The 69651-nt window shown below is 40.0% G+C and overlaps 7 protein-coding genes and 1 long non-coding RNA gene across 16 annotated transcripts in view; 2 read left to right on the top strand and 6 right to left on the bottom strand.

The window, feature by feature from the left end:
* The window catches only part of LOC122001216 (probable LRR receptor-like serine/threonine-protein kinase At1g56140), an 11592-nt gene extending 5049 nt beyond the window's left edge, over positions 1–6543 (top strand). For 4 of the 6 annotated variants that reach the window (XM_042555850.1, XM_042555852.1, XM_042555848.1 and 1 more), the window contains 8 exons: positions 1120–1191; positions 2722–2790; positions 3847–3903; positions 3981–4025; positions 4144–4205; positions 5083–5453; positions 5545–5740; positions 5812–6543. In XM_042555850.1, coding sequence (XP_042411784.1) covers positions 1120–1191; positions 2722–2790; positions 3847–3903; positions 3981–4025; positions 4144–4205; positions 5083–5453; positions 5545–5740; positions 5812–5984 — 1045 coding nt within the window. In that variant the 3' untranslated portion in view covers positions 5985–6543. Of the gene's footprint in view, positions 1–1119; positions 1192–2721; positions 2791–3846; positions 3904–3980; positions 4026–4106; positions 4206–5082; positions 5454–5544; positions 5741–5811 lie in introns of all 6 variants that reach the window. The other 2 variants (XM_042555851.1, XM_042555853.1) reach the window with 2 other exon arrangements.
* On the bottom strand, positions 6080–9194 carry LOC122001215 (probable galactinol--sucrose galactosyltransferase 6). Of its 2 annotated transcripts, none has more exons than XM_042555846.1 (7): positions 8969–9194; positions 8656–8888; positions 7508–8584; positions 7213–7422; positions 6980–7114; positions 6601–6910; positions 6080–6515 (listed from the first exon to the last, which is right to left on the bottom strand). In XM_042555846.1, exons 1-7 carry the CDS (start codon positions 9128–9130, stop codon positions 6189–6191), a joined length of 2454 nt encoding a protein of 817 aa, XP_042411780.1. In that variant the 5' UTR covers positions 9131–9194; the 3' UTR covers positions 6080–6188. The 2 variants fall into 2 exon arrangements, with proteins under 2 accessions (XP_042411780.1, XP_042411781.1); XM_042555847.1 differs by having other exon boundaries at positions 8656–8884; positions 8969–9184.
* A 5499-nt stretch (positions 9195–14693) lies between these two features.
* Positions 14694–19284, bottom strand: LOC122000016 (vesicle-associated membrane protein 711-like). The gene is made up of 4 exons (XM_042554597.1): positions 18944–19284; positions 17658–17848; positions 16899–17062; positions 14694–14934 (listed from the first exon to the last, which is right to left on the bottom strand). The coding sequence occupies exons 1-4, from the start codon at positions 19158–19160 to the stop codon at positions 14844–14846; spliced, it is 663 nt and encodes a 220-aa protein (XP_042410531.1). The 5' UTR covers positions 19161–19284; the 3' UTR covers positions 14694–14843.
* Positions 19285–20638: 1354 nt separating this feature from the next.
* LOC122001213 (glycerol kinase-like) lies at positions 20639–23373 on the top strand. Of its 2 annotated transcripts, XM_042555844.1 has the most exons (4): positions 20639–20764; positions 20877–21032; positions 21110–22322; positions 22996–23373. In XM_042555844.1, the coding sequence occupies exons 2-4, from the start codon at positions 20893–20895 to the stop codon at positions 23230–23232; spliced, it is 1590 nt and encodes a 529-aa protein (XP_042411778.1). In that variant the 5' UTR covers positions 20639–20764; positions 20877–20892; the 3' UTR covers positions 23233–23373. The 2 variants fall into 2 exon arrangements, with proteins under 2 accessions (XP_042411778.1, XP_042411777.1); XM_042555843.1 differs by having other exon boundaries at positions 20756–21032.
* Positions 23374–24034: 661 nt separating this feature from the next.
* On the bottom strand, positions 24035–24882 carry LOC122001214. The gene is made up of 3 exons (XM_042555845.1): positions 24779–24882; positions 24631–24689; positions 24035–24527 (listed from the first exon to the last, which is right to left on the bottom strand). Exons 1-3 carry the CDS (start codon positions 24837–24839, stop codon positions 24327–24329), a joined length of 321 nt encoding a protein of 106 aa, XP_042411779.1. The 5' UTR covers positions 24840–24882; the 3' UTR covers positions 24035–24326.
* Positions 24883–25223: 341 nt separating this feature from the next.
* On the bottom strand, positions 25224–27868 carry LOC121999292 (glutathione S-transferase T3-like). Its single transcript, XM_042553992.1, has 2 exons — positions 27384–27868; positions 25224–25341 (listed from the first exon to the last, which is right to left on the bottom strand). Exons 1-2 carry the CDS (start codon positions 27866–27868, stop codon positions 25224–25226), a joined length of 603 nt encoding a protein of 200 aa, XP_042409926.1.
* Positions 27869–34621: 6753 nt separating this feature from the next.
* Positions 34622–35806, bottom strand: LOC122000015 (stress enhanced protein 2, chloroplastic-like). The gene is made up of 2 exons (XM_042554596.1): positions 35296–35806; positions 34622–35198 (listed from the first exon to the last, which is right to left on the bottom strand). Exons 1-2 carry the CDS (start codon positions 35599–35601, stop codon positions 34929–34931), a joined length of 576 nt encoding a protein of 191 aa, XP_042410530.1. The 5' UTR covers positions 35602–35806; the 3' UTR covers positions 34622–34928.
* A 2889-nt stretch (positions 35807–38695) lies between these two features.
* Positions 38696–41332, bottom strand: LOC122001212. 2 transcript variants are annotated; one of them, XR_006117297.1, is made up of 3 exons: positions 41127–41332; positions 38989–41028; positions 38696–38908 (listed from the first exon to the last, which is right to left on the bottom strand). It is a non-coding gene; the product is annotated as an uncharacterized LOC122001212 (long non-coding RNA). The 2 variants fall into 2 exon arrangements; XR_006117298.1 differs by having other exon boundaries at positions 38696–39816; positions 40929–41028.
* Between the last annotated feature and the right edge of the window lie 28319 nt (positions 41333–69651).

Below are 69651 nucleotides of genomic sequence, written 5' to 3'. Positions count from 1 at the left end.
TGGAGAATCCTAGCAGGTCAAGGGTGCCCAGATGTTAGGCAATGAGGAGTCCCAACAGATCATGCTTGATCGGATGTTGGCCAAGGAACTCTAGGACTCGGGTTCAGGAGCTAGGGTTGCCAAATCAATTAGTAAACAATTTGGCAGAGTTAAGCGATTAAGCTCCAGCTTAATCGCTTAAGGCTCAAAATCGCGACAACATAAAGCTGTTGAATCACTTAGGATAAGCGATTCAGCAGGCCTTAAGCGATCAGGGTTATCGCTTAAGATCCTTTCTGTGAAGGAACAGAAAGGTGCTAAAGCAATTACCTTAATCGCTTCAGCCGTGGTAAGCGATTAAGCAGGAAGCTTAATCGCTTACGGCTATTTCTCGCGAGAACAGAAGGGTACCTAATCGCTTTAGTTGAGTGATTAGGCATGTCTTAAGCGATTGGGGTAATCACTTAAGGTTCGAAAAAATAGCCGTTATGTAGGTTCTGAGCAGGTTGTTGACGTGGTAATCGCTTAAGAGATTCTTAAGCGATTAAGGATTCGAAGGTAACCCTAGCAAAGGGTTTTTTGTGATTGTTCTCTACACAACACTTAACGCAGTTCTTGGAGCTTAGCGTTGTTGCATTTTCTTCTACCAAGAGGCAGATTCGAGCAACAAGAAGAGAGCAAGCTAAGATTTCATTGTTGTAATCTCGTGTAAGATTTCATTGTATTTGTTCTTGCTTTTCTTGGTGTATTTCATGTTGTGAATGTGTACGAGGCTTCTCCACCTCCGAATTATTTTTGAGAAGGAGTGTTTTCTTAGTGTAGATGTGTGCATTGTGTGGATCCTTGGATTAGTCACCTCAAGGAGGTGGATACCAAGTAAATCCTCATGTCAGCATTGGAGAGTTCTTCACTTCCAAGTATTTGTTGCAACTCATCTTAGTCGAAGCGAGAGAAGCTATTCATACACTAAAGTCACTAAACAACTCTGATGGAATGTATTAGTTTCATCTAGAGCTAATCATACACAAGTCACTAAATAACTCTGATGGAATAGAGATATTTTATTTCCTTGAAATTTTGAAGAATTTCATTTATTCACTTCTCTACATTTGTCTTCAAGTTGCATACTAATCGTTCCAGGGACTTGAGTCATAACAACCTAAAAGGATCTATACCAAAATATCTGAAGAACCTTACCTCATTACAGTATCTGTAAGTCTCAGTGTTTGTTATCTGTTTGACAGCATAAAATTATTTATTTTATATTATTCAGTTTTCATCTTTAGCTTGTATACTTTGCATTGTACTTTTCTTCAAACTGCTATAAATACATACAAAGCACCAATGCTACTATGATGTTGTTTTCCATAAGCTTTTGTGAGATACTGATACCCTTTTCTGTTCTTTGAACTTTTTCATCCGATGTCATAATCAGAAATTCTGGATGCCTAAGTCGGTAGTATGGTTGGTCCATTAATCGAATTACATAAAACAATCTCTTATCTTGGTAGATCAAGCTTTTTTTGAAATAGGGGCAACAGTCAATTTACTGTGGTCCAGTCAAATTTGCGCTGCTAGGCGTCCTACCTAGAATTTCATAATATTTTTGAAAGTAGTATTCACACTATTTGGTACTACTGCCCGCACATCCAAGACAAACAATTGTAATCTAGATTCCTTTTCCATTATTTCCTCTTGATCTACTCCTAAAGAGATTTGCTTGGGTGTTTCACTCTTCACCAACATCCTTACTTCTAAAAGAAAACATTATGAATTATGAATTTTTTGGGCTTTGATAGATCAATGTTGAGGTTTATGTAGCTATGGAGGAAGATATAGTAGCATACCAAGTCTGCAGACTGCTTTGCTTGCCCTCCAGACAACAAACTGGTTAATAACTTGAAATTTTTTCCTGACCAAACCAAATTAACCAAACTCGGATCTGATTGAACCTTTGATTATCAAATCAGCTAGTTCGATTGTAGGTTGGTTGAAGGTTCAAAACGAAAGAAAAAAAATTGAAAGGATCTGAGCAACTAATTGTTGCTTAAAGAAATTGAAACTTTTATGAAGTTTGAAAAAAAATGTAAATCAAAATCAATCTGATCTAAATTTTACCTTTTTCACTTGAATTGAAAATCCTAACCTTGAACGCCCTTGCTAGACTTTTCATGTTTAAAGAAAATACAACAACAACAACAACCAAGTCTTTTCCCACTAGGTGGGGTCGGCTATATGAATCCTTTTACGCCATTGAGCTCTATCTCCTATTATATCATCATCTATATTTAAATAAATTTTATCTTGTTTTATTGTTGCTAACCAAGTCTTTTTTGGTCTTTCATGTTTAAAGAAAATACTGAAAATTAATTGATAGTGTAGCAAATTTTATTAAGAGCGAGGACCTCTACTAAAAAGTTGATTTAATTTTGCAAGGGCTAAATATATAATGTTTTCTCAGATTGCTTTTCTGTAAAGAATTCATATTCCAAAAGACCATTTACTTTATTATCCGTTTGACTCATTATTTCTTCAAGGCAGCTTATCTCCTTTGTTCTGTTTGAATAAAAGTTGAAAGTTTAATTCTTATTTATTTTCTTTCCTTTTGAATAGAAATTGATAATTTAGTTGTTATCCTGCAATTATTATTCTTTAATGCTTCAAATATACCTCCTTTCTCATTCATACCTAAACTATATGCTTATCAATTCTAACATTTCTTATATATTTATCTTTGTGCAGGTTTCTAGGGTACAATAGCTTGACAGGAACTGTTCCTTTAGAGCTTTTACCTGAAAGTTTGACTACACTGTAAGTAACATCACTGATTTCACATGTTTTTGTTCAAAGCATTGTGGACTAATATTATTGATGTAGCATTTTTCTTTTGAACAAAAAGTTTTTTATTAATTACAAAGGGTTGGTCTAAATTTTTCTACCATACTTGGAAAAAGTGAGATGTGATTATGGAGTTGGCAGTATCAATGACAATTTTAATTTAGACAGCTTATCAACCTAACCACAAATAATGCTCACGATAATTTTTTGCTTTCCAATTTGGCACGTCAAGTGTTGTACAAAAGAATACTGATGTGGTTTCTCTATGCTTGGTGCCTTTTGCAAATAAACTCCTGCAGAACTTTCTTCTAATGAACTGACATTGCCAATGTTTTCTTTTAACTAACATCCAGAATATATCATGTAACACTTGAATTGTATCTCTTGGTCAAGAAAGGAAAGATACTCCGGATGCTTCATTTTTTTACTGGAACTGCATGACTAAAGTAGTAAGGAAAGACCTTCTATATACCCTCCCATGGCCATGTGGGGGCGTCCGGGTCAGCGTATGACCTTTTGCGGAAATAAGGAAAGACATTCTATAGTGCATCAGCAACTCATAACAACTGTATTTAAGTTAATCAAACAAAGAAACTATGGATGCTTCATTCTTTACTGGAACTTCTTGACTAATGTACTAATGAAATATTTTCTGCAATGCATAACTGAACTTCTTAGAATACGATACAGGACAGTGGTACCTATGAATGAAGTATGTTGGCTTTGAACTCATCTCGTTATCTTTCAATTGTTTCACTTATTTGACAACTTTGTATGTGGGATGTTTTGAAATTATAATTCTATAGTTTAAGAATAGTCAAAGTACGAATGACAACGTTATTCTTGTTAAGAGTTATTGCTCCTTCTAATCAATTTTTTTGTTGCTTATCTACATCAGGATTTAAAAATGTAGCTCACTTTTCTTGCCAATACTAGCACATCTCTGTCACAATATGTTCTTGTACTCTTGTGGTTATATTTCTCTAAGTAACGCATAATTTTAAGCTTTAATTTGTCCATGTTTGATAGAGACATCTCCTTCAACAATCTCTCTGGAGTTCCACCTGAAACGCCAAACCTTTCATTGTACGCTGCTTATTTTATTTCCAACTCGAGCTTTTTCTAAATATCATCAATTTGATCTTGTCTTTCTTCTCTTGCAGGAACTATATTGGAAATTTTATGGACGTGAACAATACAAGCGATAGGTTGAAATACTATACCTTTTGAATTGTGTTTTAAATTAGAAGACAAATAGATTCTATAGTTATACAAGTTGAATCAAGTAGAGTTAAAGATGCGAGATACAATGGGAGACTGATGCAGAGCTCGGAATATGCTACACTGCCTACAAGAAAACTCTTCCTGCGCATGGAATACTTTCCCCTGTATGTGGTAATGTGCTGTGTCTTGGTTTTTGCTCATGTCTAAACATTTGACTCTGATATCAAGCAAAATATTTATTCCATTAGAGTTTAAGTCTTTGTTTGACCAGATTCTGTTAAATTCTCTATCTGATAAATTAACCTTAAGGGCCTCTTTGCTTGATGGCAAACTGAACAATGGACAATAGAAAGGATCATTTTTTAAAAGTTCATCCTCTGTTTGTTCTGGCAAATATTTAGAGAGAATAAGAGAGATCAGAGGTTCCTCTCATTCACCATTTTGGCTCAGCTCAAATCTAACTGTAATCAAATCTCTCATTCTCACCAAAATATCCACTCATGGCTTCTTGCAAATAATATTCACTTGTGACTCCCTATAAAACAGTACCCACTCGATTCTAAAACCCTAACCATCCTCACAAGCACCATCAAACTTCTGAACACCAAACTCAATTAGTTGAATGGTTCTGGTGGTCAAAGGGCTTTAGGTAGTCCAACCAGTTAGGATGCATACAAATTGAGTGTACCAGATGGATTGTATGAACCGAGCGATTTAGATACTTTTTTTCCAGTGTCAGAGCTTAATTAGCCATCTCACTAATTCACATACACTGGGAAAACTATTGTGCTTGACCTATAAAATTCAATTGCCAAATAATACTATCATCCTTCTGAAGGAGAGTAGGTAGTTTATCTTTCGTCATTATTGACCACATGTTGCAAAAACATATATCATTCTCTCACTCACTCTCTTTCTAGTGGAAACTCATTCTTGGTCTACCAGTTATTTCCTCCATAATGTTAGTCAGAAAGATCGTTGTTTTGTTGACTGAAAACATTCATGATTGTCATATGGTGTTTATCATTTGAATTGCTCCAGCTTCATTTCTTGCCATCAATTGTGGCGGGTTAAATCTGACTTCTGGCAGAATTATTTTCGACGAGGATGTCAAACCTCTGGGAAGAGCAGGCTTTGAGATAAACCAAGACCATCACTGGGTTGTGATGAATGCTGCCTCTACCAATTTGGGTCATAACGATATTGTGACTACTGATTATTCAGCAGTGGATACACCAGAGAACCAAATGTACCTAACCGCACGAACATCAACGGGCTCATTGAGATATTTTATGGTCGGATTGAGCAACGGTAACTATACAGTTGTTCTCTATTTTGCAGAGATTGTCATGGATGATAATTCATCACCTTGGGCAGTGGTTGGAAGGCGTATATTCGATATTTCTATTCAGGTACTACATGTTTTCTAACCGGACATTATTCTATGTCATGGATCTCACACACTTTTTGGAAATTACATATCGTTTTCTGAAAATAATGCAGAGTGAGTTGAGGATCCAAAATTTTAACATCATGGACGATGCAAAAGAATACAAAACTCCTGTTACCAAGGCCTTCAATGTGACAATTATGAATGCTGTTTTAGACATTCATCTATTCTGGGCTGGAAAGGGGACCTGCTGCATTCCCGTTGAAGGAACGTATGGACCACTGCTATCTGCAATAAGAATTTCTCCAGGTTTTTGTCCTTCTCCAACCATCATTTTCTCTCAATAAATATTAAAGAATATCATATTTTCTTGCCTGTAGCTCATTCCCCAGTAGAGTCTGAGCTTGGTCACTGTACAAGAAGAAGAGCTGGAGTCATAGTAGGATTTGCAGCTATTGGCATAGCTACGGTAATAATACTCGTATCAATTACTTTTCTATGGTTGGAGAGAATTGAAATTGCTCGTAAAATTGCTCAAACAACTTACCAATAAAATGATTGTGTTGGTTTTACTTTTTCCATTTGCCTGCAAGGTTTGAGTTTCTACTGTGTTCATTGGTGATGTAAAAAACATGAAATTAAATGCAATAGCAGTAAAATTTCCTCAGACGTTTCTTTATTGGAGATATGCAATAATAGCTTATCAATGGCTGAGGAGCAACAACTCTGGTTGATACAATCTCATCTCAACCTAACCCTAGAACTCAATCACTAAATTGTGAACTTTCCTATCACCCTTGGGCATGCTCTCCAAATGAACAGCCAAGAATCCAGATGAAGAGTCATAAGCAAACTCAGCAGGAGCAGCAGAACCTAGCAGACATCTCCTGGGCTTCACTGAAGAATAGGCTCCAAATCTACCACATCCTTTCACTTCCATGCACACCATTGCTACAGCCTCATGCTCTGTTGCCGCCGAACCAGAATCCTTCAACACATGGTATGTGAGACCTACCACTGCTCCTCCTGCATTGTACATGTCCACCAAACCCACCGGTGCAAATCTGAAGCCAGGTGCCAAATCCTGCATCAAATAGCATAATACAACTTCAGGTGCTAGCAAAAACACAAGAGGTTTGTGGAATTCTATCCAATTCAAGCAAACCAACCTTGATGGGAGAGACTGTAAAGATCTCATGCTCCAAAACCATCAAGGAAACAGGGATAGCAGCTTGGTGAGGGAGGACCAAAAGCTGCCCAGAGGTTTGCCGGTAGGCGACACAATCACCACTCCAATCGCGATCAGAGGCAACCTCTGAGATGAGCTGCACATCAGTTGCAGTCACAGTGCAGGTTAGAGCCTCCGAGGTGGTTCTGTGGAACACATTCTTCTTCTCCGTGGAGCTCCATGCTGCGCCTTGGCAGTTGAAGACTCCGACAACTCCTGTGTATTTGTTCATGTTCCATATCTTCAACAAACTGACCAAAAATGCAGATCAACATTAGTAATATTAAACCATCAATCAAAGCTTCGGGGATCATTCTCACCTGATGCCATCTCGAGTGGGATCGGAGAAGAGGCAATCTCGAGTGGGTCGACCGGGCAATTGAGCACGGAGGGTCGATCCATCCGGCAAGACCAGTTTCTTGAGTAACTTAAAGTTGTGCTTTCCGGGAGCGTCGCTGCAAGTTGAAAAAGAGTGAATATCCATCTGAATTGCTCATTTTGTACGATTTGATGATCTGATTGATGGTGGTGGTGCAAATCTGGTTAAGCTCACCTGACATAAACCGGTCCGCCGCTGATGGCGCGAGCAGAGGCATGGTACTCCGCCGCCGGATGGAAAGAGTGGAACATGTCCCAGTCAGGGAGCATGATCTCACCGAGGAAGACGCTGTTGTAGGCGACAGAGGCGATGTGGATGGTGTGCGACTCCGTCTCCCTCGGGTAGAAATCGTCCGACGCCCTCACCACCGCCGTCTGCTTCGAGCTACAATTTGCTCCCAAGAACAAGAATCTATCAGTATGGTCGAGTTCATGCATAAGCAGTGAAGCAGCCGGAGAAAGACACTGACCAGTACAGAGCATCGGTGTTGTGGCTCATGCAAGCGATGCATCCATTATCGGGGAAATTCTTGGCGATGGAGGCGTCCAGAGCCCGGTGGTACTGTCTTGTGAGCTCCACCCTCCCTCCGAGCTCGCCGCCGAGGGTCTCCAGGATGCACTGCACGTCGACCTTAACCCCATCGACCCCCGCAGCCGCCAAGTAGCTGTGGAGCTCGTTGTAGAACTTGTAGACGCTCTTGGGATGCACCAGGCCCAGTCCCTGCACCGTGAGGGTGTCCGTCTTCATCCTCGGGTCGTTCTCCATCACTCCCGGCGAGACTTTGGGGTATTTCATCTTCGAGTTGTAGTCCTCCGTCCCCGGTCGGACGCCGCCCCAGTAGCCGGTAATGGCGTGCCACACGTAGACGTACTTGAGGCCGTAGTTCTCTTTGGCCGTGCGGACGATCGTCTTGATCCCGGCGGCGGGGTCGTCCTCGCTCTGAAACTTGCCGTTTTCCTTGATTCCGGTCAGTCGGAGCACAGGTGCATCATCATTATCGGGGCCGACGGATTGCCAGCCGTCGTCTATGATGACGAACCTCGGCGGGGCGCCGCCGTCGGTGAGGCTGCGGAGACCGGCCTCGACGCCCTCCTGCGTTACGTCCTGGTAGAACGCGTCCCACGTGCACCACCCAAAGCAGTCTACGATGCCGGGGAGCTTCTTCTCCGTCCGGTGGCGGAAGGAACGGAGACGCGCCTTGACGGCCTCGAAGGCGCCGGTGATGGCGGCGAAGGGGTCGGAGGTCGCGGCGCCGACGAAAAGGGCGTGGAAGAAGGAGGCCGACTTGGTGTCCTCGTCGCCGCTCTCCAAACAGAGCTCCAGCTCGTCGGCATCGTTGCCCTGGAGGCAGGCGCGGAAGGGGCCTTCGGTCAAGGGGAGGAAGACGACGTAAACCACCTCGTCGTCGCCAGCACCGTTAAAAGATCCAGTTTTGGACTCCAAGAGGAGGAACTGGGTCTCGTGTGGGATATCCCTCCCCTGCTTCCCCATCCTCTGCGCCATCCACCAGAGCTTGAACCGAAAGATCGCCAAGAACCTCACATCCCTGCCAAGAACATCCCGTGAATCAATTCCCGCACCAACAACAAGGCAGCTTCCCGAATGCTCAAATCCGACCTGAGAGTGCCGAGGGAGACGACATGGCGGCTGCTCGGCCCCGAAAACTCAGCGCCGAGGAAGATACCGTCGACAGGGCCGCAGCTAACGGCGGAGCCGGCGACCACGTTGTCAGGGACGCCGGAGAGGACGGTGCGGCCTTTAACCACCAGCTTCGAATCGGAGACCCGAAGGGCCGACGAGATCGTCATCTCCTTTAATTCTGCAAAATGGGATCTTTGCTGGGATGCTGTCTAAGAACAAATCTAAAATGCATCAAGAACCGATTTTGAAAGGGGAAAAAAAGGCGATTAAAAAGCAAATAAAATATTACTTGGGAAGGAGAAGGGGATCCGATGCAACTGGCAGGAGGAGACGACGCGAGAGATCGGCGAGGAAAGAATGAGATGCGATGGGAGAAGGAAAGGGGTGTCTGCTTTATAGGGAGGGGAAGGGAAGGGAGGGAGGCACGAAAGGAAGGGCACCTGTTCATCATGCTGTTCCCAGATCTTTGTTTCTTACGGGTTACCAGATGCGGCGGTTTGATTAATTAAATCTGAAGCTGTAAACAGATGCGGAGATGCAGCAACAGCCGCAGGAAAGGAAAGAGACAGGCGGAGGATTGAAGCGGGAGGTGATGAGACGATCGCGTAGGATCTGATGATGAGATTGAGATGGAATTCGTGGAGACGGGCATTTCACATTTGGATTCGTCCATGGATTGATTGGAGGGCAGAAGAGTCAAGACGGCGGCGAATGGGTACGCGCTGGATCCACGTAGATCTCGTGTTAGATTTTGGCTGCGATAAATGTGGGTGACGTCACAAGGTTGGGGGGCGCACTCTTTCGGGGATGCAAAGAGTATGCGACTTTGGCGGTTTCCCTTCGAGCGGAATACGAAATTGAACTCGTGATTGCATAAATTAATTTTAAAAATAATTATTAATATTTGAAAATAGTTATTAATATGGAAACTAAAGTAATCAACGTACAGCCCCGGTCCTTCGACACAGGGATCCAGGGCGAAAAAACTAATTCATTTCCCGTCCTTCACTTAATCTCTTCTTAGTAATAACGATCACAGATTCTTCCTCTCCGGCAATGACAGACGAGAACGGGAAGCAAACTGAGACGGAGAGTAAGCCGTGGCATCAAACGGTAACCCTCTTACTCGTATCACTAAGGTTGGCAGCTCTTGTGGCCACCTCCACGGCTGCAGGACTCATGGCATTCAACAAGGAGACAAAAACAATCACAGTGGTCGTGGTAAGGACCAACCCCATTCTCCAGTCCTTCACTGCGGTATTTCAGCAAACACCTGCCTTTGTGTAAGCTTCCTTCTCTAGCGTCGATATTTGAGATCCATTACGATTTAGCATTTTGACATTTGGCTTCGTCACAGATATTTTGTGCTTACCAATGCCATAACGAGCCTATATAACCTACTGGCGATGCTGTTCCGACCATGCTTGAAGAACATAGGACGTCAAGTTTTAGTGCATCTTTTGTAGCTCCGGTCGAACCCTCTCAAATTATGGGCCAAGGACCGTCACCTAGTACCGCCCTCCTCCAGGGCCGGTCCTGTCAACGTATAGTTAGTTATATTTTGTATGCATTTATTATGCGATATGTTAATTTTAGGATAATTCTTCAGCATTGATGAGCAAGCAATTCCAATTGAGAAGGATAAAAAAATGTGATTTACTGTTTAAAAAAGATGTTTTGATGGTAAAATGAAAAATATTTAAGCGCATTTAATATTAATGAAAGATTGTAGTGCGTTTTTAATTTAAAAGGATTAAATTTTAACGTGGTTTAATAATTTAATTTCCTGGATAAATCATATTAATTCTTGACTCATTTACCTGAGCCGGACAGATCTCTGATTTATTGACTCAGGGTATCTCCAATGTCAAATTTATGAGAGATTGGTAAAATAAAAAAAAATAAATAAAAAGTCTTGAATTATTGTAAGATGAAATTTGAGGTTTGTAGTTTAAGAATAGTAGTAAAAACATAAATCCATTTTTTTTGTGTCAAATTTAATATAATATGTATAAAGTCATGCAACTTATAGTATGAATTGGATAATAAGAAATCTCATTTAGAGCTTTAACAATTGAAGATATTTCAATAAATTTTTATATTATTAGTGTCGCGCATATTGAAATCTTAAAAAAAAACTCATTTAAAATTTTAATTATTAGATATACCCTCAATATGATTTTTTATTATAATTTGGACAAATTACCTAACCACATATTTAAAATTTTGAAATACCAGATCCCATATCCAAGTTTTAATATTTTCAGATCACGAACCACGTATACATTTTATTCCTCTACAGTGCTTCAAATTAATTGCTACAAACGACTCGACACAGTGGTCGTTAGTACAATAAAATCTGATTTGATTGCTACAGGATAGTAATCTATTATTTTTTTTAAAAAAAAAAACTACTTTTCAATAAATATATTAAATTAATATTTAAGAATATAAAAATAATAATAAAAAGAATTAGACAAATAATAATTTATCAAAAGTAATTAAAAGACTTAGAAAAATCAAAACGATATATAACTAGATTTTATATGTTCGTCTAATTTAATTGATTATATCTATATCCTCAAATATCAATTTGATATATTATATTAAAATCGATTATTTTTTTAACACAAATCGATTATTTTTTTAAAAGGATTAATCAATTATTGTGCGGATGAATATTATCCTAAATCAAATTTTACTATGTAGTAATCGATTTGGAATAATGAAAAGCAATAAAATAAATATGAGATGGTAATTTCAAAAACGTCATACATAATTTAAGTATTTTGAAACTTTAAATACATGATTCACTAATTACTCGTTGTAATTTTGAGGATAAATTAGATTTTTTTTTTCCCACAAGGTCTTGCCAAGAAATTTTCAAAAATCAACAATATTTTATTTTTATAAAGTATGTTTTTCACGAGAAAAAATCACAATTCCATTACCGGTGGAGATTGAGGATAAGGTTTCACGAATTTAATATTTCCTTATTTTTTTCCTTAAAGGACATTTTGCACACGTCTACTTATATGGTATTGTATCCACATATAAAAGATATAACTAAATGAAATCGAGCTGAGTGAGTTTATTATGTTAAAATTTATGTTTTTTTGCTTGAGTTTGTTCTTATTCATTAAAAATCTATTCAGGGCGAAGTTGAACTCAAATTTCTTATTGAGCTAAGTAGAGATATAGTTATTCTTATGATTTCATCAAAACAATAATTTAATATACAAATTTTAGATTTTTTCCATGGTTAACATATTAGATATTTTATACATTTGAAAGAAATAATAATTAAAGTTCATATAAATTAAATTATTTTAAAATTGTTCATAAACTCTATTTATTAGTGTTTGAACTTATTTACTCTTTTTATATCTTCCACTGTAGAGTGAATATAATAAATTAATCTAATATCAAAGTTATTTTATACATACCTTCATTTCATGATCATATTCTTTCTTCTTTGCATCTCACCTAGTTTCAATTACTTCTTGATCACTCATCACCTTTAAACAATGAAAGATTTGATCATAGTGGATTTGAGCTTTTGTGTACTTGTAAGTAGAATCTGATATTATTCTTCTCCTTTAGCTATTGCGATATAAAAAGTTTTTGCCTTCAGTTAAAAGCAGATTTCCTTTGCATTAGCTCCATCTCTTTTGACATTAATTGATCTATTCGTTGAAGGTGACTCTTTAAGAATCTCTCCGGTGTCATTTCCTTATTGATTTTTCTTCTAGATATTGGCAAAGAGCTAGAGTAGAGTGGCTCCTGACGAAGAACCTCTTATTGAGTTCGGTGAGGTTTTATGGTCCTTCAAGATGAAGGGGCCTTCGAGTTTGCCTTAAGGTGACATATCTCAACAACTGACCGATTTGATCCGATTCGATCTCACAAAAATTTTTCATGAGCCACGTAGACACAGTTTGGTTGTGACTATGGATGGTGAATTGCAAATGAGTGCAAGAGACCATATTAAAGATATTAATATGACAACATACTTTCTTGTTACGAATGCATGTTTTAATATTACCTTTCTAATTCTAATTATTCACATAGAAAGAGAGGGCCTTCCCAATCATTCAGTACAACGTTCTGATGTGTTTTCTTCAATAATAATTGCACTAATCATTAGAGACAACTCGCTTAATATAATAATGTTTCTCGAGTATCACTTCCCTTGCATAAAACTCATCTTGCTGTGAAAGAGAGCCAAGTCGACAGTGGCACATCTCATTCGAACAACAATAAGAAGCAATTCGCTAATATTGATAATCCATCCAGGTGTCTCTGTTTCTTTTAATTCAAGAACATCTTATAAACTCACGGTGTTCAGAGGCTTCACGTAATAAAAGTTGACCCACAAATATTAGGAATTAATTCACGGGGAAGCTAGCAGAGATTATCCAACAATCACCTTTACTACTACCCAAAACAACAAACAAAAAAAAAACAAAGAAAAAAGGGATATTGTGCCACTTGCCAAGACAGATAAGACAGTTTCTCTAATTTAATCGTAGACCACTAAAAGAAGTCGACAAAGTTATACGTAGTTGAATCAACAAGTCACGTTCGTGCATTAAAGAAAATATTATCTTTCACGTAATCAAATAAATGTGTTGGCCACTACAGAATTGAATGAACCATGAACTAAGAAACAAGTGCCATTATCAGTAAAGACAAAAACAATGATGCTCTAAACCTAGCGATCATAGAGCATACAGTTGGATCATACTTGGCTTTATAAGGATTTAGCACCCAAAAGAGAGAAAAATAGTTGATTGCACATGCAAAAAATGTGTCACAAAACTCTTACATCAAGCAAGCTCCTGATTTCAATTATAGCTTGTGAAATTGCAATGTGAATCAATCACTTTTCCCAGCTTGCGAACATAATTATTGTTGGCATTTTGATACCCCCTAACTTAAAAAACAATGGATGGAGTACAAGGTTCAATAGCAGCAATCTTCATTGGCATTAGGCACAATCATGTAAGATATGTCTCCTAAATACTTTCATGTAAATCTCTAAATTTAAATTAATCTGGTGGATGGGAAAAAGGTTCACCTGTTAAAACTATGGACTTGTACCGATTCAAGAAAAAATTCATAACATTGATCTCCAATTTACAGTAAAACAGAGGAAAATGGAACTCTCTCTTTTTTTTTAAAAAAAATAATATTTTCTTTGATATCTAGTGTATTTACATGCGGCAATATTTGTTTATGAACTAATTCTACAGGATAAGGTATTAATTAAGGCTCTTTGATTCCTTTACCATGTCTCTTCAGTTTCCCAAACACCTCATTTGCACGATTATTTCTCTTCTATGCAGAGTATTTTTCTTCCTCCGATCAAACATAGTTTATTTTAAATATTATTCAATTAAATAATACAAATATGTATATTATGTAAATTAGACTATGAAATTTATTATGAACATAATGAAAAGGATAGAAGAAAGATGACCTATCTTATAGCAATTAATTGTGATATGAAGATATAACATTAGTGAATTAATTATAATCTTCTTAAAATCTATAAAATTATAAATTGATGAGGACATGTGGATACTAGATTAATAATTACAATATTTTATGAAAAAATTGTAAAATATTATAAATTGTTATAACTAATAATAATAATAATAATAATAATATATTAACACAAATAACCTTTCTTTTTTGTGTATTGAGTTTTATATTTCACCCAGGCGCTGGCATTAAACCAGTTTATAAAGTATCTTGCTAGTGGGGTGCAAAATTTAGATTCGAGTCCGAATTCAACAAATGTAGAAAGTTAAGGAACTGCTCAAGTTCGATAAAGAACTGCTTTCAATTCTGATTCCGCTAACAACATTATGAATGTGACACATTCGAAGCTAAGCCCATATGCAATGTTGGTCTCAACATTATGAATCTTATCCAAGATTCATGTAAACAGATCATCTAAAATAAACTTCACAAGTAGTAGAAACTGTAATTGTAGGTAAAGATGTATCTTCTCACAAGGGCAGCATAACTATGTTGATAGAATAACATAACAATGTGAACAATGCATGGAGAAACACACCAATACAATCGGCACTCGATGGATCACTAATTACACGCAAAAACATATATCAAACAAACGGAGAAGGCTTTAAGAAACTCTACCTGATACAAGTTGGCAAAGCAATGCCATGGCATAGAAATGCAAGCACAACGTATATAATAATCAGGATGAGTAGAATAAGTACAATCCTGCAAGGCACAAATTGTCCAAGTCAGAGAATGTTTTCATTTTAAGTTCAAAAATAAAACTTAGATAAAGTACAAACAGAGAACACACTCTAAAAACGTGTTAAGGTATCTACAAAACAATGTTCAGGAAATGCTTTGAATCACAGAGCTTTGTCAGTTGTGATAGTTAAACAGCAGCTAATTAGGAGATGCTTTGAATTAGAGATGTTTCAAATCCGGTTGACATGATAATCAGCTTTATCTAGATAATTGAGTTAATATGAGTAGATGACTGACATATGCTAAAGGAGGTCAGTAATTAATTCCATCTAAGATTCTACAACACGAAATGATGGGAATAAGAATTTTATTCCAAGTGAATCATGGAAGATTGTATGAGATAGATCCTTCCACCTTATACCAGCTCATCGGATAAGAAACTGATTGGTCACCATGGGATCATCGTGAGCAACAATCAACACGAAATATAACTAGATTTCAGGTGTCCAGTTAGGTTAAATTTTCCTATCATGAGAACCAGAATCACTAAATTTCCACTGGAAGATCAGAAACTTAAAACCATGGTCTCTTTTAATAATACACATAGTGACGAGACTTTTTCTTGCCAGGAAAGATACCATTAAATGATGAACAATTCACCGGCTTCAAAGATGATTGGGGAGATCCTAGTTAAACTCATGTACATAATAAATACAAGGGCCTATACATGACAGAAGGAATTGAAAAGAATGAGGATGATCTCCTGTATTGCACCAAAATATGGATCAAGCGAGGTAGCTACAGAGAAAAGATTTGAGGATCTCCTGTATTAAAGTTGACATACTAGATCAATGCTTAGTATTGCTTTAGTGTATAATTATTTGATGGCATGCCACATAAGAAGGTTCTCTAGAATTCATATGAAAATATCTTTGGCACAAGGACTAGTTGAATCAAGAGACAAACAAAGGACATAGTTGATTCATTACAAAATTTTAATTTAACAACTCCAGTTTTCCACTATTACCAACTACAAAAGTCATGAAGTTCCAAATATGAGATCCAAAAATCTCAGTTAAACCAAAATAAGATTGCAAATAAATGAGCATGGCCTGTTATTCATCATCCAACATGGCCAATGATGGTTTTCTGTGAAGCCAAACATTCTATTTAGCAACTCTATGAAAATTTCAATAGTTCCTTTCAATCATTTATTTGACATCCAAAACAAGACCATCCTTTTGTTTCATCACATCTTTATAAAGTCATGTAGGTCTGGTTTCAATTACATTCATCTATGCTTGAAAAAGACAAACTATTAAACCATAAAAAAAATAACAGTTGACATCACACAGACTTCACTTTGATTGTTTGTTAAGATGCCCACAAGCAAAAGACTCATCAAGATACATTGAGAAGGCATTTGCTTTAATTAATGTGCTCATATACGGATTTTTAAGAAAAAATTGGATTTAAAATATTGAAAGAGAAATAAAAAAAAATCTAAAATCATCCCATTATATACTATAATATTTGATTATGGACATATGTTATCAAATACAAAGCAATGTCTTATTAGAAGATGCAGTTCTTATCCTGTATAAGCTTAAAAACAATTATGGATCACTTCCGATAGGGATTTTCCCCCACTAAATCCTGAAAATAACTAAACCAAATTCACTTCCAACTTTACAGCTAACCAAAATTCTCAATTTGGGAAATTGGTGCCAAAGTTCTAGTTCACTGTCAGCTTGATGTGATTTACTAGATTTATACGTGCACATGGGTAATGTTTTCTTTTCAGATTATAGTATTCAGTAAGCACCAGAAATAGAATCCCTTGAAATTCTTTACTGACCAGATAATTCACATCGCATCTTAGTGTTCAATGTGCAATTTTAGTTCGATAATGTATATCATAAAATAATACAATCGAAGGCATGAAAACAGGAACTAAGAAAAGGTTAGATGTGCATGTTGCATACGTTAGCTTAATATTTTGCCACCACACGGAGTTCCGAAAGCGACGTGCTTGTTTCCTAAAGCGAATTGTATTTCCTTGCATGCTTGCAGTTTTGTCAACCAGCAACTCCAACCGCTCTCCTCTTTCCAGTACTTTGTCAATATTCTCTATCATAACATTGCGCACCTATGGAACATCAAGCCATTCAATTCAGAAACTTTATTAGTCGATCAGATAAGAAGATAAACTGCATAACAGATGGTAACAGTTCATGTTACCAATACAACTAGTGTGGTCAGTATGCATCATAGTGGTTCACAACATAAAGTGGCACTTGAAATTGGGAACAATCTTTTACTGACAAATCTATGGCTAACATATTTACACAATTGCAGAAGCTAAAATCAAACAATAAAGGCAGCAGCGCTTTCTTTATCGCATCTGTCTTGCTATGTAATCTTTGACTAACTAAGATACTAGAAACAAAGTAAACAATGGCTATAATCTGCTAAAAGAGCTGTGTGTAACCAGTGAAGACTAGCAGGAGACAATTGCTAATGATGGCCACTATTTATTGAAAGAGCATTTGGAATAAGTCCAGAAAAACATGAGAGGCAAGAGCTGCCCTTGTTCTTAAAATGTTCTGAAATTACATATAATTGAAAAAAATATCAAGTAAATTACTTTAATGGATAAGAAAATATTCTTTCCCTATCTTATAAGCATGAAGGAAATCAAAAACATCTTTTAAAAATAATACATTTAAAATGAAGTGCATTACCTGACTCATTTCACCCTTGATCCGATTCATCCTATCTGCATTAGGATCATTAGAATAGTAATCAATCTGTTGACTCAAAATCCTAGAGAACTCGTCATTCATTCCATAAGCAGGTGCTGTATGACAAGCACGACCATATGTCTTCACAAATCTTCCATGAATATCCTCGAGAAAAGCAAAAGGAATTCTTCCTACATGGTTCATTCATTGCACCCACATGTTACTCATATTAAAAGTGCCATGGGTCAGATAACAAAGTATTAATCAGAGTAAAGAATAACAATGTTGTGGGATTCCTTAAAAACCATCAATCTTTATAGTTTAAGCATTGGGAAAATACAACAAGAACGAAATTCATGTAAGTTCATGCACCACAAGACTTGGTAATACCTTGACAGAAAAACCGAGTTAATATGCCATGAAAGCTTGATGATTACTAGCAGTTGTAATAATTGAATATAAACATATGACTCTTAAGATTTACATTTCCTAGGAAAGATGGATGTGTACTATAAACTCAATAAGAAAGCAAGTTACAAGGATACAACAGATTGCCCAATTTCATAGTATGCTTTTGGATTCAAGCATTATTTGCCAAACAACTTTCTAGTTATTCAATTGCATCACAAGCAATCAATGAAGGGATTGACATCTAATAATGCTAAAATGTGCTTACGAAACTTAAAATTTATCTTCATCTTGATTACTGGAGCAAGAGATTTTTATGTATTCTCATCAAAAGTTCATGCATGAATTCAAATTTAGGAGAATTTCCTGAAATACACAAAATGCTACTGCCTGCAAAGCATACTGACAAATAAGCTAAATTCAGCATCTTTCTTGTGATGTATGAATTCAAGTTTTAGAATTACGAGTTTTACGACCTCTATTAATGTGGAATTGGGGCTGGCGAATGATGTCAAAACCACTTTTTGTACTACATACGACGGGTAACCTTCTTTTAGGCAGTCTATCTGGCTATAGGGCACGAGTTATAGCCTTAGTCAAGGGAAAAGGAAACGGTTTTCCTTTATATGAGTTTTACTTGGTTCTTTTCTCTCCCAGTTGGCCCGTTTTGGGCGGTGAAAATATGTCTGAACATTTCTTTCTAAGCCACTTCAATCCAATCTGACAAGGATAAAATTTTCCACACGCGCGGTTGGCGATATTGATGGAAAAAAGAAGAGTATTGAACCACGCCAAAGGTTTCGGAACCAATCAACAAGCATCCGCAGCATGGACCGATGGAATAGAAGAATAACCGTATGGGAAAAAAGAGGACTCACTTCCGGCGGTATCATCGGCGACGCAGAGGACGGTGAGGCCGTCGGTGCGCTTGGAGTGGAAGATGTAGCGGTCCTGCGAGTAGGATACGTGGGTATCCTGGGAATCGGGGATCCGCTCCAGGATCTGCCGCGCCACCGCGCTCGCGTTCATCGGCGACGTATTGAACTCCGCCAGCACCACCGATCCTCGCGCCACCAGAGCGTAGAGGATCGCCATCTGACACCCCACGCACTCTCCTCGCCTCTCCGATCTCTCTCTAAACGGCAAGGGTGACCCGAGAAACGAGCGCAAGGATTAAAAACAACCAGGCGAGAGAGAAGGACGATAAAAATAACAGCGGAGCGGATGAAATCATCACCGCGACCTGTTCTGCTGAGTTGGCAAGACGAATCTTTATTTTTTAAACCTGGTCCATAAAAATATAAAATGAATCTTTATTTTTATTTATTTTTTAAACCTGGTCCATAAATTAAAGATTTCCAATATGCTTAATCTCAAATGTTATTTATAATCCCTCTTTAAATTATATAAAAGGAATAAATAGATCAATTTATAACCGGCCCTCAAATAACTATAGATTTTTTATTAATAGATAATATAAAACATGAATAAATTTATTTAATTTCTCTTTTTTATAAAACATTTAAGCAAAAATCTAAAAGGACGTCCAACTTTAACCCTTATACATTTGTTTTATAAAAATCATCAAATAAATATCCCATCGACCTATTCAAAATACTCTTAAATTATCTAACAAATCTAAATATTGTATTAAAATCTCCATTGACCATGTATTTTTTTTAAAAAAATATTGAGGTGAAAACATAAATAATATTATATTTTCAAATTACAAAATAAAAATGAGGGACCTATAAAATTACTAAAATTAATATTATCTGAATATAATTTACAATATAACAGCTTATAAGTAGCTATTATACCATCTATTAGTTATAATCCTCTAACAGCTAACAAATAATTATTATAGCACGTGGTAGTCACCTTATAGCTGTTACCATGAATAATAACTATTTATGAACTGTTATAAAAGTATTATTATCTTATATATTAATTTTAATCGATTGAGAATAAGGACATAATAAAATAAATATTTAGATATTAATAAAAGACGATTATATTTATTTCTTAAAATTTATCATGTAAAAATAAATAAATAGTGAAGTTTGCTATCCTGGATAAAGTGGCATCTATTAAAGTGTGAAATCCTAAAAAAATAAAAGTTTAAATGTTCAAATCAATAAAGTGAATTTTATATGATCCATTAGATAAAAATTAACGCTAATACGATCCTAAATGCTATAAAATGGAGTAGATAAGTTACGATTTAGATCCTAAACTCTTAGAATCCGATTAAAAATAAAGAATTTAAATCGGTAAGATAATTTAATATATTTTAAGTAGTTGATGATTTATATATATATATAAAAATAATAAATTTTGTTGATAATTTAATCAATTAAAAATCTTTATCTTTCAAAATTATATATATATATATATATATATATATATATATATATATATATATATATAAAATATGTAATTAATATATAAATATGATATTATTAAAATATCTTTATATATGTATTCTAATTGATTAAATTCTGATCATTTAATATTATCCGATAAAAAAATAAAATCCCGTGTGAGGTATATCCTTCCAAAATAATTGGCCTGTTTTGCTGCAATAGTGGAAATTTGAAGTCATTAACTCTGCAACCATAGAAGTCAACGAGACAGCTACTGGGTGTCCATAGAAGATAGAGACCCTATCTTCAATCTTCTCGATTTCCACAATCTTCGTTGGTTTCTCCAACCCAATCGCTCTCCCTCTTCCTCGCAATTCTTATTCGTATAAAGTTCCCTTTTTTTTCCATCAGCAAAAGTCGCCTGATTAATTTGGTTCGGAAACAGATCGGAGGACAGAAAGATGTCGGGAGGCGCCGAAGAATTCTTCATCGGATCGATCGATCAGGGCACCACCAGCACTCGCTTCATCATCTACGATCGCCACGCCAAGCCCGTCGCCTCTCACCAAGTCGAGTTCACCCAATTCTACCCCGAAGCCGGGTATGCGATTCCTAATCTTCGTGTGATTTTTTTTCTATGTTTGTTTCAATCGTGGAGGTGAGAGGATGAAATTGCAGATGGGTGGAGCACGATCCCATGGAGATCCTGCAGAGCGTGAGGGAGTGCATGGGGAAGGCGCTCTATAAGGCCACGGCAGCCGGTCACAACGTCGACGCCGGCCTCCGCGCCATCGGCCTCACCAACCAGCGGGAGACCACGGTGGTGTGGAGCCGATCCACCGGCCTCCCGCTTTACAACGCCATCGTGTGGATGGACGCCCGCACCAGTGGGATCTGCCATCGCCTCGTAAGTCAGCTCTCCGGCGGCCGCGATCATTTCGTTCCTTCTTGCGGCCTCCCCATCAGTACCTACTTCAGCGCCCTCAAGCTCCTCTGGCTCATCGAGAACGTGGACGCCGTCGAGGTCGCCGTTCGATCCGGCGACGCCATGTTCGGCACGATCGACACTTGGATGATCTGGAATCTCACCGGCGGCTGCGGTGGCGTCGACCTCCATGAGAAGCCCATGCTCGGTCTCCATGTCACCGATTGCTCCAACGCCTCACGGACCATGCTGATGAACCTACAAACTCGAGAATGGGACGCCACCATCCTTGAAACCCTAGGCATCCCTCTCAACATCCTCCCCAAAATCATCAGCAACTCGGAGACCATCGGCGTGATCGCGAACGGGTGGCCACTCGCCGGGATCCCAATCGCCGGCTGCCTTGGTGACCAGCACGCCGCGATGCTGGGACAGCGCTGCCGGAAAGGCCAGGCCAAAAGCACTTACGGCACCGGCGCCTTCATCCTGCTAAACACGGGTGAGGAAATAGTCAAATCCTCGCACGGCCTCCTTACCACTGTCGCCTACAAGCTTGGCCCCGAGGCCCCGACCAACTACGCTCTGGAGGGCTCGATTGCCATCGCCGGTGCGGCGGTACAGTGGCTGAGGGATGGTCTGGGAATCATCCAGACAGCGGCGGAGATCGAGGAGATGGCGAAGCTGGTGGAGACTTCGGGAGGCATCTACTTCGTGCCGGCGTTCAACGGGCTGTTCGCGCCGTGGTGGCGCGACGACGCGCGCGGGGTGTGCGTCGGGATCACCAGGTTCACCAACAAAGGCCACATAGCGCGGGCGGTACTCGAAAGCATGTGCTTTCAGGTGAACGACGTTCTTTCTTCGATGCATAAAGATGCAGGGGACGGCGGCGAGGTGAAGACTGAGGGTGAATTCTTGCTTCGCGTCGACGGCGGCGCCACTGTCAACAATCTGCTGATGCAAATTCAGGTCCAATACTTCGTCTCATCTTCAAGTTTTTGCCATCTTATCGTTCTGCTGTTCTATTTGTGTGAAAAAAAAAATCTATTTTTCTCAATGAATAGTTAATAGTTAATCACTTGTTCTCGAAGAGAATCTTTGTCCGAAATTTGCTGATTTTAACATTTATTTGAGATTTGATATCTGCCTATTAAACCCCCCCAAAAAAATTGCTCTTGTTTTTCTTATTCTGTGTGTTGTTTATAATGATTTAGTTACTACAATGCATTGCTAGATTCTATATGTAACTCACTATGGTATCTTCTCATTTTACTTGATAGTTGATAGTGATGGTTCCATTTGAAATTAAATCTATGCTTGACTTTTTACATCTTTTGTGGAACGATGAATGCTATGCCAATGTGTCATTTTCATGGTAGCTCATAAAGACAAGAACAATGTTACTTTGAACTCCATACCTCATCTCTTTCAAGTCATAATATCTATACAAAATTTGAAATTTGACAGTTATTTTCAGCATCAATTTTCATCTTTAAACACTTTCTATAAACCTTACAAATTTTGGAGGAGAATAAGTGGGACACTATTGGTACAAGTGCTGTTCCTTGATTTGACGAACTAAACAAACTTTTCCTACTTATTTTGCAACATTCACTTTATCAATATGCTCTTACTTGTGTAGGCTGATTTATTGGGTAGCCCGGTCGTCCGACCTGCAGATATCGAAACTACAGCGCTTGGAGCAGCATATGCTGCTGGACTAGCCATTGGTGTGTGGACCGAAGAACAGATATTCACCTCTGGACATGAAGAAAAGACCACTATCTTTCGTCCCAAACTAGCTGAAGAGGAGAGAAAGAAGAGGACTGAATCTTGGCACAAGGCCGTGTCTAGAACTTTTGATTTAGCTGACCTGTGAAACACTGCTCACGAGATAGTGCTCCTGTAAAATGATTACAAAATCTAAACTATGAACTTTGTCAGAATTGTGTCCATTTAGTCTTTGTTTCTTCATTAGACTTTCGATCTGGAATACAAACGAATTGATTTGCTGATCCAATCTTTTAAATTAATCTGTTTACTATCTGCAATTTTCTGTTATATAATGCCAGATTTCTTTGAGTGGTCTGTGATTTCAGTTTTCTTATTGATGAGAAAAGTTTCGGTGGTGATTATCTCTTCTTGATGGATTGAACTGAAGTATGAATACTTGGAATTCAACTAATAGCTGTGCTCATCATATAAACAGAGATTAAGAGATTCCCATACCAGAGATTCATCTGCCACAGCTAAGCCACCCACCCAAAACCGACTGACCTCGCTGTAATCCCTCACCGGTCACCTCCTACATCTCTAAGTTCAACTTGATGCTAATGTTTTTAATTTGAAGATTTATATATCTAAATAATGTTCTGTTTGAAGAAAAATTATGTCCATGTTTCATTTTGGGTCTGTCCAGTGAGTGATACGTTTTAACTCCCAGTCCATTTTTCAGTTAAACACATTGCAGTTGGATGTCAGCATCAAGGTTTGGGCTAAGCTACCGATATCTGCAACAATGCAATCTTGTTGGCGGTCCATATTCATGGTAGTACCACAGCCACCCTGCTTCATGCTCCATGCATGTCTGCTGGTGCCTCCAAGAGCATGTCACTAAGCCGCCCTGATCTGCCCAGACTCCTGACAATAACACCAATTCAAGCACACAATGCCACATTTAATTGCTGCAGGACACAATCCATCATGCCAATTAATACTCAATGCAAAGGCTCATACACTCGAGACAAATCTCTCCCCATCTCTGTCCCTCTCGAGTCCCACACCCACTGCGGCTCCTGCCTTGGCCTCACTCTACTTCATCTAATCCACATCATGAACAACGGGACCTGATCCAAGAAAACTGCAGCATTTCCAGCAATGCTGTCCAGTATCTCTAGCTCTCTGCTACTGTACTGATAGCTACTACTAAACTCCTAAGATGTTGCGGGTATCAGTTTGCTACTTCATGCTACTTCAGTTGTGGATCGGAGGCATTTTCTTTGCAGGAGAGTAATCCATTCCTGCTATGTCAAGGGTGTCGGGGTAGTTCTGCCTCGGCTCCGTTTCCGGTGGCGGCGCAGCCGAGCTGTGAACATGCACTTGCTCTTGCTTGCTGTCGACTGAGACTCCATTCTTCCTCTCCTTACTCACGTCATGGCTCCTCAAACTATCCTCCTGGCAACAGCATCCAATATATATAACAGTATCAGTGAGCTGAAATTAAAAAACAGAAGAATACCACAAACAGATGCTATAGCATCAACATTTGTATACTGACATGGATATGGTAGTGTTTGGAATTCAGCGAGTCTTCTTCTTCCAGCAGTAACCTGATTCCTGAACGAGAGGATAAAATTAATCTAAACTGTAATCGAGTTGTTCATTTTGGACCTGATTCAAAGAAAGATATCTAGAGCTGTACGTACCTCTGGACCTGTTTGCTGAGAGTAGGAGGAGAAAAAGAAGCAGCATGACTGAAGGCTTCATGGAGGAGATGTTTGACGAGGAGCTGGCTATAAAGTTGAGAGTACATGAAACTTTCTGGCAGAGGTACTATATATAAGCCAAAGCCATGGGAGCTGATCATTTTTAAAGTCCAAAAGACAAAATCTTTCATAACAGATAAATTAAAATGACTGAAAATTAACTTTTTTATCATTGGGTTGGAATAACTGTCAGTGATTTAGGAATGGTGTTCCCCCAAAATTTGGACCTTGCCGATCACATATATTTGTTTAATAGACAAAGTGGCCAATAGCAAGTCAGAGAGGGAGGTAGGAATTAAACATGATATGGATAGCAACTGAAGATGTAAAGGTTAATCATTTGTATTCAACTTAATTAGCTGCTCATAAAATGCACAGTTTATAATTACTGGTTAATTAAGTAGGTAATTGGGAGGCAGTGCACGTTGCCTGCCTGTGGTTTGGGAGGCACGAAGACATCACGGTGGCGACGCGCTGTTGGGGGGTTTGAAAGCGGCAGATCTCTGCACAATGTATCAGTGTTTTCAATATCAGATTAGAACAATCAACTCGATCGGTCAGTCGATCGAAGAGAATGAAGATCGGACCAACTGAAGATAAAAATGAATGCATATCAAACTTCGAACCAATACAGGTGAATCATGATTAAAGGACATTTCATATTAAAATCATAGTTAGTGAGAAATTAGCCAACAAATACTCAAATCTTGTCTTTTTTGCTCTCCGAGACAATTCTCTTGCTCTCCGAGACTGAAAGTCTGAAAGGACTGCAACGAATTGACTTGCCTGTACGAGTTGGCCGACATGGCATGCTTTTAAGGATGAAAAAATGGGTTCTCACCCACTGGCATCTAGTCTACTAGGGGAGTCAAAGATACTCCTTTTGAGATCCTTTCATCTTCCATACTTCCGGCCAACCATGGCAATGCCATTGTGCCATGCAAGGCACACCACAAGTTACAAAAAGTTTTCAGGTGTTCTCGAGCTTCTAACTCTGTACGTGCATGGACATGGCCATGCTTAAAATATGATCTCCAATGCAGTACTACGTTACAGTACTGATTGGCAATGAGTTTGACTAATAAAATTTAACAATACAACGCTGCTAGCAAATTTTGCTTTTATTTTATTGCTAATGTCAGTCTATTCTGTTCTACTGTGCCCAAAAGGACATATATCCTTTGGGACAAAGCACCCTTCCTAGTTCCCTCCTATAATAGCATATATAATGTATCTATATTATAACATCCATCATCATTTCATCAAAAAAATATGAGATCTACTGTCACATATTCACTATAACAATATATCTCTTTTATCCACATTTTTTTTAATATTAATACTCATTATTCATGGGTCTCATAGTTCACTTAATCATTTTAAAATTATATTATATTAAATAAATATATTTTAAAATATTTAAATTATTATTATTATTTTTAATAATAATCTTACTTTTAAAAAATAATTTTACTAATTTTCACCAAAAAAAATATTAATTTTTTTTAATATATTTATTAAATAAAATAGGTGTTTATGAGAAAACGAAATTACAAAGTTAGGAAAATGAAATTACAACTAAGCAACTAATAACATCAGTTCTTCACCCGGATCATAAGCTCACTCATCAATTTCAACATCGACTTCGTCTTCGCTTATCGAGTTGGAACTTGAGCTAGAGCTGTCTGTAGAATGAGACATTTTTGGAGGAAACATATTATAGTCGAATGAAAATCTTGTAGCACAATGTGTTTATATATATTATTTTTCTCATGCAACGGCTAGTTTGCAACAACAAGTTACAACGGCTAGTTTGCAACGGTAAGTTGCAACGGCTAGTTTACAACAGCTAATTTGTAACGGCTAGTTTACAACAGCTAGTTTGTAACGACTAATTTATAATAATTGAAAATCACATTAATTGAAATAAGAAATACAATAATTAAAAATTACAATCACTCGAAAAATACAATAATACTAGAAAATGAACGTTAAGTAAACAATTTAGATATTCCATCTCGACCTAATATCCTGGCATAGACATTCATATATGATAAGCTGCTCCTTTGATATGCGATGTGTCTTTGTTCAATATTTCGTATTCCTTCAACTTCAAGCGATGATTCTTAGCTTCAGATTTGGACAAGGCAGCTTTTGCCTTAATCTCCTCTATTTTGAGTTGTTTGTGTTTCAGATCGACTTCGGACTTCTTTAAGCTTGTGTACTCAGTGAACTTTGCGAAAATATTGTTGTAGTTTAGTGTCAGATCCTCCATGGTCGATTTTACTTTGTCTTTTTCCTTTCTTTTTGCTACTTTCTGTCCCATTGGACGAGTATCTTCATCATCCAGGCCTATACTCACATGCATCTTGGTTGGAGGAGATGTTGCTTGCTCCTGACTCTGAGGTCCTCATCTTCTTTTGTGGCCACAAAGTGATCAACGGACTGTGAAGTAAACATTAGACGGTCTTTGACAATTCTCCACACATGCTCGAGATTGAATGCAACGCCATTATTTTCGGATCGATATTTTTTGTATGCAAACCTTAATATATCTTTGTCACTGTGATCACTTCGATATGAACTGTAAACACTATTGTAATTTGTGTTGAATCGATATACCTTTTTTTGGATTGTATTGTGCCAATGTAGCTGTATAACATTTGCACTTCTAGTGTTTGAACCTGGAGAGCGATTCTCATTGTAGTAGCTTGCAACATGTCTCCAAAAAGCATCTGCCTTTTGATCATTGTCGATTATCGGATCATCACTGACAGTGACAAAACTTTTCGCTAAGACCTCGTCTTCAACCTTTGTCCAACTTGAACGCTTTCTTGTACCCTTAGCATTTGAAATCATTTTTTCTAAATTGACCACCTCAATTGGGGATTCACGGTCGAAAAGTTGAGTCTCTCGGACAAAAGTCGGAGTTCCAAGTTCATTCGACATCAAAGGAGTGAAAGACATACCAGTTGTGTGCGGGGTAACATATCCATGAGCAACCGATGATGTGAAATATGAATGACTCATGTTTTGCTAATATTCGGCTGGAAGCGGTTGATATGGACCTCGAGGGGCATAACTCGGATTCATAGAATTTTCAAAACCTTGAAAATTTTGAAGATTTTATGGAGAAAATGATATATTTGGAAATGAATGTGAGTATTGATAATTTGATGGAATTTATGGATTTGGGGAATATTCTTACAGTTGTTTGTAGAATTTAAGAAATTTGTAAAAAATTATCCTATTATTTTCATCTATTTCAGATAGAAAATAAGATGATAGGAACTTAAAAAAAAATAGATGAAATGAATATTTAGAAGTAGAATTGAAGAGTGGAGCGAGTTGGAATGAAGATATGTATGTACATTGATGCGGATTTATAGATGAAATTTCGAACTAGCCGTTAAAACTAATTGTTAAAATTAGCCGTTAAAAAATAATCATTTTATTTAATTATTAATTTTAAAATTTTAATTTTTTAATAAACAAATTTTTTTAAAAAAACACGTGGGGTGGATAGCTGGCCCACTCCACAATGCTTATTAACACGCTGTGGTGCTATTAACGGTTGGAATAACGAGCATTGCAGATGCTCTCAGAAACCAAATTGAATGGGACACACAATTAATCTCACAAATACAAACAGTGCCGTGTCGATCAAGAACACACAGCTAGGACAATTTGCTTTTAAGATGCATGTCTAAGGAGGCTCTCCCATCCCTGAGTTCCTTCCTTTTCCGTGTGCCCATTCCTTTGCTCACACTTATTCACATGGTCTGATGGAGCCACTCGAGCCGAATTGCAATGGTCCCCCTAATTGTCCGCGCAGTATTCGGGGAAATGCTGGCTTTGCTTCGGACCGACTTGATGACATGAATGGGGGACGATATCGATCGCCAAGTTAAGTGGGCATGTGGTGCTTGCAAAGTGCGTAGAATGAATTGAAAAGTCAAATTCATTGAGAGAAAAACAAGAAGGAACATTGCATTAAAAATGGGAGTTAAAAGGTTACTAAACTTCATTATGAGTGAGTCCCTTGGAGGGCGACTGTTCAACTTGAATTTCATTTGAACGCCAAAATTGTTAAATTTTCATCTGAGGAATCATATCACAGTTCTATTTTAATTCGCGCTATCATTTTATGGGCAAGTATCATGGTTTTGCTGCTGTGATTACTAACAATAAATAGGTGTCACGGTGTGGTTTGATTAAATGTCAGTGTTTTTTAAGCGTCATTATACGCTTTCGACGAGTGCTTAAATATATTAAATTTGTATCTTAAACCTATTTAAATATATTAACCTGTCATCTTCTGCTAATTGGTGATAGAAATAGAACAGTAGGCGTGTAGCATATGTTCGCAACCGTGACACCTGACATCTGTTAAGACAGAGAATTAATGTAGGAAAAGATAGAATTCATCGTCCCGGTTCTACACGGGAGATCCTATAGTCCCATTTGAGGAGATAAATTGTGAAACTATAATTAATCAAGATAATTTTCTAGACCTCTTATCTATTATAGTAATATTTGTCCGGTAATAGCTAACTCAGCTATGCCTAGGACACAGATCCGGTTCAGTACATAGGCCATTGGCCCCAATATTACTAGATCCATTGATTAAATAATTAGGTAGACATTAAAAAAATTAAATTGGATCATTAATATTAATTAATGATAGAATAGACATTAATAAATATCATGCACATCTTATTCCTATTTATACCTTACATATCTTTATTTCCTCATCAATACAATTAACTAAGATTTTATTTTATTTAATCTTATTTCCTCATAATTGCACTTAGTCAAGATTTTATTCTATTTAATTATATATCTTATCAAATTAATAAACTCTTTCCTTCTCAATATAAAAATCCTAATTATTCTCTCACCAATGCTTCATACATATTTCTTTTCTGATCATTGGCCTTCGTCCCGGTTTATGCTCTCTCAAGAAATGCTCTTCTCCTCCCTCGTCAATAATATTCTTTCTCAATCTTTCTGTTTTTCCTCAATAATAACATGAATAAGAGATTTTTTTTTTATACAAACAACTTAAAGTAAAATGCTTCATCAGAAAAAAAAAAAATCAAAATTAAATTAATAAAATTTTATTTACGTTCAACAATATCTCAAAAAGATTAAATAATTTAACAATGTTAAAAAAAAATTATTTAAATATTAGTAAGAAAATTAAATTTTATATAAAAATAATATTTTATTTTTTAAAAACTAAATTAAATTTTTTTAAACCGGTCATTCTTAATCCCAAATTGAAAAAAACTTTAGCAAAAAATTTAAAAATATATTAAAGAAATTTTATTACTATTATTATTATTATTATTATTATTTATTATTATTATTATTATTACCTAGGGCCTCGGTCGAGACGGCCCTGCTAGGACATGTTAACACATAATGATGACTCCTGTTTAAGTAAAATTTTAACACCATGATTGATAGAAAAAATTGAATAATAAATTAAAATGCTTGTAGACTAATGTGAGATACGGTTGGATAACCATTTAGAGATATTGGAAAATTTTAATTGAATTGAAACCATATAAATTAATTTTAATTTATTTGTCGAGATGACTTGAGCAGATAATTTCATGCTATCAACCTTAAAAGTTAGGCTAAACCAGTAGGTTATCTAGAAGATGGTTATTTCGTATCACCGAGTCTGAGTCCCAATCGAGTCTGGGTGGCAAGTCAAGTCATCCAAATGCTCCGAGTGCCGAGTTGAGACACAAGTCGTCCGAGTGGATGCCAAGTGCAACCAAATTGGGATGAAGGCCAATGACTCGAGAAAGGAAGCCATCGAGTGGTTCCTTCATTCAGGAAGCAAAGAAGCTGAATGATTCCTTCAATCAGGAAGAAGTATTCGAGTCGGGAAGACCTCGCCAAGTTGGAATGCACGTTGCTTGAGAAAGTCACAGAGTGAAGACACCAAGTGCTTCAGTCGAGAAGCAAAGACTCCGCATGCAACCCTCAGTTGGGAAGCAGAGTCGTCGAGTTGGGAGTCAATTGCTAAGGCCTGCGCTCAATGCACTTGCCTTGAAACATATCCGCCTTGTAAATACTCCGGGTTAATTTTGATGTGATCAATCAAGTTAAATTAAGGCCTGTAGTTTTGATGTCTTGTGTCTGAATGTGTAAAAACTTAGGATTTAGGAACATAAGAAGTCGAGCAGAAGACACGGCGAGCGAAAATGATGACATGAGAAATGAGTCAACGGGCTCGGTGCATCTGAGGGACGAAAAACTGCGAAAGAATATACTGGTGGACGAGAATGACACCCTAGAACATTCATGGGATGAGAAGCTAGGAGGAAGCCTACTTGAGGAGAATATTAGAGTTGGGTTCAGGTGAGCTCAATACCAAATGGTAAGAGAATCATCCAAAGAAGCCTGAGAAAGAGTTAACCGATTGGAGGTTAACTAGATGCCCTAAAAGGGCTTGGAAGCGCCCTAAAGGAACTTGGAGGTGCCCTGAAGAAGCTTGGAGATGCTCTCGCGTCTCTTGATTGGAACCGCTCTCATGGAGCTTGGAGGTGCCATCATGGAGCTTGCTGACACCCTTGCACCTCTCTTGGAGGTACTCTGGAGCTTCCATAAATGTGTCTCCAATAAATAGTAGTCGTGTGGCAATTTCTGACCCGACACAAGAATACGACTCGAACCAAACATGAAAAAAAATAGGTTAGGGTAAAGTCTTATTGGATTTGGGTCGGGTTTGGGTCGACCTAATTGACATAATTAATAAATAGGTCGGGTCCGAGTTAACCTGAATAACCCGATTACAATCTACAAACCCGTTTAAAAATATTTTCGGGTCAAGTTCGGGTCAGATTCTGGTTAAGTTTAGGTTAAAATAAGCATATTTTTATAAAATGGAGTTTTCAGGTCGGGTTTAGATTGAGTTTGGGTTAAGATGAACATATTTTTATAAATGAGTCATTTTGGGTCAAGTTGGATTTAGATTGTGAGTCATTTCAGGTCAGGTTTGAGTCAAATATAGATAAATGGGTTGGGTTTGGGTCGAATAATTTGACCTGAAATATTAATCAGGTCAGATTCGGGTTTTGATGTTCCAACCCGTCAACCTGCCAACTCGAACCTGTCAACCCGAACCTGACCTAAATTGCCACCCTTAACCTTCATAAAGTAGATTTTTAGTAAGCTTTTCATTATTTTGGATTAACAACCACGTAGGTTGTAACTAAGTAACTCTTTGATTTTTCTTACCTTTTTTAGTTATTTCTTTTATGTTAGTTATTTGTTATAGCTAATATTGTGTCCCTACTTAGTTCAATTAGTAAGAGATTTTTTTAACTTATTTTCAGGGCTATGCACCCCCCCCCCCCCTAGCCAGCCTAACGCAGACCTACAATTAGTATTAGCGCCCAACTGCTTTAGAAGAATTAACCGCTATCTCAAGCAACAAGACTATGGCCGAATTGAGCATCTACCCATTAGTACTCGAGGGGGAGTTCATGTTTTGGAAACGTCGTATGGAAGTATTCTTTAAAATAGATTCTAATATTTTATTAATAATGAAATATGATTTTGAAGCACCAAAGAACAAGAATATAGAAGAACTCAAAAAACACCTCTAGACCAAAAAGCAATGCGACGAGTTTATGGCAAACGGTAAGGCCAAGTTTCACCTTATAAGCGTACTATTGGTTGAAGAACTAGATAGAATCGTTACGTACAAATCTGCCAAAGCTCTTTGGGATAAGCTTCTGGAACTCCATGAAGAACTAAAAGAAGAAAAATGTGATTCTGTGATGGATATCAATTCATCTTCAGAAGAGTTCGAGATTGAGGAGATTGCTAGAACATCGCTAATAGCTGAATATCTATCTGAAGACGATGAAAGTATTTTGGAAGAGAGCATCAATGAAGGAAGAGTGTCTATCTACGGGTCTGATACGGTAAATGAGATAGATAATCTACTTTCAGAACAAATGTATGATGTTATCAAGATGCTAAGTAGATCTTTATGTAAACCAGGACCAAGTACATTGAATTGAAAAAGATCAATATTGAGTTGGGAAATGAAATAAAAAAAATTACATGTTTAAAAATAGAATTTGATGATATGAAAAAGAAAAAAATCAAATAGAATTATTAGAAAAAGACCGCATGTTCAAACTCATATGCACCACAAAACAATTTTAGGAATTATAAAAGACTTAATTGGTATTTATAAAATCATACATGCCAAATTACAAAAGTAGCTAGAAAATATATTTCTATAAATTATTTGATAAATTCAGTAAATAGAAATTTATTTTAGGTTTCTAAATCATGCTTAGTATGATTACAATTAATTTTTATGCATGTTTTAAATTGAATTTCCTTTAATTTTAAACATTATTTAAAATTAATTATTTTGCAGGCTTCCTTTTCATGTTTTGTGTTAAAAAAAATTTCCTTAAAAAATAAAAATGTTATCTACTAACAGAATTTTTTTAAAAAAATTTTCTGACGTTATATTTTTTTTAATTTTTCTTTCAAAAAAAATGAATTTTGATATTTAAAAATGTTTTGAATTTTTTTTAAAAAAAATTTAATTTTTTTTTGGTGATAGTGAGTTAGGTTTTCTATTAGAATAAAAATTTTCAAGATTTTTGGTAATTATCTGATTGTTTATGAAATTTTTATTAAAAAAGTAATTTAAAATTTAAATTTTTTTCGGAGGTAAATTTTGAAAAACCTAATTTTTTTGGCTAAGGAACAGTATATTTTGAACGGTGAGAAAAATCATTAAGATTTTTTGAATTAAAAATTTATTTTTAAACATTTGAATTTAAAATTAATTATTTCTGTTGAAAAATTTATTATGGTTAAAATAATAATATTTAATTCCTGATTTTTGATAAAATGACATATTCCTGATTTTTTTTTTCATATGTTCCCTATTTTATTTTTGATGTGATGAGGTTAAAATGTTTTTGAGTTGATGCAAGAAAGATACATCCAATTCCGAAGGATGAAAATCGGATCGTTTGTATTTAACATGTGCATGTTATGGTGCACCTACACATGAGAGAAAACTTATCTTCATATATTTGTTCACATCATCAATGTATACATAACAATTTAAACCAATAAACTTGTCATGAGATTTCCAATATGAGACTAAAGTTTTATTTATATTGAAATATCCTTCTTTTTTTTCATCTCTTTTCCATTCATATTTCTAACATATACATCATTTAACCGTCATATGTAGGGTTATAAGCGAACCCAACCAAGCTAAGTATTCTATCTTATTTGATACGATAACTGAGTCAAGCCAGGCTAAATCTAAAATAAATTGAGTCATTTAAATGATTATTCAAGCTTGACTTTATTTTTTTTTATGAGCTTGAGTTGGTTCAAGTTTACCTTGAGTTTGATTTATTTAGATATTATCAAGCTCTATAAGAGTTTTATGAATGAACATAATTCAATAATATGATTTATAGACATAGTTCATGAATATTAACAAGTTGAATATATATATATATATGTTCAAACTTAATCGTTGAGTTTAACGAGTTATTTAAATTTATCATTTAATTGATCTTATATATATATATTAAATGAATAAAAATAAATCTTTACCATTTAAAACATCAAATTTATTTATAAATATTTGATTCATTTACAATAACCCTAGTAGAGAAGTTAATGACTTAATCATTCTAACTTAAACCAGTAGCCCTGATCTCTCTGATAACAGACGCAATGAATCAGAAGCTGAACATACGAATGTGGTTCATAAATATTGTATAAAGAGAAATTTGACATTTAGAAATAACTTGTATACGTGTACAAATCATTATGGGATCTGATCAGCAAACCCATATCGAAAACAATAGACGATTATTGATGAGTTCCATGATTTCCAGACTACAAATTCCAGTGTTTTTTTTCCTTCTTTCTTTTCTGATCTGGTTTGTAGTTTGTATAGTTTACTGATGGAGATCAACTCCAATCCTTAATATCTATATATGACTATTCTATTCTAGCAATCCAAATATTCTCACTTCTCATCTCAAACGCTGAAGTTTATCATCGTCGTCATTTACATTTCATCAGACCAATCGCTGAGCTCGCTGTCGCAGAACAGGGCTTCCACCGCACTGTCGATGAGGGAGTCGACAAAGCTGTTGCATCCCAGCGTGATCATCTGCCGGATTCTGGTACGTGCGCTGGAGATCCAGGCGAAGGTGGCGGCGCAGACGATGACCGCCACGCACACCCCGCCGGCCTCCGCTATCTGTTGCAAGTCCAGCTTCTTGAAGATGGAGTTGCCCGTCACCAACTCCACGGACACCGCCGCCGCCAACGCAACCTACCAAAGCCAATATCTGATTCCCTCTTCTTCTTCCATGAAAAAATTGCAAACTTTGACCTTTTTGAAAAAGAAATAGATCGAATAGGGAACAGACCATGGCGAGGCGACCAGAGGCGATCTCGAACTGCTGGCTCTTGCGAGAGCTCTCGATGTAGTCAGCGAGGGAGGCGAAGAAGGGCGATGCGTCTTTCTCAGACTTCCTCATCACTCCGGCGTCGTTCCCCCCGTACGACCGCAGGGTGCACAGCCTGGGCTGGAGCACGATCTTGCCTCCCCCTGCCGGAGGTTCCGGCAATCGGACACCCCTCGTTGGAAGCGCCTGATCCCTATTCGAAGGCCGGTGCTGCTTCTTCCCCAATTCGCACACGATTGCTCCAGCGATTGCGGTGGCGGCGGCCATCGGAGGCGACGGAAATGAACGGGAGGAGGAGTAATTGGATCAGTAGTGAAGTCGCGGGCGACGATGCGGCCATTCGCGGTGAGGTAACCTTCAATCATGGATAAGGTACTTATTGCTTTCGTGGTGGAGAGTGGTGGAGTTGGAGAGTCCGGTTACCAGAATGCATATTCCTTCGTGTCGTCGTGTAGAGCCCACGTCGACGTCGCCGGAGGCATTCGAAGAAAAGGTCGGAGTTTGAAGCCGTCGTGGTTCTTCTTCCACACGCAACTGTCGCTGTCGCATAACAACCCATGCTTATCGTCAGATCCAAAACGGACGGTGCAAATTTACAGACAATTTTTCTTCTGGAATATTGTTTTATATGATGTACAATGTTCTTTTTTATGATTCTTATCGATATGCATTTTTTAAGTTTCAAGTAATAATCAATTTTAAATAGGTTATATATATATATATATACACACACTGCAAATTAAGAAAGAAGATACAAACAAAACAAAAGTTCTGGTTCTTCAAGAATTGCAAATTCTCCAACAGTCAAAACTTTGATCATTTTTGTTTTCTACTCGAAACAAACAAAATTTCTCCACCCAACTTTGAATGTTCATGCACTGATAAAAGAGCAATTATTTTTTCTTCAGAAATTATAACTGTAGTTCAAAGTTTCCTTCTGCTCTGACAAATCTATGATCATGGATTTATCACCGAGTCAAAATCTTGTTGAAATAAAAGTATTTGCAGAATAATTAAAATCTGGTTAAAAGTTTTCTCATCCGCTTCTTCTTCGTCCACTGCAAGTTTCTCCTTATCATGTATAATACTAACTTTGTTTTTTTGGTCAGTGATGTTACTTTCGCCATGAATAGGGATGACAATTTTCCCCGTGAATTTGGGGTTCCACGGGAAAAACCCGAAATGAGAATGGGGATCCCCGATTTTTCGGGGATGGGGCGTGTTTGGGACGGGTATGGGAATACTATCCCCATCCCCGAATCCGCCCCGAATATTATTATTATTAATATTAATTGATCCGGCGGTAAGAATGGGGGACCCATTTCCTGAAGGGTCTCAGCTTGAGGACCGATGAAGGGCTGACTAAGCGGTTAATGGCCACGTCGAGTAGCTGAGTAGGTCCGAGCGGAGCTAGAGATAACCCATCCAGGGGCTTGGGTTTTCGACGCTAAGGCAGGAGGATCGAAGGGCCGAGCAGGAGTCCGCTCGGCTGGAACCGAAGGGCCGAGCGAGTCGCCCGTTCGGCCAAGATAAGGGCGAGGGTACAAAGGTGGCCGAGCGGCCTATGCGCTCGGCTCGGGATATGGGATATCAGCAGAAGCATGTCTGATGATTAGGCCGTACACAAGATCGCACGATGGAGGATCTTGCCGTCACATCATGGAAAGGTTGATACAGTAGCAGTATGGCCTCATGGACGTCCTTCTGACAGACCCATACCTGGGCATGGTCAAAAGCAGGTGGTTGCTTTGATTGGCGCGCTCAGGCTTCTTTGAGAGGTCTATATAAGGTCTCCATTTCTTCACCGGAGGTACACGAGTCTTCTACTTAAAAGCCACTTCTTTGCTATTTCCTCGCCTGACTTGAGCGTCGGAGGGCCGTCGCCGGGACACCCCTCCCGGCTCGGTTTTGCTGCAGGTTCGCCGGAGCACTTGAGGATCCAGTAGAGAGCGCCACGTCCCCAGCGTTCGTTGACCCCCGGTTCGGACAGGATCATTAATAAATAATAATATGATTTTTTAAAAAAATATTAATAATAGTGTTAATATTAATATTAAAATTTTGAAAATATTATTAATAATAATATTATTGATATTGATATTAATATTAATATTATCATTAATAATTATTTTTAAATAATAATAATAATAATATAAATTAAATTTAGAAATAGGGCGGGGATGGGGAATCTCCGAACCCATGGGTTCGGATTCGGGGAATCCCCGAACCCGAAAAAATGAGAACGGGACGGGGATGAGAATGGCAAACCCGCCCCTGCCCCGCCCCGTTGCCATCCCTAGCCATGAATAGCAGATACTCAAATGAGATGAGAAGAGTGCAGCATCGGAAAGAATGCTAGAAGGGATGAATAGTGATCCTCGAAAATTCTATTTTAAAATAGAGATACAGTGGAAAAATAAAAAGCAATGCTAACGCGATCAAGTTTTTATTTGGTTGGGAGTCTTCGGCGACTCCTACTCCAAGGCCTGCACTTGTCGAATGTTTTCGTTGAGCAATCCACTAATAATTCGAAATTAGTTATAAGTTCCAAGTACAAGAGCTATATAAAAGAATTACCGACAATAAAAAAACTAATTAAAGCAGAAGACCGGTTGATCCCGTCCGGAAGCTGAGTCAGACGGACCGTCGGGTGAGGTGGTGAGAATGTTGACTGAGTCGCGGTGTCCCGGAGGGGGGTGTGCTGAGATGACTTCTGTGTTGACCAAGTCTTCAGAAGTCCTCTCGTCAACGCTACACTACAGCCAGCGACCGGGTTAACCCGGCCCCCGGTACCCCGATACTCGAGACAGATCCAACACTACAAGAAAATTAGTCTATCATGACACACATAAATGTCCTTATTACATATGTATGGTGACATTAACGTTTTGGTGACATCTATCAAAAACGTCCTATAAAGTGATGTCGTCTTAGACCCTCCTCAATATCCTGACGTTTTATAATGTTATTATACAATATCAATGCTAACATGAAAAGTGTCCTAATTTAAATATATAACGACACTCTAAAATGTCAAGAAAAATCTTTTTTATGGACATTTATATATGTCGTGTTATCATCATAATAGTGATAAAGCTAAATGTCACCCAAACTCATTTATTATGATATTTATATTTTTTATAAGGACAATAAAAAATGTCAGTAAAGATAATTTATAAAATTATTTTAAATGTCACCTTAACTAATCTATTATGACATTACCAAATTTCGTTATAATAATTTATAAATATATTTAAAATAATCATTAATATTTATATAGAATATATAACATGAATTCAATATTTGCACATCATCGCAATTCATCCACCATTTAGAATAGAAAAAAAATTATAAAATATTATTTAAAGTGCAAATAGATAATCTAAATTCATCCAATAAATATTTGAGTCAAAGTTACAAATGCAAACTAACGACAAGTTCTTTACATTCAAAACTAACAACACACTACACTCAAAATATTAAGTTTTAGAATAGAATTTTATAAAATAAAAACTAACTAGGTAGACCATCTTCAACCGTCGTATAGCTTCACAAAAATCCAAGTACCTATCACCTACAAATACAATGAATAAATCTATACAACATAGTTGAAGAGTATAAAATAGCTTGCTAATCTTTCTGCTACAATATTACTTGAAGGACTTCCATTGGCATGAGTAAAGCAAGCTTGGAATAATTCAACTCGTGATGGAGAGTGTCCCTTTTTTTTTCTTGCAAATATTCAAGTTCATCCCAATCTAAATGACATGTTTTCCACCTTCAGTTACTTCAATAAAACTAATCAACACAATCTAGTAAAGCTAATCAACAGAAGCATGTTTTTCAAAAAGCATCAAACTTGCACAAAAATATTATATTATCTTAACTAATCAACATAATCTAATAAAGCTAATCAACATAAGCATGTTTTCCAAAGAGCATCAAACTTGAACAGAAATATTATATTATCTTAACGTAACTGTTGAGAGCAGCAGAAGCATTAATCTTGAAGTTAGATGGGAGCAGCAGCAGCAAAAAAAAAAAAGCAAAAATTATATATGAGTTTCAGCAGCAGCAGTAAATGCACGGCAGACATTCCGTAGCTGAGATGCTTTGCTACCATTCAGAGACATTGTATATGAGTTTCAAAGTCTGAAGTGCATGAAGACTCAAACTAGAAGTCAAACTAGACATTATATATTCCGTAACTGAATATTTTGCTTGAAGTTTCATTTGACATTTACTTCATTACTAGAAGTCTAGTCAAATGTGTACTTTTTGACTTCAAACTAGCTTGCTACTAAGGTTGAGCACTCATAATATACAGACAAAAGCACAGATATAGTAAATTATTCTCTAAAGCATTTTAAGTTTGGGGATACTAAAACTCGTATTAAATCAAATGCTTCAGCAGATCCAGCATTGCCCACTTCCATGATTCTCCCAATACTGTTCACAAAATGCTCTTTCTTCCTCTACTGTCTGTATTTAAGAAAAATCAACAAAGTATAAAGATGAGACAATGACTCTAAACTAACCTAGGAAATAATTTAATGATAAACACTAGCATTTCTAAAGTCACAAATACTATGTATTGAGTAAATGGTAAAACATAGTAATACATATATAACCCTGTCTATTTCACCAAAATGTGCGCTAATAGCACTGTTTAGATCCCCATCATGTTCCTGAATGCCATTTGAAATAGAAGTTAGTAGTAGAAAGTTCAATTACTGATTGAGGAAAGATCATTTCATCTAAGCAATTGGAATAAGGAAGACAAAAGTTCAAAGCCTCAGTAAGCATCATGCCCTCAGGAACTCACAATCATACAAAAGATACAATACAATAAGTAAATCAGTATGCATAAATACACTTGCATTACAATACTATAGAACACAATTTATCATACATATCAACAAAGCTATGTCAAAGACCAGGTTTAAACTAGCATTCTATTGCGTAAACACATTTTAGAAGTAAATGTAATAGAAGTTATCAGCACCTTCGATTTGAATCAAAACATGATAATGATAGATGTTTGACTTTTTAATCTTACATGCTCATTATTTCTTGTATTTTCTATAGAATAAATACAACTACAATCAGGTTCCTCAAATTGATTGAACCTTTATAACTGTATGAAATTGGCAAAATAAACAGGGTATAACTATTACTAAGAACTACGACCGAAATGCTCTTTAATCTAAATTTAAACAAGCACACAAACTAAGCTACATGACTACTTTACCACATGGTACTACCCCAATAATAGATAGTATTACCAACAAGCATGAAAATCATTTCACAAAGAGGCTTGAAAATTGCACAACAGACAGATACAATAAGTGTAAAGACGTGAATTAGCTGAATAAAGTTTGAATAATTTCAAAAAATTTGAAGTTGATCAGAGGGATGTTCTGGAAAATTCTAATCAAGATTCTTCAATTGTTGGTAATTTGGATACATAGCAAAAAAAATCTACAAAAATGTAACACTAAGCAAAACAAAAAAAATGTAACACTAAGCAAAACAAAACAAAAAAAAAATCTGCAAAAACCTAGAAACAAGATAGGATTAGCACATACACAAACCTAAGAAGATGAAGGGTGGATTCGGCGCGTTCCTGGAAAATGCAGCAGAGGTTTGTGTGAGCGGCGACTTGCGGCGTGAGAAAGAAATTAATGCGGCTGCCTGCAAAAAATAGAAATCTTGTGCGTCGTGACCGAGAGGTGTGGCGTAAGGAAAAGACGAAATCTAAGGACAAAGAGGTCGTGTGCGAAAAGCAAAACCTGGCCGTGTGCGATTGTCGATTTGCGGCGTGCGAACGAAAGGAAAAGAGGAGATCGATTGAAGGAGACTTGCGGCGTGCGACGTCGGGAAAAGAGGAGATTTTGATCGAAGGAGAATGAGCTCGATTGCTGGCGAAAGGAAACCTAGCGGCGTGAGAAAAATATCACGCGGCGTGAGAAAAATAATCGGCACAGGGAAAGGGAAAAGAAAGGGTCTAATATAATTGTGTTTATTAAGTTATGTAAATTATTAAACTAATTGTTTTTATATTGACATTTATCAAAACTGTCATAATAAAGGGTTTAATATGTTATTATTATTATTATTATTTTGGTTTTTGATAAATGTCACTATAAAGTATTTATAATGATATTTTTTTATAAGTGTCATTAAGAAAATGTCATAGTAGACCTTTTTTCTTGTAGTGCAACGAATATATAAGTACAAGACTAAGTCATAAAATAATGAAATATGCATAGAATATGAACGGAGAACGTACCTTGGACCAGGGGGGCGCCCTCGGATGGGACGCGGCTCGAGTTGTGGCGACCCGGAAGAGTAGATGACTCCGATCAGGCTGGAGAGCTGGATTTGACGACGAGGAGTTGCCCGCGGCACGGGCTCGGAAGACGAGGTGCAGGTCGAGATAAAACACTGACACACAGGACGAGGGTACTAGTGGCACGCAGGCCTGGACACAAAATCAGCATACAGACCGGGAAACGAGATCGACACGCAGGCCGGGATATGACCTCGGTACATAGGCCAGGATATGACATCGACACGCAGGCCGAGACATGAAATCGACACATAGGCCGAGACACGAGACCGACACGTAGGTCGGGACACGACTTCAGCACGCAGGCCGAGATGAAACATTGGCACGCAGTCAGCGAAAACAATAGGCCGTGCGCTAAAATACAACCACACATAAAGTTGGAACAGGGCAACAACACGAAGGTCGGATCACAACACGCAAGTCAGATCAATGAGAGGGTCGGAACACAGCGGAGATGAAACGTGGTTCGATCGGCGGTAATAGAACCCACGACAACAGTAATAAGCGAGAAGCCCGCGGGAAAAGAGGGTGTCGGCACTGTGAGACAGAAGTCGATACGCTAGAAACGAAGCAGACGGTTGAGGACGTGAGCAGGAGGGATGAGAGCTACTGGTAGCTGCGTGGGGAGGAAGAAGAGGAGATGCGGCGGCGTCGGCTCCGGCGAGAAGAAATCTGGCGGCGTCACAAGGAGGATGGCAGTGTTGTGCGGCTGTTCGGTAGCGGCGTCGTAAAGAGAAGTAGGAGGCAATGCGGTCGACGGCGAAAGACGCTCGGAGGCAGCGAACTCAGTCCGGTGGGGGCGGCCAGCTGCGGAGCTAGCGAGGAGGAAGAAGAAGACTAACTGCGATGCTAGCCGTGGGAAGAGAGGAGGAGGAGGAGGGGAGAGGCGGTCGTCGTCGGGAGGAGAGGTGGCGGCCCGGTTAGGAGAGGGAGAGTAGATGAGGTGAGAGCCGACCTCGGCTCCGGTGACAACATCGCAAGAAGAAGGAGTCCCCTTGGTTACTGTTGCAGGCGGCGGCTAGCTCTCGAACCAAGCAGCCCCCCTCATCCCTTAATGCCCTAACAGTGGAATGACCCAATTGGCCCTCTCCTTCCCTCAAACTCCCTCTATGCCCCTCAACCCCAACTGTATCACAAGCCTCCCCCTCAAGTCTTGTCGAAGGAGGCACAAGTCCGACTGACTAGACCCATCCCACTGAAATAAAGAATCGCCAATGAAAGCAGAGTCATATCGCGGGTCGGTCATATAACGTCGAACGAGTAGCCATAGCGATGCCGGACTGAACAGGGGATGGAAAGCCGAGCCGACGACCGAGTGAATGCTTAAGGAACGATCGATCAAACAAAAGTGTGTCGAGCTGAGTGACGCACGAAATGTCGAGCTGAGCAACATATAAAACCCATGGCAAGCAAGCGATCAATTGAATGCTGAGGGAAACCAAGTGATAATCCAAGAGACACTCGAGCGATACTGAGCAGAGAGATTGGGCGATTATAAATCACGACCGGACGACCGAAAAATGTCAACCGGTCCGGAGAGAAAATGTCAATCGAGCGAAATAAGAGCGGGCGAGCGATGCCCAATGCGCGACCGAGAAAATACCGACCAAGCAACAAAGATAATGTCGATCGGGCGAGTAGACGAATGGATAAGTAGAATCGAATGCACGATCGAGAAAGTGTTGACCGAGCGACAGTAAATCGTGACCGAGAAACCGCACAATACCGACGGGGGCAATAGGGAGAGTGATGGACGAGTGAAGCCGTGAACGCGAACGAGAGAATGCCAACTAAGCGATAGTGAATTGCGGTCGGGCTATAGAGAGAATAATGGACGAGCGAAGCCATGAGCGCGAACGAGAGAATGCCGTCCGAGAACAGTAAATCGCGACCGGACGATAAAGAGAATGATGGATGCGCAAAGTCGTGAGCGCTATCGAGCGAGTGCTGACCGAGCGACAGTAAGTCGCGACCGGGCAATAAAGAGAATGATGGATTCACATAGTCGTGAGCGCTACCGAGCGATTGCCGACTGAGCGGGTGCAGACCGAGCGACCGTAAATCTTGACCGGGCAATAAAGAGAATGACCGAATGAGTGTCGACCAAGAAAAACCCTTAAGCGATAGGTCGGTCAGCATAAAGCGAGTAGCCGAGTGGTATCAGTGAGTGATCGAGCAAACGACCAAGCAACAGCGATGAGCGAAACGCGAATGATGAGGATCGGGCAGAGGGGTAAGTGGAGTGGTGAGCGCCGACCGGGCAACAGCGAAACGCGAATGATAAATACCGAGCAGAGCGGTGAGTGAAGCAGTGAGCATGATGAGTGCTGAGCAGAGCGGCGAGAGGGGCGAGTATGATGAGTGCCGGGCAGAGCGACGAGAGGGGCGAGTATGATGAGTGCGGGGCAGAGCGGCAAGTGAGCGGCGAGTATGAAGAGTGCCGGGTAAAGCGACGAGTGCAGCAATGAGTGCCGACCGAGCCACAGCGATGAGCGAAACCCGAAGGATAAGTGCCAAGCAGAGCGGCGAGTGAGTCAGTGTCGACCGAGCAACAACAGTGAGCGAAAACGTGAGCTGAGAGTGCCGGGCAGAGCGGCAAGTGAATCAAGTGTGATGTGTGCCGAGCAGAGCGACGAGTGAAACAAGTGTGATGAGTGTCAGGTATGGCTGTAAGTGAGCAGTGAGCACCGACCGAGAGGTCGTTGGGCGTGAGAGCATGCTCACTTATAACTCGCACTGGGGCGAGAGTCTGGGACCCGACCTGGAAAGGTCGTTGGGCGTGAGAGCCTTGCTCACTTATAACTCGCACTGGGGCGAGAGTTTGGGACGACCGACCTGGAAAGGTCGTTGGGCGTGAGAGCCTTGCTCACTTATAACTCGCACTAGGGCGAGAGTTTGGAACCCGACCGGGAAAGGTCGTTGGGCGTGAGAGCCTTGCTCACTTATAACTCGCACTGGGGCGAGAGTCTGGGACAGCCGACCGGGAAGGTCGTTGGGCGTGAGAGCCTTGCTCACTTATAACTCGCACTGGGGTGAGAGTCTGGGACGACCGACCCGGAAAGGTCGTTGGGCGTGAGAGCCTTGCTCACTTATAACTCGCACTAGGGCGAGAGTCTGGGACAACCGACCTAGAAAGGTCGTTGGGCGTGAGAGCCTTGCTCACTTATAACTCACACTGGGGCGAGAGTCTGGAACCCGACCGGGAAAGGTCGTTGGGCGTGAGAGCCTTGCTCACTTATAATTCGCACTGAGGCGAGAGTATAGGATAGCTGACCGGGAAGGTCGTTGGGCGTGAGAGCCTTGCTCACTTATAACTCGCACTGGGACGAGAGTCTAGGACCCGACCTGGAAGGTCGTTGGGCGTGAGAGCCGTACTCACTTATAACTCGCACTGGGGCGAGAGTCTGGAGGCGTGAGAGCAGAGCTCACTTATAACTCGCACTGAGGCGAGAGTTTGGGGGCGTGAGAGCAGAGCTCACTTATAACTCGCACTGAGGCGAGAGTCTGGGGGCGTGAGAGCAGAACTCACTTATAACTTGCACTGAGGCGAGAGTCTAGGACAGCCGACCGACAAGGTCGTTGGGGAGTTACGCGTGAGAGCAATGCTCACTTATAACTCGCACTAGGGTGAGAGTTTGGAACAACCGACCGGGAGGGTCGTTGGGCGTGAGAGCCTTGATCACTTATAACTCGCACTGGGGCGAGAGTCTGGAATCCTGATAGGGATGTGATCCGGAGGCCTGACCAACACTAGATCTGGAGACCTGGCCAAGAATTGATCTGAAGGTCTGACCAGAACCTGATCTGGAGACCTGACCGGGAAACATTCTGAGACCGGACCGGGAAACATTCTTAGGAAGGCCTGACCCGGAATTGATCTGGAGATCTGACCAGGACTTGATCTGGAGACCTGATCAAGAATTGATCTGAAGGTCTGACCAGATCCTGATCGGGAAACTTTCTGAGACCTGACTGGGAACCATTCTTAAGGCCTGACAAAAAAGCCATCTGAAAGCCTGACCCGGAATTGATCTGGAGGCCCGACCGGGAATTGGTCTGGAAGCCCAACCGGGAATTAGTCTAAAAGATCGACCGGGAATTGGTCTGAGAGACCGACCGGGAATTGGTCTGACCGCTCGACCGAGAGATTGTTAGCGATACGCCGATTCGAGACCGGTGGTGATATTCTGGTCCAAGACCAGTGGTGATATCTCGACCCCGAACGGGGGAGGATAAGCCTTGAAGTCCATAAAAGCGGAGCCCGTAGCAATATGAGGGAGTAAAGCCTTTATCATACCTGATCGCAAAGTGGTGTCAACCGACTAAGGATATGTCTCGGTCCCTCAACTCCCAAATACCCGTGGAGTGAGGGGAGAAGATAAAGGGCGTGAAGCTGATATAAGGAAGCAGAGCCCATAGTCATAGAAGGAAGCAGAGCACCGTGGGTGAAGGGAGCAACACCTGTAGATGTAAGAGGTTACACAACAAGTGAAGGATGCAAAGCATATAATAATAATAGAGTGAAGCGCCTATATCAGTAAAAGAATGCAGAACCCTGATAATGAGTATTTTTGCGTATTATTTTGACTCTTATACTTAACGCTTTTACCTTCTCACATGCTTAATTTTGTGCTTATATTATATTTTGTGAGTAGAATTTATTTTGGACTTAAATATAAATTTCCTACCATTGTGAAATTTAATTTCATATTTTTGTGTGCTTTTGTAGGAAATTCAAAGAGCCATGAATTAGGGTCGAGCCGGATCGAATTTAGCTTGATTTGGAGGTCAAACGGAGAAGATCAAGCTGAGTCAGTGTGGACCGTTGATCCAGATCAGGAGAAATCTTGCCCCTTCAGTCAGATCAAAAGATCCAACCTTTCATCCTGATTTAAAGGAATCTGGACCGTTGATCAGGATCATGGCATCCAAGGATTCATTCAAAGCTTCAATTCAATTTGAACAAGAGAGGAACCCAATTTCAAAAACCCAACCCATTCTTAAAGCCCAATTCCAAAAGTCCAATTTCATACTCTTAATGAATCGGATCGGATCCCTCTCCTTAACCCAAAATCCGAACCCGTTAAGAAACCCTTCTCCTTATTCACTCCACGCACGGCACAGTAGAGATCCTTCTCTGTTCGCAATTTGCAGGGGGCGGCTAGGGCATCGACTTCTCCACAGCTTCCTCCTTTCTTTCTAACTCCGGCTGGCGGCTTCTTTTCTTCTCTTCACCGCCGCCGGCCGGCCAGCCACAACCCACATTCCTCTGCTTGATTCCAGCGGCAACGGCAGAAAACACTCGACGGTGGCAGCAGGCTTCGGCAGCAACGATCTCCACCTCACCGGAGGGGTTCTCCGGTGAGACCTCCACATTCCGGCAACCTTTTGGCAGCTTCTCAGTCTGGGGTTCAGACGGCAGCAAGAAGAAGGCAGAGGGAGGTCCGGCTGTGTTTCCATCTCCATTTCCGATCAGCTTCCAGTAGAGGGGTTCTCGCTGGAGGATTCGTTCATCATCCTCGTCGGTGTCGAAGCTAGCAGCAAGTCCATCAGAGTGCTACTGTTCACTGGTTCTTGGGGGTTCCGGAGCCGGGTCTTCGTGTGACGACGAAGATAGTTGTTGGAATCGGAAGAAGAAGTGTGAATGTGGTTGGATTAGTTTAGATTTTCTTAGTTTAATTCTGTTAATTTTGTTAATTTGCTTGTGTTGAAGTTCTATTGTTGAATGCTTGTAGCTAATTGGACCTTTCATGTTTAAATTGCACTTACTATGCTTAATTAGTTACACGCTTACAAAGTGTTCGATGAAATGCTTCAACCAAGTGTTAGGTTTATTATAATGCATTTTGGGTTGTTTAATTATTGCTTTACTTTGCTTTTTCAATTTCATCAAGTTCTAGTTTCCATTTGAATACCGTTAGGTTAGATTAGATTTCTTTAATGCTCTAGGTTTACTTCGATGCTCTGTTATTCCATTCCTTAGTTTAATTCTACCCATTGATAGATAATCTTGTATCGTAGTGTGACAATGCGATATAGGAAAATCTTCAATGGTTAGTTAGGATAGATATAGTTTTCTTTATTTGCATTGTCTTTCATTATTTAGATTAGATTTCATTTGATGCTTTGCTATTTCATTCCCTAGATTAATCATGTTGATGATTAACCCATAGCGTAGAGTGACAATGCGTTGTGGATTAGTTATTGACACCTAGTTAAATTTCATTCCAGCATTAGATTAGTTTCTTTCTTGTTCTGTTTTTCATTTCTTAGATTTAGAATCAAAAACCCAAACCCTAATTCCATATTAGAAACCCCCAAAAAAAATAGAAATAACACACGATTCTAAGTTTACCATCCTATCGTTGCTTTCGTTGGCGGATGACCCGCGTCATTCCTATGCTACATTAGCTTAGGAGGGGTTTGGTACTTCATTGTTTGATGCCCAATTCACGACAAAATTGGGCAACTATCAAACCCCATGGTGAAGGGTGCAGAGCCTGTAGTAGTAAGAGGATGCAGACCCTCATGGTGAAGGGTGCAGAGCCCGTAGTAGTAAGAGGATGCAGACCCTCATGGTGAACGGTAAAGAGCCTGTAGTACACCTGATCGGGGAGCTGGGCCCCTGGTCTCTGATTGGAGAGTAAGGCCCCTAGCCTGTAATCAAAGAGTGAGGTCCCTAGATCCTGATCGGGAAGTCGTACTGCGAGTCAATGATCGGGGAGCTGTGTCCCTAGTGTAAGAGCAGGGAGCTGTGTCCCTAGTGTATGAGTGGGGAGCTGGACCCCTAGTGTCCGATAAAAAATCGAAGGCCCTAGTCTTTGATCAAGGAACTAGGATTTTACTCTCTTATCAGGGAGCTATATCAGTTCCTATAATCATAAAAAGGGAGCAGAGCTTGTAGCGTACCTGGTCGGGGAGCCATGCCAATCGGCTTAAGGGTTTGTCTCGGTCCCTTAACTCCCGAATACCGGTTGAGCCAGGGTAAAAACATAAAGGAAAAATTAACCTGTCAGCCAGCTGAAACTCCACTCGATCCCTCGACTCCTGAATACCGGTGGAGTGAGGATAGAAGATAATATGCTCATCGGGATCCTCCGGGATTGTGGTAATAGCATAGAACCTCCCGACGTCGCCCATCTTCACGTTCCAGAACAGGTGAAGGATGTTCCCACGGACGACGCCAAATTGATCCCGTCCGGAAGTTGAGTCAGACGGACCGTCGGGTGAGGTGGTGAGAATGTTGACTGAGTCACGGTGTCCCGGAGGGGGGTGTGCTGAGATGACTTCTGTATTGACCAAGTCTTCAGAAGTTCTCTGGTTAACGCTACACTGCAGCCAACGACCGGGTTGACCCGACCCCCGGTACCCCGATACTCGAGGCAGATCCAACAAATATATAAGTACAAGACTAAGTCATAAAATAATGAAATATGCATAGAATATGAACGGAGAACGTACCTTGGCCCAGGGGGCGCCCTCGGATGGGACGCGACTCGAGTTGTCGCGACCCGGAAGAGTAGATGACTCCGATCAGGCTGGAGAGCTGGATCTGACGACAAGGAGTTGCCCGCGGCACGGGCTTGGAAGACGAGCTGCAGGTCGAGATAAAACACCGGCACGCAGGCCGGGGGTACTAGCGGCACGCAGGCCTATACATGAAATCAGCATACAGACCGGGAAACGAGATCGGCACGCAGGCCGGGATATGACCTCGACACACAGGCCGGGATATAACATCGACACGTAGGCCGAGACATGAAATCGACACGCAGGCCGAGACACGAGACCAGCACGTAGGTCGAGACACGACTTCAACACGCAGGCCGAGATGAAACACCGACACGCAGTCCGGGAAAACAATAGGTCGTGCGCTAAAATACAACCACACATAAAGCTGGAACAGGGCAACGACATGAAGGCCGAATCACAACACGCAAGTTAGATCAATGAGAGGGTCGGAACACAGAGGAGATGAAACGTGGTCCGATCGGCGGTAATAGAACCCACGACAACAGTAATAAGCGAGAAGCCTGCGGGAAAAGAGGGTGTCGACACTGTGAGATAGAAGTCGATATGCTAGAAACGAAGCAGACGGTTGAGGAAGTGAGCAGGAGGGATGAGAGCTACTGGTAGCTGCGTGGGGAGGAAGAAGAGGAGATGCGGCGGCGTCGGCTCCGGCGAGAAGAAATCTGGTGGCGTCGCAAGGAGGATGGCAGTGTTGTGCGACTGTTCGGTAGCGGCGTCGCAAAGAGAAGTAGGAGAGGGAATGTGGTCGACGACGAAAGATGCTCGGAGGCGGCGAGCTCAGTCCGGTGGGGGCGGCCGGCTGCGGAGCAAGCGAGGATGAAGAAGAAGACCAGCTACGGTGCTAGCCGCGGGAAGAGAGGAGGAGGAGGAGGGGAGAGGCGGTCGTCGTCGGGAGGAGAGGTGGCGACCCGGTTAGGAGAGGGAGAGTAGATGAGGTGAGAGTCGGCCTCGGCTCCGGCGACAACGTCGCAAGAAGAAGGAAGAAGAAGGAGTCCCCCCTGGTTACTATTGCAGGAGGCGGCCAGCTCTCGAACCAAGCAGCCCCCCCTCATCCCTTAATGCCCTAACAGTGGAATGACCCAATTGCCCTCTCCTTCCCTCAAACTCCCTCTATGCCCCTCAGCCCCAACCGTATCACCGGTTGTCAGTGGAGCTTATGTTAGTATTAACCCTAGTACCAATTATGAGATGATTATAAAAGACTCATTTTGTATCATATATCATTATTAATAAAAGGCAAAGTTGGTTATAATATTTATTTCAGTCCAGTGCCAATTGAATAAGTATAATAATGCTCTTAGTTAGTAGGTTCTTATCTATAGTATATCAATTGGTTGAATTGATAGTGAGATATTGTAGAGAACACTACTCTTAACTGTTCCTAGTCGAGCATTAATATACAAGGACAATATTAATACGTTGAGACTAGCATGTAGGTCAACGGTGTTGGAGTGTATACTAAAAGCCTAGTTTTTGTAAACATTTATTTGTTAAAATAAAAGAATTACATTGGTCAATATATGCATTTATTTATTAAATGTAATTGTTCAATTAATTTATATAGTAGACAACATGGAGTGTGGTGTCACACTCAGAAGATCATGTTGTCGGTTCTCTATAAATTATAAACAGTTGCTCGCGACTAAGATAGAAAGGAACAAACTATCAGTATAGTCGTAGTGTAATTAAATATTAGTTTATCTTGACTAATAAATTACATTAATACACTTTAAGTGTATTGAATAGGATCATTTAGGTATGTTCTTTTTGTACTGACTTAGTAAAAGAACTAAACCTTAGTTATTATGGAAGTGTGTACTCTTAATCCTAATATAATAACAAGCACATATATTTAATATTTATTTCTTTTATTTATCAAAGGGTGAGATTTAGCTCGATAAATCAATATGCCCGATAAGTTGGGAAATGATATTATTTATAGTGTGTGTTGTTGATTATAGAAGGAATCTGTGTCCTATATATCTAGGTTGAGAATGTCCCCAAGAGGAGCTCATAAGGATTGCCATGTTAAACCCTGCAGGTGGACCTAGTCCGACATGACAATAAAGTTGAGTGGTACTACTCTTGGAGCTAGATATTAATTAAGTGAGTTGTCAGTAACTTACTTAATTAGTGGATATTCATAATCTTAAACACAGGGAGACTAACACACTCATGATAAGAAGGAGCCCATAATGTAATTTGGGATTGGTGCGGTAGTGCGGTAATAACTCTCTAGTGGAATGAGTTATTATCGATGAACTTGAGTTGTGTGTTCGGGGCCAACACGGGATACTCAAGCTCATCGGAAGGCCAAAACCAATTTCTCCTCTAGGTCCATGTCGTAGCCTCATTATAGCCTCAAGTCCATCCAAATGTAAGGCTCTTCTTGGTGTCCAAGAAAGGGGCGGGACTATTGCTTGGTGACCAAGCAATGGCCGACCACATCCTCTTGAAAGGGGCCAGCCCTATAGCTTGGTGACCAAGCTTGTAGGGGCCGGCCATAATAATTCAAAAAGGGAGGGTTGTTTTGAATTTTTAAAATCTTCTCTTTGTAGAAAACTATAAGTTTTAAAAGAGAGATTTTATTTTTTAAAAACTTTCCTTATTTGAATTAGGCCACATGTTTAAATAGAGAGTTTAAAAGATTTTAAAACTTTCCTTTTTAACTATCCTCATGGTTTAAGAAAAAAGGGAAAAGAAGTTTTAAAATTTAAATTTTCTATCACCATGTTAAAAAAGGAAAGTTTATAAGAGAGTTTTTAAATTTTAAAACATGGTTTTAATTTTTAGAAACTTTCCTTTTTTAACTCATACTTTAGGAAAGAGAGCTTGTAAATTTTATAAGAGGATTTCTTTTTGTAAAATTTTTAAAAAAATTATTTTTCCTTTCCTTTTAATTGTGGCCGGCCACCTTGCTTGGTGCCCAAGCAAGGGCCGACCAATAAGATTAAACCAATCCCAATCCTAAACCAAATAGGATTGATCTCAATCATTGATTGGTGATTGATTCAATCAAGAGGAAAGAAAAGGAAAAATAAAAAGGAAAAAGGAAAAACTCTTGGATGATTTTATTTTTTGTAAAAGGTTTTTTCCTTATTTGCCTTGGGCAAATAATATAAAAGAAGAGGTGAGGGGGCATCATGAGACATAACTCTTATTCTTTTGCTTGGGTGATCTCTTGGTGGTCGGCCCTCTCCCTTCTTCCTCTCCCTTTGCTCTCTTCTCCTTGGTGGTGGTGGTGGTGGCCGGATTTTAGAAGAAGAAGGAGGAAGCTTTTTAGTGGTGTTCATCTTGGAGGATCGTCACCCACATGACGTCCAAGGCGAGGCGAGGAATACGGCAGAAGATCTTGAGGTCGTTAGCTTACAAAGAGAAGGTATAACTAGTAGTTTTCTTCCGCATCATACTAGTTATTTTTCTTTGTGTGAATTCTAAATACAAGAGGCAATTAGATCTAGTTTATCGAATTTATTTTTCGATTTTGTGTTTTCTTCTTTTTCGAATTTGTGATTCGATTGTTCCTTTTGGTTAACCTAGAGTTATTTAAGGAAATAAATATTAGCTTTCCTTAAAAGGCTTTGCCTAGGCGGTGGTGGTTGCTCCCATATCCAAGAAGGTCATGTGCCTCGCCATGCAGTCCTGGAAGCCAATTTTGGAAATTAATATTTATGGAATTAATAACCTAGGTAGATTTGAATCAATAGTGTTAAATTCCGCTTGCGATTCAAATCTAAACCATTAAGAACAGATAAGTTAAATTCGGAATCAATGATGTTAAGTTCCGTCTGCGATTTCTTATTTAACTTCTAAAGAACACAATAGGTTATTTAAGGAAAGCTTCTGTAGGACCGTTGGGCCGGCTAGAAGGGGGGGTTGAATAGCCCTGAATTAAACACAACCCTTTCTCGAACAATTAAGCTAACACTTGAAAAATAGATTAAGCAGAAAATAAAGCATAAAAACGAGGTACCGGATTTGACTTGGTTACAACCGGGGAGGTTGTTAATCCAAGGAAGATGATTGCACTAAGAACTCCTTCAGGCGGAGAAGCCTCGTTTACAGCAGTATAGGCACAAAAAGAAAGAAGCTAATCAAAGCAGTGTAAGCACACAAGTGTTGTTACAATTTCTGAACTGATGAAAAGCTTCTGGACCAAGACTATATTTATAGCCTTGTCGGGCGCTGGAAGGGTTCCGGCACTCGGAAAACTTCCAACGTTCAGATCGCGTAAATCGCGATCTTGGTCAAATCAGGTCCGGGCGCCTGGAGGGGGCGCCAGAGCAAAAAGTCAACTGTAGTTGACTTTTGTCCGGGACCACTTCTCGTTAAGTCCCGTCTCGGTCAGGTCTTCGCTCGGGATCCGCTGTTTGGGTAATCTCGATATCCGAAATAGGGCTCACCAACCCATCTTCCCGGCCTTCTCGCGAGCTGCCTTCCTTCTCGTCCCTCGGAATTGCTGCGTGTCCCTTCTCGTCCACCAGCGTACTCATCCGCAGAATTCGTCCCTCGATCGCACCCCGTGCCGACCTTCGCGTTAGCTGCGTCTCTTGCTCCCCGAGCAATCTTCCGCTCCGGCTTTAGTACCTCGGAACCATCGCGCGCACTTCCTTCTCGTCCGCCGGTGTACTCTTCCGCAGTGCCTCGTCCCTCGGATGCACCGTGTGCCGTCCTTCTCGCTAGCTGCGTCTTCCGCTCGAGTACCTGTGCTCCTAAGCTCCTGCACACTTAGACACAAGGTTAGAAACAAACAGGACCTAACTTAACTTATTGATCACACCAAAACAACCTTGGGGTTCCAACAATCTCTCCCTTTTTGGTGTGATCAACCCAAGTTAAGCTAGGGCAAAAAATAGACATTAAATAACATTAAGTAAATTAACTTAATTTTTAATTTAAGTGCAAAAAAGATAGAGAAAAGATAAAAATCAAATTAAATCTAAAATCAAATTAAATCTATCTACCTCCCCCTAGACTTATACTTTTCATTCTCCCCCTTTGATCACAAAAAATGGGGTTCCAAGAAAAAAAATCTAAGGGTTAAATACTTAGAAAAAGTATAAAAAAATTTCTAAGTTTTTAAGAAATTTAGAAAATTTTTCTAAGTAATTTAAGCTGAGATTTCTTGTTTAGAAAGACTCTTAACTAAAAAAAATGATTTTTGAGAATATAAAAAATTCTAAGTAAATTTCTAATTTGAAATAAAATGTTTTGAATAACCTTTTTCAAGCATTAATTAATTCTTGTATTAATGCTTCATTAGTAAGTTAATTAAACATTTATTTCAATATTTTGGCTTTCAGGTCGTGGCGAGGCACTAGGCCTTCTTGGTTATTGGAGCAACAACCACTTCCTTGGACAAAACCTCATAAAGAAATTATTTGTTTAATTCTCTCACTTAAAGCGCTAATTTTAATTTTAAAATTAATTTAAGCATGATTTAGGAACCCAATATAGGTTCCAACCTACTGGATTAACTAAAAGGTTTTTAGGGACATGTTTTCTTGAGATGTTCCTGATTTGTCCCGGATGATATTTAAAGTACCAATTTAAATTATTAAATCTTCTAAAATTGGTTTTAGATGAACATGCATAGTTCTTTAAGTTATCTGTTTGAATTTTCAAATTTTGATTTTCTAATTCCAATTTTTCATTTTTCAATTTTAATTTATCTAATTCTTCTAAGGGACAGGACTTAGCTAGAATTATTTTTAAATTTTTATTTTCACTTTCTAATTTGCAGCAGTCTTTTGTTAACAGTTTAACGAACTTAAACATTTTATCGGGAGGAAGAGATCGTACCTGACTTACCTTGTCGATCTCGTTGTCCGTTTCTCCCCGAGCTGCTTGTCTCCCCTTTCATCGATGCTCTCGATGCTCATTTCGGAAGAGCTTGAATCGCAGTCGTCGTCTTGATGGCTCGCCATTAGTGCGAGTCCGGAGAATGCTTCGACTTGATTCGACGACGACGTCCACGTTGCTTCGGGCCTTTCGCTTTCGGATAGGCTTCTTTCCTCTCCTTGTCTTTGTTCTTCAACTTGGGGCAGTTGTCCTTGACGTGCCCTTCTTCTTCGCAGTGGTAGCGGATCATCCTTTTCTTCTTCCCCTGATGGTTAGTCGATCTAGATTTACAAAGTTTCTTGAATCTTCTTACCATCATTACCATTTCCTCGTCGTCGAGAGAGGATTCCGACTCAGGTTCGTCTCTCGAAGCTTTGAGGGCGACGTTGTTCTTGGGCTCCTTCATTCCTGCACATCTTGACTCATGGACTTCAAATGTTGAAAAAAATTCTTCTAATGAAATTTTTTCTAAGTCCTTAGAAATGTAAAAAGCATCTACTAGTGATGCCCATTTTGAATTTCTCGGAAATGAATTTAACGCGTACCTGAGCGAATCTCGGTTACTTACCTCTTCTCCGAGATTCGTGAGTCCGGTGATTATTTCCTTGTCCTCTGGAGCTTCAAAGCCAAATTTCATCGTTAAAAATAGTTCAATATCGATTGTAAGAAATACCTGCATCAGTTTTTTCCATGTGGTGAAATCCCCTTCGTATTTCGGCGGGTGGATGCTTGGTCCGGCCATTTTGTTGCTTCGTTCGGCGGTTAGTCCTCCTGAAGCGCCTCGGCTCTGATACCACTTGTAGGACCGTTGGGCCGGCTAGAAGGGGAGGTTGAATAGCCCTGAATTAAACACAACCCTTTCTCGAACAATTAAGCTAACACTTGAAAAATAGATTAAGCAGAAAATAAAGCATAAAAACAAGGTACCGGATTTGACTTGGTTACAACCGGGGAGGTTGTTAATCCAAGGAAGATGATTGCACTAAGAACTCCTTCAGGCGGAGAAGCCTCGTTTACAGCAGTGTAGGCACAAAAAGAAAGAAGCTAATCAAAGCAGTGTAAGCACACAAGTGTTGTTACAATTTCTGAACTGATGAAAAGCTTCTGGACGAAGGCTATATTTATAGCCTTAGTCGGGGCGCCTGGAAGGGTTCCGGGCGCCCTGGGGGATAAAACATTATCCCCCAACGTTCAGATCGCGTAAATCGCGATCTTGGTTAAAATCAGGGTCCGGGCGCCCGGAAGCATTCCGGGCGCCTGGATGCATTCCGGGCGCCTGGAAGTCATTCAGGGCGCCCCGGACACCTCCGAGCGCCCGGCTTGGTTCCGGGCGCCCCGGATCCGCTTGATTTGGGTGATCTCTGATATCCGGAATAGGGCTCACCCGAACCCATCTTCCGGTCTTCTCGAGCGTGCTTCCCTCCTGCTTCTCGTCCCTCGGAATTGCCGCGTGTCCCTTCTCGTCCACCAGCGTACTCATCCGCAGACTTCGTCCCTCGATCGCACCCCGTGCCGACCTTCGCGTTAGCTGCGTCTCTTGCTCCCCGAGCAATCTTCCGCTCCGGCTTTCGTACCTCGGAACCATCGCACGCACTTCCTTCTCGTCCGCCGGTGTACTCTTCCGCAGTGCCTCGTCCCTCGGACGCACCGTGTGTCGTCCTTCTCGCTAGCTGCGTCTTCCGCTCGAGTACCTGTACTCCTAAGCTCCTGCACACTTAGACACAAGGTTAGAAACAAACAGGACCTAACTTAACTTGTTGATCACACCAAAACAACCTTGGGGTTCCAACAGCTTCGACACTTGTACAAAAATTTTTGTATAGTGGAACCGGTACATTTTCCTAGGATTAACCAACAATTGATATCAGAGCTACGGTTTGCCTCTGTGTATTTTTAGAATTCAAATAGGTTATGCACATGTCATACATAATTTAGGCAGGAAAATAATAGGATGTGCTAACTCTTTGGTTGCAGGCTCCAACTATTATGGCTTATTGATATTGTGTGTGATTGGACCCTTGGACATGTCAAGGGCATTATTTGTGTGCATGATTGTATGTATAAAATACAACAGGAGTTGTATTATTTTTAGAATTTTATTTTCGATCTAGAATACATGTACATTCTCTCATGGAATATAGGATCGATATATATAAAATTCTATTTTTGTCGCGGATCGGATTCTTGCGAGGCGAGGTACTTTTGGAGCACCAGAGGCGCAGTGGAATAAGAAGCAAGAAGGATGCGACAACTCGACCCGATAGCGGTGGCTAAAGATGGCAGCAGCTAGGGTTGGAGCATACTGAAGACAGTGATGGAAAAGACCATAATAGTTGGAAAATTAATTTTCAAATTTATTGCTTTTATTTACTGTGATGTTTATATGCATGTGATGAATGCTAGCATAGGTTAAAATTCTCATTTCTAAATAACTAAGTGGGAGAGGGATTTTAATAAATCCCATGGTCTCTATTACTGGTTTGTAAGTGATGCAACAAGCTTGCGTGTTGGCTCTGAGTGCCTCCCTCCACAATGGATGAGTTTGTTGCGGATCACTAGATCAAACTTCCTTTTATGGATGGTTAAAGGAAATTATTTAGGAGCGTGTGATCTTCTCCAACTGAAGGGGCACAATCCTATTTAATGGACTTAGTATCAAGTAATGGTATACACTTAGACGCATTCAATAGTATCCTCCTCAACCGAGTCACTACTATTGTCTTGTGTGACCAAAGTGAAACCAACTATTAATTTTATTTGTCATAAAGTTAGGATGACAAGATAATAAAATTAATAGGTCACACCCTCCTCTTACAAATGATGAATTTGTATACGTCCACACTAACGTGGCATGCAATATTCACGGTGATTTGAGATGTTGGTTAATTTAAAATAGTATTGTTTGAGGAATCAATATTATTCTAAATTTAGAGTCTTGACCAAAGTTACTTTTGTGATTCTTAGGATGACTTTCAACCCACTAGCCATTATACTGAAAGAGAACAAACTTACTGGTCCCAACTATATTGATTGGAAAAGAAACCTGGACCCCTCGGGAATTTTTAGATATTTTTACAGAATTTTTAGAGTAGCGGAAGTAGCAAAAATAATTAGAAAAGCAAAATAGCTTAAGCGGGAATCGAACCCGGGACCCCTCGGGTCCGTTAAACCTTTAGACCGCTTAAGTAACCGGTTGAACCCAGCAGGGCCGTGCTGAAAGGAAAGGGATTCAATAATATTTATGTTAGGTTTGGGCGGAAATTACCACTTAATATAAATAGGAAATAAATGAGTGAAGGGTTATTTGGATCGTGATTTTTCCTCTCCTCAAACCCTCACCGCCGAACCTTCCCTTCTCCTCTCCTTCTCTCGGCGCCAACCACAAGAAGGCCTAGGGTTCCTCTTCTAGGGCCCCAAGGACACTTTCCGGCGACGACTTCGACACGAGGACGCTCCCCTTCGCGAGAGGAACGCATAGACGCGAGAAGATCGTCGAAAGGATTGTCTCCTCCGGAAATTCAGCGATTAGAATTGTAAGAAAATCCAAACAGGAGGTAAGAAACCCCTCACCTGCAGTATAAGTAGCTTTCGTTTGATTGCATGTCTTTAGTTTAGCTATATGCAGATTTTTCGGCGCCCAGGGTGTGTTTAAACCCTCCTCGCAAACTAGGGATCTAGTTGAGCACCTCTAGATGGGCCAGACACGTTATTCTCCTTCAGTTGGAGGCTCTAGACATTGTCGGGTGCCTAGAGGTGGTCTCCCTATTAGAGGGGAGAGTTGGGGCACACCAGGTGTTCGACAAAATGATTAGTGTAGCTAAATACCACCTTAGATATTTTTAACAGCTCAGTTAAATGCATTAGTAGCATTTAAATCAGTATATTAGTCTAGTTTCAGCTTACATGGGACTACGGTCCAATGGGTGGGCTCCCACAGTCGCCTCTAGCTTTAGATAACCTAGCTCTAGGTTCAGATAACCTAGAAACAGCAAAATAAGCAATTAGTAGTTATATTCAGTATTTTATTTTCAGTGGCACTGTACTGGATTAGATATCCATTGGGTTGGACTCCCACAGTCGTCCCTAGGTTCAGACAACCTAGTAACCCTACTAAATTCGGGACTTACAAACCCGGGTCTAGTTAGGGATGCGCGCACAGCAAAGTACAGTTACCGGGCCCACTAGCAACATGATTATGTATTTTCACTTATTACGATAATAGCTTTCAAACTCATAATTTAGTTATGTGATTATAGTTTAAGATCAGCACTAGCTCAGTTTTAGCTCAGTTTCAGTTACAGTTTCAGCTTATTTTCTCCTAGTTGATATCATGAGATAGCTCCATGCTTAGATTTTATTATGCATGCCATGTTTCAGTGTTTATGCCATGTAACTCCAGTATGCCATGCTTTAACAAATTCAGTGCATGTTTTTAAATAGCATTCTTTAAAAACATGTTTGCATCGTTGCATGTTTTAGTGAGGTAGATGGTTTCTTACTAAGCTTAAAGCTTACAGATACTATTTTTCCTTATACTGCAGATATGGGTAAAGGAAAGATGGACTAGCATAGGAAGTTGGAGGTCAATGCAGTGATGGTGTGTGTGGTAGGAACCTGGAATGAAGATCCTTAGGGAGTTTAGCAAATTGAGAACTTAGTTTCTTTTCTCAAGTACCTTTATGCACTTTCAGACCTTAGAATGTTTTAACCATGGAAGATTTGTTTAAGTTGTTAGTAATTATGTTGGAATGCTAGTTAATAGATGTTAGAACTTATTTCAATTATTTTTAGAACTCTTATATGAGATTTTGGCACGAACTAGTGCTGAAATTAGGGTTCTGATTCGAAATCAGAAACCCAGATCGATCTACAGATCGATCAGAGTTGGGTTGTGCCGCTGGATCGATCAGCTGACCGATCCAGTCGCGAACAGAAAGTTTATGGATCGGTCAGCCGACCGATCAGTGTACTCCTTGATCGGTCGGTAGACCGATCCAGCCACATCCAGAAGCGAGATAGCTTGTGGATCGGTCAGCCGACCGATCCAGAGTTTTTCTCCGTGCCAGTATCAAGCTGGATCGATCACTGGATTGATCCGACAGCCCAATCGATTCATGGATCGATTGAAATGCCTGATTACAGCTAGCAGGACGTCCGAGAGGCATAGATTACCTTCCCTAGCATGTGTACAATTCCTAGGGACACCTAGAATATTAAGTTCAGATGTTACAGTCATCAGTTTAGTAAAATTTTAATTAATCCAGATTTCCGCAATAGTAATTTAGCACAGCATTACGTAACGATCGGCCTTACAGCCTAGTCAGTAGAAGGCGGGTTGTTACAGAGTGGTATCAGAGCAAGTTCCATACTTCCTACACACACATCAGCATTGAACCTGCAGCTTCCAAGTAAGAACACCTCTCACTTTTGTTATGTTTCTTGTTTTCATGTTCAGATATAACTAAAGCATGCTTGTTTATGATAGTAGTTAACATGATAACAATAGTTTCTCTATTATGCTTGTGTTAGTCATGTATGTCCTGCATGTCTTTAGAAATGGCACGAGGACGCCCAGCTAGAAGGGCACCAGCTACTGAGCCCCAGCATGAGGCAGGCAGTTCAGTGCCTCCCCCAGACCTTACAGCAGCTAGCTGAACAGCAACAGGAAATAGCCACCTTAAAGGCTAGTTAGCAGAACACTCTCACTGTCACCCCGGAGCCTAACTTAGTGACACCAGTGATCTTAGAGGTTCCACCAGTCCAGCCTATGGCACCAGTAGCCCCAGCAGCAGGAGCGCAGAGAGAAGCCTATCTGATCCAGTGACAGAGAGTCAAGCCAGAGAATTGTTGGTTGCTACTCGGAAAACCTAGAGGTTCCACTGTACAAAAATTTTGTACAAAGGTCTGAACCTTTTCCTAGCTACCATGTGTTCTTTTAAATTAAATTTTGGATCGCCTGCGGAACTTAACACGTTTGATCCAAAACTTAATCTATTCATTCTTTTAGGTTTTGACTTGGGTCTCCTGCAGAACTTAACACGTTCGACCCAAATCACCTTAAGTTATTAATTCCATTAAATATTAATTTCCATAATTGGTTCCCAGTACTGACGTGGCGAGGCACATGGCCTTCTTGGATATGGGAGCAACCACCACCGACTAGACAAAATCTTTTATAGAAAGCTAATATTTAATTTCCTAAAATAACTTTAGGTTAACCGAAAAGAACAATCAAATCACAAGGAAAAATAAAATAAAAGAACACAACATCGAAAAACATATTCGAAATACTAGAATCGTAAGTCTCTTGTATTTGGTATTATTTCCATAAATAACTAGCATGATGCGGAAAAGGAAAAACTACTAGTTATACATTCTAGAAAGACCTCTTGATCTTCTACCGTATCCTCTTCTAACCTCGGACGTTGTGTGGGCAACGATCTTCCGAGATGAGAACCACCAAGCACCTTCTTCTTCCTTACAAGTTTCGGCCATCAAAACTTCTCCTAGGATGAAGAGGTTCGGCCACCACCACCATGCTCCAAGGGATGTTAGAAAAGAGGTTTCTTTTCTCTCCTTCTTCTCCTTCTTAAATCCGGCCACCAAAGCTATCTCCACCATGAGAAGGTTTCGGCCACACAAAGGAGAGGAGAGGAAAGAAAGGGCCGGCCACACCCAAGGAGAAAAGAGAGGAAAAATAGAATAGAGTCGTTAGCCTTGAAGCCTCCTCTACCCCCTCTTTTATAATCCTTGATCTTGGCAAATAAGGAAAATTTAATAAAAACTTCCTTAATTCTTTTTCCATTGAAAAGGAAAATTTATTTAATTAAAATAATTTTTTCTTTTCAAATTATAATGGCCGGCCACTCTTTTCCCCAAAACAAGGAGAGTTTTAATTAAAACAAAAATTAAAACTTCCTAATTTGTTTCTAGAAATTTATAAAAATTTCTCCAATAATTTTAATCCCTTCATGATTGGTTAATAAAAAGAAATTTTATAAATTAAAATCTTTCTTTTAAACATGTGGATAATTTCCAAAAATGAAAGTTATCTCTAAAAATTAAAATCTCCTTTCAATCTACAAATAAGGAAATATATTAAATCTTTTCTTAATCTTTTGTAGAAACTAATAAAAGAGAATTTTTAATTTTTAAACTTTATTTTAAATCATGAATATAATTAAAAGGAAAGTTTTTACCAAAATTAAAATCAACCTTTTAATCTACAAATAAGGAAAGAGATTTTAACTCTTCTCTTAATCTTTTGTAGAATCTTATAAAAGGAAGGATTTAAATTTTTAAACTCTCTTTTAAATTATATTATCCACATAAGAAAAATTTTAAAATTAAAATTCCTTTTTATTTTAATAGGGCCGCCACATGAATTCACCCATGAACATACCCATGGCCGTCCCCTATAGGATGGGTAAGAAGGTGGGTATAGGTTGGTATAGTACTCTATAATTAAGAGGCTACAATAGGGACCGAGAGGAGGAATTGGTTTTGGTCTCCCGATAAAATTAAGCATCCCGTGCTCGCCCCGAACACACAACTTAATTTTATCAATAATAATTCATTCCACTAGAGAACTATTATTGAACTACCGCACCAATCCCAAATTACATTTTGGGCTCCTTCTTATCATGAGTGTGTTAGTCTCCCTGTGTTTAAGATAACAAATGTCCACTAATTAAGTAAGTTACTGACAACTCACTTAATTAATATCTAGCTCCAAGAGTAGTACCACTCAACTTCATCGTCATGTCGGACTAAGTCCACCTGCAGGGTTTAACATGACAATCCTTATGAGCTCCTCTTGCGGACATTCTCAACCTAGATTATAGACGGTTCAATTCAAACTCGACACACTATAAGTGATATCATTTCCCAACTTATCGGGCTTATTGATTCATCGAACTAAATCTCACCCATTGATAAATTAAAGAAATAAATATCAAATATATGTGATTGTTATTATATTAGGATTAAGAGCACCCACTTCCATAATAACCGAGGTCTTTGTCCCTTTATAAAGTCAGTATAAAAGAAACGACCTCTAATGGTCCTACTCAATACACTCTTAGTGTACTAGTGTAATTATATAGTTAAGATAAACTAACACCTAATTACACTACGACCTTCCAATGGTTTGTTCCTTTCCATCATGGTCGTGAGCTACTGTTTATAATTTATAAGGTACTGATAACATGATCTTCTGTGTGTGACACCACACACCATGTTATCTACAATATAAATTAATTGAACAACTACATTTATCACAAATGTAGACATTTGACCAATGTGATTCTTATTTCTAGATAAATGTTTATACCAAAAGCTAGGCTTTTAGTATACACTCTAACAAGAATTTCTTAGGCAGCAGTGAACCATGGGATGCTCAGGCATGGTTCAAAACACTGGAAAGTACGATGGAGCTTCTGGACTGGCCAGAGCATGAGAAGGTGAAGTGCGCCTCCTTCTGTCTGACAGGAGATGCACGCATGTGGTGGGAGAGAATCAGAGCGAAGCGCCCAGTGAACCAGATGACATGGGCTGACTTCGAGAAGGAATTCTTTGAAGAGTTCTTTCACATGCGGGTCACCAACCGCCACTACGACGAGTTCACTGAGTTTCGTCAGGGCAACCTATCAGTTGAGGAAGCCGTGAAGAAATTCAACAGGTTGGCTCGTCTATGCCCTGAATTAGTCAGCACAGAAAGGGAACGAATCCGGTTGATGCTCAAGATGCTGAGGCCGGAAATAGCAATGAACGTGGCTGGTGGCGTTCATAGGCCACAAACCACAGAAGAATTAGTGAGCAGTGCTCTAATCACTGAGCATTACTAGAATAGCATCAAGTAGCAGAAGCAAGTCCTTTCAGAAGCTAAAGGTCAAGGAGGCTCAAGCACTCAGAAACAGCAGGGCCACAGCTCCCATGGCTCTAACTGGAAAGGGAACTCCAGCAACAAGCGCAAACCAAGGAGTTACCCAAAAGGAGGACCAGCTAGCAAGCAGCCTAGTTATCCAAAGTGTGCCACTTGTGGGAAATTCCACCATGGAGTTTGTCGTAAGGGCACACGAGGATGTTTTGAATGCGGACAGGAAGGGCATATGGCCAAGCAGTGTCCAAACAAGACCAGTCTTCCTCAGCCACAGCCAATTCAGTATGGAGGCCAGCCAGCTCAGTTACATCAGATGCAGGCCGCTTTAGAAGGTCCACATATCAGCCAGGGCAGATTAGAAGCCCCTCTAGCTATGACGAATGCAAGGATCTACTCACTCACCAGAGAGGACGTAGCAAATGCCTCGACAGTTGTTACAGGTCAGATTAGTATTTTACAGCAAAGTACAACTGTCTTATTCGATACTGGGGCAACCCATTCATACATATCCAGGGCATTTGCTGAGAAGTTAGCAGCACCTCCAGAGGTACTCAGTAGCCAGTTCCTTACGACGTTACCTTCAGGAGAAATTATGGCATCTACGCACTGGCTCCGAGCAGTGCCAGTCATTATAGCAGACAGAGAACTCTTTAGTGATCTGATAGTGCTAAATATGACTGAGTACGATGTTATCTTTGGGATGGACTTCCTGATCAGATACGGTGCTTCCATAGAGTGCCGTAAATAGAAAGTTGTATTCCAACCCGAAGCAGAAGCACAATTCGAATTCATCGGGGAACCCAGGAGAAAGGCCAAGAAGTTTCTCTCAGCTATGAAGGCACAGAGGTTGATGGATTCAGGATGTACGGGGTTCTTAGCACACGTAGTCAGCACCAGTCAGGACAAGGACCAACAGCTAGCAGAGGTCCGGGTCGTATGTGACTACCCAGCAGTCTTCCCTGAAGAGTTACCAGACTTAGCACCAGACAGGGAGATAGAATTTGAGATAGAGCTCATTCCCGGTACAAATCCTATTTCCAAAGCGCCTTATCGCATGACCCCAGCAGAACTGAAAGAACTTCATGAGCAATTACAGGAGCTGCTTGACAAGGGCTTCATCCGTCCTAGTCACTCACCATGGGGAGCACCTGTATTGTTCGTGAAGAAGAAAGACGGGAGCATGCGCCTGTGTATAGACTACCGGGCACTGAACCAAGTCACGATCAAGAACAGGTATCCTCTCCCCAGAATAGATGACCTGTTTGATCAGCTAAAGGGAGCAGCAGTGTTCTCTAAGATAGACCTCAGATCAGGTTATCATCAGGTGAAGGTTAAAGAAGGGGACATACCTAAGACAGCTTTCAGGACCAGATACGGACACTATGAGTTCGTAGTCATGCCCTTCGGTGTGACAAATGCTCCAGCTACTTTCATGGACCTTATGAACAGAGTATTTAGAGAATACTTAGATAAGTTTGTCATCGTATTCATTGATGACATCCTTATCTATTCGACGACTCAGGAAGAACACGTAGAGCACCTGAGAATAGTGTTACAGACCCTTCAGCAGAATCAGTTATATGCCAAGTTCACGAAGTGCGAATTTTGGTTAGATCAGGTGTCCTTCCTGGGTCACGTCATCTCAAAGGATGGTATCATGGTAGACCCCAGTAAGATAGAAGCTGTGAGCAACTGGAAAAGACCCAAGAACGCCAGTGAGATCAGAAGCTTTCTGGGATTAGCAGGTTACTACAGGAAATTCGTAGAGAACTTCTCCAGGATAGCCTCCCCACTGACAGCTCTTACCAGAAAGAACAGAAAATTTCAGTGGATAGAGGACTGTGAGAACAGTTTCAGCGAGCTAAAAAGGAGATTGACCAGTGCACCTATTCTGACTCTACCAGAGAACGCAGATAGCTTTGACATATATAGTGATGCCTCGAAGTTGGGACTAGGAGCAGTGCTGATGCAAGATGGCAAGGTGATCGCCTATGCCTCCAGACAACTTAAGGATTATGAGAAGAACTATCCTACTCATGACCTTGAGCTTGCAGCAGTGGTGTTCGCTCTCAAGATTTGGAGACATTACTTGTATGGAGCTCAGTGCAGAGTGTATACAGATCATCAGAGTCTGAAGTACTTCTTCACTCAGAAGGATCTGAATATGCGACAACGCAGATGGCTAGAACTGGTCAAAGACTACGACATAGATATCCTCTACCACCCAGGAAAAGCGAATAGGGTAGCAGACGCCCTCAGCAGGAAGTCCTACCCTATTATCTTTAGCAGCCATGTCACCTCCTCTACGAAGGAGATCTCAGATTTCGGTCTCGAGCTCATAGTCGGACAGCTCTCTACTATGACATTAGAGTCTACCTTGCTCGTGACATCCAGACCTCGAGAACAGGATCTCAAATCCAAAATCAAGTAAGGGATAGCGAATCAAGGTGGAGAGTTCGTAATATCGATAGCGAGGTGTTATATTTTGGTGACAGGCTATGTGTTGGATCGGGAGGAACTACAGAGGAAAATTCTAGACGAGGCTCACAAGACTCCCTATGCGATGCATCCTGGCTCCACCAAAATGTACCAGGACATGAAAAAGCGTTTTGGTGGCCCAGGATGAAGAGAGACATCGCTCGATATACAAGATCCGCCAACACATGCCGAGGGTTAGGCGTAACATCGAGACTGGGGGAGTTTTATACGGATACCGAATGGAAGTGGAAGACATTTCTATGGATTTTATAGTGGGATTACAGAACCACGAATGGTTTTGATACCATCCGGGTAATAGTTGACAGATTGAATCAGCTCACTTCTTAGCTATCGGGATATCCTACTCCATGGAACAACTAGCTCGTTGTATCTCAAGGAGATCGTTAGATTACATGGAGTCCCACGAACCATTATTTCGGACAGAGACAGAGGTTCACGTCACACTTCCGGGAGTGTGTACACTTTGGGCACGGCTAAAGTTCAAGATGCCTTCCATCCTCGAGACGGATGATGAGCGAGTAAATCAGTACTGAGGATATGCCCAGCATGTGCCCTAGATTTCAAAGGAAGTTGGTGCAAATATCTGAGTCTAGCAGAATTTGCATACAATAATAGCTATCAGGCCACTATCGGTATGACACCTTATGAGGCTCTCTATGGGCGGAGGTGTAGATCTCCAATCTGCTGGTATGAGAGTGGTGAACAGAAAGAACTAGAACTTCAGACAGATCTAGTGGCAGATACCACAGCAGCTATACAGCAGATCCGCCAGAGGATAGAGACAACTCAGAGCCGCCAGAAAAGCTATGCTGATACACGGCGCAGACCTCTAGAGTTTTCAGTTGGGGATTCAGTATTCCTTAGAGTAGCTCTCATGAAGGGAGTAATGCATTTTGGGAAGAAGGACAAGCTAAGTCCCCGATATGTGGGACCATACCTTATTAGCAGAAGAGTAGACAAGGTAGCATATGAGCTAGAGCTACCCCAGGAAATGTCAGCTGTCCACAATGGTGTGATCTACCAGCACCTGGTGTCCACAATGTCGTAGGAACCAGAACAATAAAGGTATATCTCATACTCTAGTAGTTGAAACATGTTTAGTCGTGTTATCTACCAACACCTGGTGTGTAGATACGGGAGCCACTGATCATGTCTGCAATTCTTTGCAGGGGTTCCAAGAAACCCGACGACTATTTGATGGAGAGATAACCGTCTACATGGACAATGCTACTAAGGTGGCGGCTGTTGCAGTGGGAGACGTCTACTTATCTTTTGATAGGAATAGAAATTTGATTTTAAGAAATTGTCTTTATGTACCCAGTTTTAGAAAGAATTTAATTTCAGTTTCTAAACTGTATTTGGATTGATATTCAGTCTCTTTTAGTAACAATGTCGTTATAAAGAGAAATAAGGTGATTATCTGTTCTGGTGCATTAGTTGGCAATTTATACACTTTAAATCCAATTTCTCCCACAAAGTAAAATATGGAAATTAATAACATATCTTCTAACTCTAATAAGAGAAAAGTACCTTCGAAAACGAACCAAACATATCTTTGGCATCTAAGGCTTGGGCATATTAATTTAAGTAGGATTTAAAGGCTTGTAGCCGATGGACTATTGGGTTCATTAGAGTTGGAAAACTTTCCAACATGTGAATCCTGCTTGGAAGGTAAAATGACCAAGAGACCTTTTAAGGCCAAGGGGTATAGAGCCAAAGATGCGTTAGAACTGGTTCATTCTGATTTGTGTGGTCCTATGTCTATCCAGGCAAGAGGTGGTTATGAATACTTCGTCTCCTTTATAGACGATTATTTAAGATACAGATATATTTACCTGATGCGCCGCAAGTCTGAATGCTTTGACAAGTTCAAAGAATATAGGGCTGATGTGGAGAAACGTCTTGGTAAAAGTATCAAGACACTACGGTCTGATCGTGGTGGCGAATACCTCTTTGGAGAGTTTAGGAATTACTTATCAGAAGTCGGGATTCAATTCCAATTGTCTGCACCTTGTACACCCCAGCAGAATGGTGTGGCAGAACGAAGGAATACGACTCTTATGGAAATGGTTAGATCAATGATGAGTTATTCAGAATTACCGAATTCGTTTTGGGAATATGCTTTAGAAACAACAGTGTACATTCTGAATATGGTACCTTCTAAAATAGTTCCTTCTACTCCCATGGAATTATGGAATGGGCGCAAGCCTAGTTTGAATCATATTCGGATATGGGTTAGTTCAGCACATGTGCTGAAGGGAGATACTGACAAGTTGGAATCACGTACAGAAGTTTGTCTGTTTGTTGGATATCCTAAGGGAACGAAAGGTGGTTTGCTTTATAATCCTAAAAATCAGAAGATCATTGTTAGCACCAATGCTCGATTTTTAGAAGAAGATTATGTAATGAACTATAAGCCCATGAGTGAAATAGTTCTAGAAGAAATTAGAGAGGACACGCCCACTTCAGTACCAACAGTACAAGATGAAGTACCACAAGAGACTGCAACACGTGCTGCACATGATACACAACCACAGACGGTGCCTCGTCGTAGTGGGAGGGTTGTAAGGCAACCTGAGAGATTCATGTTTTTGGGAGAGTCTTCGGACTTGATCCCGGGTAAACATGAACCTGATCCCCGGACATATGATGAAGCACTCCAAGATATAGATGCAGTATCTTGGCAAAAGGCAATGAATTCTGAAATAGATTCTATGTACTCTAATAAGGTCTGGGAGCTTGTAGAATTACCTGATGGTGTAAAAGGCGTTGGATGCAAGTGGATCTACAAAAAGAAAAGAGGGACAGATGGGAAGGTAGAAACCTTCAAAGCAAGGCTTCTTGCAAAAGGGTATACTCAGAAAGAGGGAATCGACTATGAGGAGACTTTTTCGCCGGTAACCATGCTTAAGTCTATCCGGATACTCTTATCCATTGCTGCTCATATGGATTATGAGATTTGACAAATGGATGTCAAGACAACTTTCCTTAACGGAAGTCTTGAAGAAAACATCCATATGAAGCAACCAGAAGGGTTCATTGAAAAAGGCAAAGAGCATCTAGTGTGCAAGCTTAATCGGTCCATTTACGGATTGAAGCAAGCTTCAAGATCTTGGAACATCCGGTTTAACGAAGTAATCCAGTCATATGGATTTATCCAGTTACCGGATGAGTCTTGTGTATACAAGAAGTGTAACGGAAACGTGGTGGTATT

The sequence above is a fragment of the Zingiber officinale genome, chromosome 7A, assembly GCF_018446385.1.
Source record: "Zingiber officinale cultivar Zhangliang chromosome 7A, Zo_v1.1, whole genome shotgun sequence".
Classification (NCBI taxonomy): domain Eukaryota; kingdom Viridiplantae; phylum Streptophyta; class Magnoliopsida; order Zingiberales; family Zingiberaceae; genus Zingiber; species Zingiber officinale.
The sequence above is the reverse complement of the archived record's forward strand: the minus strand, read 5'-3'. Positions and strand labels throughout refer to the sequence as shown.

Excerpts from the sequence above, each read along its gene's own strand:
- LOC122001215 (XM_042555846.1), bottom strand. The coding sequence starts at position 9,130 with ATGATGAACAGGTGCCCTTCCTTTCGTGCCTCCCTCCCTTCCCTTCCC. Across the intron at positions 8,889-8,968 it reads GATCCCCTTCTCCTTCCCAA|ACAGCATCCCAGCAAAGATC; the intron begins GTAATATTTTAT and ends ATTTGTTCTTAG. Across the intron at positions 7,423-7,507 it reads AACACCGATGCTCTGTACTG|CTCGAAGCAGACGGCGGTGG; the intron begins GTCAGTGTCTTT and ends AGCAAATTGTAG.
- LOC122000015 (XM_042554596.1), bottom strand. The coding sequence starts at position 35,601 with ATGGCCGCCGCCACCGCAATCGCTGGAGCAATCGTGTGCGAATTGGGG. Across the intron at positions 35,199-35,295 it reads CCTCTGGTCGCCTCGCCATG|GTTGCGTTGGCGGCGGCGGT; the intron begins GTCTGTTCCCTA and ends TGGCTTTGGTAG.
- LOC122001214 (XM_042555845.1), bottom strand. The coding sequence starts at position 24,839 with ATGAAGCCTTCAGTCATGCTGCTTCTTTTTCTCCTCCTACTCTCAGCA. Across the intron at positions 24,690-24,778 it reads CTCAGCAAACAGGTCCAGAG|GAATCAGGTTACTGCTGGAA; the intron begins GTACGTACAGCT and ends CCTCTCGTTCAG. Across the intron at positions 24,528-24,630 it reads CCAAACACTACCATATCCAT|GAGGATAGTTTGAGGAGCCA; the intron begins GTCAGTATACAA and ends TGCTGTTGCCAG.
- LOC122001213 (XM_042555844.1), top strand. The coding sequence starts at position 20,893 with ATGTCGGGAGGCGCCGAAGAATTCTTCATCGGATCGATCGATCAGGGC. Across the intron at positions 21,033-21,109 it reads CAATTCTACCCCGAAGCCGG|ATGGGTGGAGCACGATCCCA; the intron begins GTATGCGATTCC and ends ATGAAATTGCAG. Across the intron at positions 22,323-22,995 it reads ATCTGCTGATGCAAATTCAG|GCTGATTTATTGGGTAGCCC; the intron begins GTCCAATACTTC and ends TTACTTGTGTAG.
- LOC121999292 (XM_042553992.1), bottom strand. The coding sequence starts at position 27,868 with ATGAGTCATTCATATTTCACATCATCGGTTGCTCATGGATATGTTACC. Across the intron at positions 25,342-27,383 it reads AGTGACAAAGATATATTAAG|AGATCTGCCGCTTTCAAACC; the intron begins GTTTGCATACAA and ends TACATTGTGCAG.
- LOC122000016 (XM_042554597.1), bottom strand. The coding sequence starts at position 19,160 with ATGGCGATCCTCTACGCTCTGGTGGCGCGAGGATCGGTGGTGCTGGCG. Across the intron at positions 17,063-17,657 it reads TCAAGGGTGAAATGAGTCAG|GTGCGCAATGTTATGATAGA; the intron begins GTAATGCACTTC and ends GATGTTCCATAG. Across the intron at positions 14,935-16,898 it reads TGGCAAAATATTAAGCTAAC|GATTGTACTTATTCTACTCA; the intron begins GTATGCAACATG and ends TGTGCCTTGCAG.